General features: G+C 29.0%; 1 long non-coding RNA gene across 1 annotated transcript; it reads left to right on the forward strand.

Moving 5' to 3' along the window:
- The first annotated feature begins 7,455 nt into the window (after positions 1 to 7,455).
- Positions 7,456 to 53,019, forward strand: LOC142331174 (uncharacterized). The gene is made up of 3 exons (XR_012757912.1): positions 7,456 to 7,490; positions 9,747 to 9,784; positions 52,531 to 53,019. It is a non-coding gene; the product is annotated as an uncharacterized LOC142331174 (long non-coding RNA).
- The last annotated feature ends 19,070 nt before the right edge of the window (positions 53,020 to 72,089 follow it).

Consider the following 72,089-nt stretch of genomic DNA (forward strand, 5'->3'; position numbering starts at 1 on the left):
CATAACCTCAATTTGAAGTATCACTTTCGGTTACATAATGTGATTGGGTGGTGAAGATGAATTTTCACTACTTTTTAAGGTATGAGGAGTACGAAAATTCGATCCATGTATAAAATTTTGTGGTTAAAAAATTTCCAAAATTAGATCAGAGTATTGAAATTTAGATACGCTGTAGTAGTATATTTAATGTTGTGCATGTGAAAATTTTATGAAACTGGTTGAGTCGTTCATAACTGAATAATTGAGTCTCTATGTTGAATATTGCTTGCCATTATTAGCTTCTTTCTACAATCACTTGTTAACGCGTTTCGGAACGAATCCATTGTAATGAGAGGGTCTATTGAAAATGGACATTTTCCATTGTCAATGGAGTGTGCATTGAAAATGAAGATTGTCCATTGACAATAGTGATGTTTGCAGTTAAGATAACAGTAATTATTTTCTAATAATAACAATTTTAACGAGGATAACCAGACCGGAATGGTTGAGTCGTTCATAACCTCAATTTGCGGTTACGTCGACCGTTTAGTGGTGTATTTTTCATACACATTTATCCAGTGAGTCACAGTGGTGAGTGAGTTGTAACATCATGCTTTTTGTGGTCTACTTTTTAATCGAATGTATGTAGTGCGTTGTACTCTGAAAGTCAGTGCGATTCGACTGCAAAATAGTTAAGGCATTGAAAATGAAAAGTGGATATTCTTCCGCTGAACTTAGCAAGATTTTTTCTACCTTAATTAAAAATCTGTTTATGAAAGAATTTGTCAAACCATTCAAGTAGTTTAGACCCAAGTATTTCCTTTTCGATAAAAATGTTAATTTCTTAATTTAACACCGACACTTTTAATTAATTTACGAGTATTATCTAATAATGATTGTGTTTACAATGTATACAGTCTGTACAGTTTGTGTGTGTGTGTGTGTGTGTGTGTGTGTGTGTGTGTTTTCACATATATCGTATATATTATGTAATTTTTATATTTAGTGAATTGATCCTGGTTTGATGCTACTTTCCTATCTTTTCCCTTCCGTACTTATCTTTTAATTTCTATATAATTACTTTACGTACTTCTTTTATACATATTAATGGTTATCTTCCACTGGTTTTATTTTCTAAACAGCCTTTTATTATAAAAGTAACTAAATATACATGTTTTAATTCACGACCTACCAACCTAGTTCGTTTCTTCAATTGATTCTGCAACCAATCTCTTTAATTTCTTATTTGTCACAAGCCCTCTTTGTATTGGATTTTATCGATCCATCAAATTTTTATCATAATTCTCTTACATCACCTATCAACGACCTGAATTCTGTTATTTCTTTTATTCTATTGTATAGCACAAATCGCTTTAATCCACACTTGTATGATTCTTTTTCTGATATTTTGAATCTATGTTAATATTTTGAATCTATGTTGTTCTATGTTATTAGCAAACTTATTTTGCTAAATGATATGTTCCTTTGTTTGTACCAGTCAGCTTTTGATTTCCACCTTGTTTCACCTATCCTTTGTAATTTTACTCTCTAAAAAATAAAATTTTATATTTTATAGAAATTATAATATAATTTTATATTCTCTTTTGCATACTGATGTACAAGTGCATATCATTTCTACTAGATAAAATAATCATTAAAAATCTCGTAACTGATACTTTTTATCTAACCTGTTATGAAACGCTTGTTATTCTTTAAGATGGGTATGATGTTTTCAGGGATGGCTTGTGATTTTTTACAAGCGTCTGTAACTGTTTGATTATGGTAATTGACTTACATATTAAATTGATACATAAGGGCACTACCAATTGAATTACGGGGTATTCGTTTGTTGAAGTTAACTACATCTTTCCTCTCACTATCCTCGACTTACTCTTTCGACTTTGGAAACTCAGTTGCTTCCCTAAGAGAAATATATATATATATATAGAGTATAACACGAAGTTCTCCCGAAACTTTAATAACATTCTGCTTGTGAAAATAATGGAAAAGATTCATACAAATACATGTTCTAAAATGCTTCTTTGCGAGTTACAGCTAGTAAATTATTTCGCTCGGATATCAGCTACCCCGGTTAAATGAGGTCATACTGAAATTTTTAGGATAATTAATAAGTTAATATTTTATAATAAATATTAATAAATTAACAAATTAATTTTTTATTAGCTTTAAATATATATAATAAACTGTTTTATTGATTATTGCTTTATTTTAAATTTCATTTTATTTCTTTTTTATTTTGGTGGTTTATTTTTGTGAAAATATTTAATTGTTTTGTTTTGTAATATTGAAAATATTTTTTCGTTTACTGTGTAGTAAGAATCTGCCTTAATTTGATACGTTTTGTTTTTAATAAACTTCGTAATTCTTAGTTTGTATTTTTTTTTGTAGACTTTATTCATAGAATTTTATTTGGAATTAGATTTTCTAAACGTTTTGTTTGAAACATTTTTTTTGCGTTTTACCTGTTTAGCAAAGTTATTTTACGTTAAACTTAGAAGATCTTTTTTTTCAATCCCAAACTTTCGTATTTTACCCAACGTTCTAAAAATATTACTAAAAATAATTTGCGAAATATTTAAAATTTTCTTCAGGTTTCACAGATTTCATATAAAACCATTAAATTTATTCCTTAATTTGGGTCGTAAGAATTACAGTTTGGGTTAATTTTACCAAAGGCGCAGAAATCAGGACAAAACCTTTTGCTACTAACGATAACTTTCCGAACTTATCTTTATATGAACTTTCTTTTGGATTTTCACCAGTAGACATGTCCTGAAATTTGTTATATTTTTCGTGAATCGCACTGTTTAATTTTACATAATAACAATAATAATAAATTGATATATATTACGTATACGCGCGTACACACATAAACATCTAGCGAAACACGATTTATTTAGGAAAATTATTTAAACTGAACGAAAACTAAAAATGAACAATGACCTATAAATTAAAATGCGTTTGTTTCTTTTGTTTTCGTACCAATATTCCGGATGTCTCTAGATATCCCATTCAGCTTTCTGAATTTAGACCCGTAGACAGCCGCGTCCCTTATTTGTAACGAGTGTGTGAGGTGTAATTATATACTGACTCAGGCTGACCATACCTGATACGTGTGATTAATTGAAACCCAACCATCAAAAAACACTGATCAGTATTCAGATCCGAATAAAGGAAGTACTCCTACTAGGATTCGAACCTGAAAATACTCGACTTCGAAATTAGCTGATTTACGATAACGAGTTTTATCACTAGACCAACCCGTCCGATTACATATTAGTTTAAGTTTTTAAAAATATTTTCATTATATGAATTTTTCTTAAGATTTACTAATTTCTAATAAAAGACAGGACTATCTATCTGGCAGAAGTGGTAGCGTGTTTGCCAACATTATTCAAGATCCAGGATTTCAGTTACTTGGTATCATCAGGAAAACTTATTTATAGTAGTCCTTGCAGTAATGTCCTGTTTGATAGGTTCCTCGGTAATTAAAATTAAAAAAAAAAAAAATATTAATTGCTTGATTCTTTCTTCAATTTTACTTTTGTTCAGGCATCTTAATAAATTTCATTATCATTTAAAATACATTGTACTCGTTTGTATAAATTTTAACATTGTCTCTTTTAATGAGAATGTGTATATTTATACTCACAGGATGCATTTTGTCACTTTACACTTTTAAATCAATAAATTACTTTGCCACTTACGATCTTTAATCTGTTTTCTAAAGGTAAACTGGATTTTTTTTTCATATTATTATTATTATAAGTCGAGAACTTCACAATGGAAGACGTTAAGCATTCATGATTCATATTTATTTTTCTTGGCATTCTTCTTTTCCCTCCAAAATTCTTTCATTCTTTCGGAAAAGGCCTTCTTCCGTTCTTCAGACCATTTCGGACGATGTTGTTTAGGCTTCGGCGCTTCTGGTTTAACTTCCCATTTATGTATTTTATTTTTGTATATGTTTCTGTCTACGATTCCCTCCAGCGTAATGCCGGCGTAATTGCAACTTTTAATGATGTACGCGATTACTCTTTTGGTCAGTCGGTTTTCCGGCAGCCTGCAAAGGTGTCCGAAGAATTTCATTCGTCTTTTCCTTATGTCAGTTCGATGTTAGAGTATGTTTCAACAATTTCGTTCGGTTGTAATCTGTATCCTTCTTCAGTTTGTCCCAGTCCCAATATTTTTCTTATAATCTTCCTTTCGTGTTTCTTTATTTATTCTATTTATTTTTCCTATTTAAGGTCAATGTCTCACTGGTATATAATGCTGTGGGTTTAATAACTGTGTAGTAATGCCGGATTTTCGTTTGGCGTGAGAGGGTTTCTTGTAGATATTTTGCACTAAACCTAGAGCTTTCCTGACCTTCTGCACACGGTCCAATTGACTTGTTTTCTCAGAGCTGTTCAGCGTAATAAATTCTCCAAGGTATTTAAAGTGAGGGTCTTGATTTATTACTCCATATTTTGTGTGTAAATTTGGGATTTCTATTCTAGAGCAGATGAATACTGTTTTTTCAAACGAAATTTGTAGTTCCACTTTTTCTGCACATTCCTTGAGTGTTTCTATTTGTTTTATTGCAGTTTGTTCGTCTTCCGCAAGGATTACCAAATCATCTGTAAATGCCAGGTAAGGGATACTTAAATTTAATTTCGCGAATCCCAATGAAATAGTTTTCAGTATTTTTGTTGTTTGAATGTATCTTCCTACTCATTCATCATTAATGAAAATACTTTTCGACTCTCATTTCAATCCTTTTATAAATTACATATCAGCGATTAATTAATTACTTAAATTTCAAAAAAAGAGAGTTACAAAAAAATAATTATCAAACCTGTCTAATAACGTTTTTAAAATTCACATACGTACATAAGACTCTTTAGGATTTAAATTTGTATTTGATATGACTTTTAAATATTGATAACGTTCATATCTGTGTAAACTTTAACAGTTTTTTGAAGACCACATAGAAGAGCTGTTGAAAAAATTGATGTAGATTAAAGTCTTTAGACTGATATTCTTATAAGAAAGAGTATAAAAATATATCACTATTATAAAATACTCCCGATCACTGTTATTGAAAATATTTAGCTGTTTAAAATATAAAGTTAGTTTATGTTTATTTTAATACAGGATACTTTATAATAAAAAAAGAATATGCTAAATAAACGGATAATGCTATATCCTCCGCGCATGACACGACTACATCACGACCTATGGGTCAGTTTTCTGGCGCCTTTCCTTATAGGCAACCAGTTATAGCCATAGCAGCTTACACAATCATCAGAAGCTAGCTATTCAACTTTACGTTACAATCACCATTACTAAAAATAGCATGGTTTTGTCTTTTCCTTTTTATCAAATATTATTTATCATGTACTATAAATTATTATGTATTATCATCACTCGTAATCATTATTTTACGTTGATTATATCATATAAATTCACACATATAGTAGAATTTAATCATTATAATAGTTTTTTAAATAAGCGAACATATCTACTGCTATCACAATCATCATGATGTAGTAGAAATTAATCTATTGATGCGTACATAGAAACATTTTATTTCTATTAATTCCTGTATCTTTTGCGTTGTACCTAAAATGAAATGTAAGAGAAAAGAGAGAAATTTCATAATTATAAAATTCACAGATGTTGCCCTAAGGCTTAGGTCAATTGGTTTCATTTAACATGTAACCTGCATGTAATCATTTATAATTTTCCAATTATAATTATCTTTTTTCTTTTCTTCTTTTCATCTACTCTCTTTTTTATCTAACTTTTTATCATCCTTTTTGTCCTTTTGACATAAGCTTAATAAGAAAGTAATATATAAATTTACATCTAGCGTGTTTCGTTTTATAAAATTACATTTTTACTTTCATTTATAATTTTCCAATTATAATTATCTTTTTTTCTTTTCATCAACTCTCTTTTTTTATCTAACTGTTTATCATCCTTTATGTCCTTTTGACGTAACCTTAATAAGAAAGTAAAATATAAACTTATATTCAGCGTGTTTCGTTATAAAAAACTACATTTTTATTTCTATCTCTGATTACATACAAAAGTAACAGTTGCTTTTATAAGCAAGTGTAATCCGTAAATTTAATTTAAAAAGTTACTTGTAGTCGCTTTTTATAAAAAAAAAATAATAATAATAAAAGATTGTACATTCAATTTTTTTTTTTACTTGATATCGCCATACAGGTTTGTTACTTGCACATTGGGATACATTTCTCAGGAAATTCTATTTCCATAGAAGTGGAATTTTATACTGTATGTGAAATGCCATTCTGACCGGGGTTCGAACCCAGGGCTTCCGAATGAAAGACTGTGACGCTACTTATAATTCTATTATTTGTTTAGTTTTTAATCGAATTTTATCAATACATTTAGTTTATAACAGTTGATTTCCATTGAAATGGAATTTTATAGCGTATGTTAAATGCCATGCCTGACCGGGATTCGAACCCGGGACTTCCGGAAGAAAGTCTGAGACGCTACTTATAATTCCATTATTTGCATCGTTTTCATCGAATTTTGTCAATATATTTAGTTTACACCAGTAAAATAACAATTTTTCACTCCATTTTATCAACTGAATTGAGAAAAGAAAAGTTAAATATAATCAATTGTCATTTACTTCCAATCTGATTTCAAATTCTTTGTATTTTAAAGGACTATTCTGTATCTTAAGCCCGTTCTGCAGTTCACGTTGCGAGAGACTGTTAAACACTACTTTTATTATTGGTTTATATTAACGTGCGTAAAGAGCGGACGCTAAGAAAAAAAATTATACTTTTAGTTCCTTGATTATCTTCTTCCATTATAAAATTAATTTAAATTGAAAATTTTACATCGATATGAAGATTTTTTTGGTAATTATTTCCAAATATTTTTCACTTTTGTTTTTGCTAGTATTTTTGTGCACTAATTTACCTCTTTATCTAGTGTTGTGAAACTACCATAACACTAGAATACTAGTGTTATGGTAGTTTATGTATTTACCATTTATGTATTTCTTCTTGTTAAGCGTGGCCAAGAGTTTTTACCTCCGCGCCGAATTAGAAAGAAAACTTTTTTCACGGACCGAACGAAATATTATAATTAAAAAATTATAAATACAAAAACAGTTCATTTAAGCAAACAAAATTTTATTATGGAATTTTATGTACATTCATTAATGAAAAAGTTTGTTCACTTATATAAGTTGACCTGAAGATTACTAAATATTTCTTTGCAATTTTTTAAAAATTTCCGCATTTTCCATTATTTAATTGGTTATAAAAAAAGGTTAATATTGAATAATTTTTAGCGGGCCGCATAAATGTACTACGCGGGCCTAACCTAGATGATCTAGTGATTATTATTATTTTTTTTTGTAAGCAAGTCAAATTTTTACTTTATTTTATTCTTGTTACGTATATATATTTTTTATTTACAGATAATTTATATGATATCCTGTTTTCAGTAACCTAAAGGTAAGCATTTATTATTTTGTAAATTTATTATCAATAGTTTTTAACCTTTAGGACACTTTATTCAATTTGATATATTATTTTTTAATTTTTATTAATACTCCTATGCCTGACCTAGATTATTGTTTTACACAAGTTAGGTGTAACCTGGGACTATTCTTTTTTTCGGTATTCTGTCGGGGGTTCCTCAAGGTTCAGTCCTGGGCCTGATTTTGTATGTGATCTTATCTGCGAATCTTCCCAGCCCAGATTATTTCACAGTTGCATCCTTTGCAGACGACATAGCAATCTTATTGGTTGACAGCGACGCGACGTTGGCCTCAAGAAAGCTACAGTCTGCTTTTGACCTCATCAACGAATGGTCATGCAGATGTAAGATAAGATTGAGCCCACCTAAGTCGAACTTCGTGATATTCACCATGAAGAGAGGTGAATGTCCTCGAGTACATTTAGACAATACTATTACCATTAGTACTATTTGGTCATATCTTGATCGTCAATTAACCAGAAAGAATCACGTAAAAGAAAATAAGAAACATTTAAACATGAGATTTATGCGGTTGGACTGGTTGTTGGATAGGAATTCTAACTTGTCTCTCTCAAATAAATTGTTGATATACAAAGTATTCTTAAAACCAATTTGGACTTATGGTATACAACTGTGGGGAACGAGTTGTGTCAGTAACATTAAAGTGATCTAACGAGTTAAAAAAAAATAAAAAATTGAATTATATAACGAAGGCAATGTGGTTCACAACGGACAACGAGATTCATGACTATATACAGATACCCCATAAAGGAAGATATTCGGAAATTAAATTGGATTTATATATCACTAGTTAATACACATGATAACCATTTAACTGTAAACCTGTTGGATAACAGTAGGGATGTTAGACCGCTGGAAAAACGTCATGTACTGGACCTTAGTCATTCACGACGAGTCTCAAGATATGAATTGTCGTTAATTGTCGGTACTGTGTGCAGTGTTGTGTTCAGTTTGTTCATTTCCTACAAACGTTGTTGCTGCTCTGTGTAGCTATCGTCATTATTACTATCCTAGATTTTAGAACATTATTATATACTTACGTCACTACTTTTCTGCATTCTGATTTTGATTGCCAGGACTTAGTACTATCATTATTGTGTTTTTATTCTTATTTTTTTTATTCCTTGATATCTTAAACTTAGCTACCTGTTAATCTTGTTTGTCTTTATTGTTACTTTCATTTTTGTTTCTGTTATAATTTCATTAACTACTGTTTTTGAGACTTATGTATTATGTTTATATCCAACGAGAGCGGTCATTGGATGGTCTTCATTATTTTCATAATTTTTCATTTAATTTACTTAAAGTTTTGAAATGAATTTTAGGAAACCGATTGTAAATAAAGTTGATAAGGAAAGAAAATTACATGAAAGAATGAAGAAATTTTATTTGACTTCAGCTTATTGAATAATAGTTGTGCACTTATACACCCATTTTGTTTATTGTCGTATATGGATTTATACTTACTTTTCTTCCTATTGTTAACTTTAAATATTAAATAACTAATTATGGTAACTTAGTTGCGGTTTTTTTTTTTAATTACAAAATATATTAGAACAAAATATAGAAAATCCTTGTACGTAAAGATATTTTGTTAAAAGTATTGGATCTATAGGATAAAAGATTTTGAAATAAAGATTGTAGTTTGATATACCGTGTTTTTCTAGTAGATAGATGGTTAAAAAAAATCAGTAATTCTCTTACTAAACGTTGTTCACATGTGCATAAATAAAAATAGTAGCTATTATTATTATTATTGTTACGCAATAATTTATTCATTTATTTTATAAGATTAATTTATGATACAGATAGCTTATATATTGCCTGGTCTCGCTTCCCCCCTCCTCGAACTCTATGTATATATATATATATATATATATATATATGTCTTTTTCTTTATCAAGGGTACTTAATTTGTAATAAATATTCATAAAACGATATATGAGGTATATATATATATATATATATGTAAGCTAATATATATTGAAAGGGGAAACCCTTGACCAAAAGATGAAAAAATTCTAATTGAAAACAATGCGTGTGGTCGATTTCAAGTTGTCTTTAATTATCAATAGATTTTTTTATATAATTTGTTCCATATAGAATCTAGTCTTATTGTTCTTTTTTTTATTATTATTATTATTATATGTAAGCAAGTCAAATTTTTCTTTTATTTTATTCTTGTTATGTATATATATTTTTATTTATAGATAATTTATATGATATGACTGTTTGCAGTAACCTAAAGGTAAGCATTTATTATTTTGTAAATTTATTATCAATAGTTTTTAACCTTTAGGGCACTTTATTCAATTTGATTTATTATTTTTTAATTTTTATTAATACAAAACTATAGTTTTGATAATAAATAAGTTAATTATGCATTATAAAAATATATTATCGATTTTTTTTTGTATGCTATTAATTTTTTTTGTGTACATAATAATATGGTAGCAGCTAATTAGTCTGAATACTTATAAGTACAATTTATCAATGAAATTATAAACGATGAATTATGTTTTATTAATATTTATATTTTTTTTTTTAATTTTATATCTATTATAATTAATTAATTTTTAGAAATTTTCTGAATTATCTTTTCCATATGATAATTATGTTTTATATATATATTTTAGCTCGCCTAAAGAAAATTTTAAACTAATTTAGAAGTAGGTAATTTCTCGTTTAAAATAAAATCAAGGTGTATCGATTATTTATTTTGTTAAATAATATTTAACAATATAAAAAGGGATAGTTTATTTTTAACAAAAATTAATCACTGTAATAACTAGTTTGTTTTTTTTTTTTTTAATATGTATAGGGTTTAATAGTATTCTATAATACTATTTACAGAAAACGGGGAGCGTCTACATCGCTACATATAATTTTATATATGTAAGTTATTTATTTAGTTAAAAGTGTACTTCTGTTAACAGGTTGTATAACAGTTATTTTATATAAAAAAGGATAGAAAACTATTAAATTAAAAAGAGAGAGAAAGGAAATTATGATTCCTTTATTTTTTGTTCGTTGTTCTTTATACTCGCACATTCTCGCTTGCTCTCTTTCTTTCGTACACAGGCAAACAAAATGACGTGTATGTATTTATTTATATAAACCATCTGTTAAAAAATAAATCACTTTTGTTTCCTTTTCTATTAGATATATTAATTTAAATAAAAATTTAATGACACCCAATAATTTTCTCACTAACAAGGATGTTTTAACTAACCTATTACGGTGCCCTTATTTACCAAAACATTCCTCGTGAATTAATTATTTTCCTTAATCGAAAAAAAATTGTTTGCCAATTCGTTGTAATTATGTAACTTATATAACATTACTTTTTTATAAACAAAAATCCTGTATAAAAAAAAAATTCATGGAATATTTTATTTAAATTTGATTTTTAATTATCGGTACAAAATCAGAACTAAATAAATTAAACAAAGTCCGAGTTTCTCGTATCTGTTTATTTTTTTTTTCTTTTGGTTTTATGCTATCAACTAGATTTCTCATGTATTCAAAGTAATATAATAAACCAATTACGACTTAATCCGTACTATTTTTAACTATTTCTTAAACTATAAAACGTCCTAGTGTTTTTCACTTACCGTTTTATTATTTTTGCTACATTCAGAAAAAATTATATTTTAAAAAGTAAAAGAAAAATTCTAATCAATTTATGATCCAGCCTTAGGCTATCATCCTTTCTTTTTTTACGGAATTTTCTGGCCCGTAGCAAGGTTTTCCTGCTTTCCAAATGAAGAATGCTCTCTAAATTCGGCTTAGATCAAGACATTTTAACTCGAACTCTCAAGAAATTCTTTCCTTTTGGTTCTTCTACTTCTGCTATTAGATTCTATTTGGATTAAATTTTTTTAATGTTTTTGAAAAACGAAAAATTATTAAAAAATTAATCGTTTTCTAAATGAAAGGAATGTATTAATATGGTGCTTTAAATAATATTTCCTAGTTTTTTCTTCCATCTGTGATATACATACAACATACCTGAAGTAGAAGAATGATTAATCAAATTCGCTTTCCCAGGGAGTAATGAAGTTGTCTATAGAGCCGGTGTCTGTGGTAAAGCTCAGGTTCTCCCCATTGGGGTCTCCTCCACTCACTGTTGTGTTAATTATCCTTATGTTTTTAGGAATAATACTGATAAATTAAAAAACAAATTAAGCAACAATTAAAACTTGTTCGATTTATAAAAAAAATATTATGTATTGTAATTTTTTTCAGAACTACAGAGCAGTCGAAACTTTTAGTGATCTGAAGTATTCGGTATTTAAAATAGTCAGAGCCCGCCTTAAAAATAGTAATTATAGCTGATTACCCTTCCTTAATATGGGTAAAAACGTATTTTGTACTGTTCTTAGGGTTATCCGACAAATACCAAGAGGAGCTGGCCGTACACTGTTTCTCAATTTTTTATTTTTGTGTTTTTGTGGAACAATTTGTTTACGACATAATCTAAAGAATGGGCTTGCATACAATATTTACAGCTTTTATCCCTGGTGTATATATATATATATATATATATATTTATATATACACACAGATTGTCTCCAGAGGAGACTCTGGCGTAAATAACATAACATTGCATTGGTTGTAAGCCCATCCGAGAAGCATTGACACTTTCCAAATTGAAACTAGCAACTTGAAGCACCTGTCCTTGCGACTTCTTTATTGTTATTAAACAAAAAAAATTAAGTGAAAACTGGAGGCGCTTGAAAGTAAATAATAAGTCTAAAGAAGTGTACTCCGTACGTTTTCGAACGTTAAAAGCTAATTTTCTCAACAACAGTGATATATAAAAATACAAGAGAACTTTTATGTAGAAAATTTAATTTTAAATACTGGAAGTGTTTTCAAAATTAGATTTAACCAACGTTTTGGTCAAAGTAAAGTTGAATATTGGCAAGGAACTTATTCCGGTTGTTACCGTAAGCCACTGAAATGGCTACCATTTAGAAACGATGAAGCAATTCGTAACGTTAATAGTACAATATTTTTTCCAGGTATAAAAACTTTGTTGGTACGACATTTCAGCTTTGATCGGTTGAGAAGTTGGTGTAATCAGACCACTGTTTCTCATAAAAAAGGAAGGTGCAAAGGTTTATTTTTTGTATGTGCTCATATTTTTATTTTAGCTACTATTGGTGCAGAGCGGACCACATGGTGCAACGGGCGGCTGCACCCAGAGCACGAACGATTCATTTATTCGAACGATTTATACGAACCATTTATCTAGAATTATATTTGTTTTTTTGGGGGGAGGATAAAAAAGGAAAACATTCGGGTTAGAGCTGTGTTAAAAAAATCACAATCCAAGAAGTAGCTAAAAATGTTCAAGATTTTGAAGCTTTTCGTAGTAAAAGTTTTTGTTGTTAGTACGCAAAACTCATGAATGTTATTCAGTTACTGATGCCAAACAAATTTAACAAAATCATGTGTAATAAAACATAAATCATATAAGATTTTCTGGACCGGCCCCGTAGGCCCGCCTTTTATATATATATATATATATATATATATATAAATAAAATTATCGTTGTTGTTATTATTATTATTTTTCAGAATCCTTTTTTTATTTAAGAATTTGTTTACTGTATTTTTGTGTTTTCTGTAATTTTATTTTATTTACAAAACGTAATAATTTTACATATATTTAGAAATTAATTATAAACGCTGAAATAACGCAAAAATATTTAGAAATTGTAATAGTTTGTTGTTATTTATGTAAAGTTAAATCCATTATTACAAATCATATTGCTGTAATATCTAACCTTTAGAATACCATGTGTAATGTATATTGTACATGCAACTTTAAAATAAATAGCCGGATATTTGTTTTTTAAACAGTTTCTTTTACATGACAATAAATATTCCACAATACTACTTTTTCATTAGTTATCATCATATTAGGTCTAACCATATACATCTATGTCTTTTTATATAATTTTTATTTCCAGCTATTTAAATGTTGTTGTCATCGAGACACATTTTAACTTGTATTTTCATTTTTTTCAGTTTTATATTTAAATATTTCCTCCGTTTTGAATTTTATTCATCGGTTCGTTTATTGTAGAACATTTTTAAAATGTTTAAATCTGTCTTGTTAATGTCTGACTTGTCTTTTATATACAACCATTTTGTGTCAGGTCGATGAAACGTTTTTTTTTTTTACCTTTAAAGCCAGGTGCACCGGTTGCGCTGTTGTTTAAATATGTAGTAATGTACCGTCTTTAAGGATTTGATAATAAATCTAAAAATCAACTTTTAAAGTAGTTATTAGTTAACTTTGAAGTAGATTTTCTTTGGACTGATGCCAGTTGGCTGCTGTATTTACTATATATTCCTTCGTGTATTTTACTTAAGATTGGTTTTTTCATAATTATTTTATAACTATATCTGTAATAAACACGTAAGATATTAATTTCTGTTTTATTTCTTCTTAAATGGATGAAATAAACTTAATAACATAGCTTCACGTAGTTATTTTATTATTTGTATATATCTTGCCCAATAACGTTCACATGTTCATACTCTCGTGTCATCTCCCTCCAAATGTTAAATATTAGACCAGGATATTGAGAGACTAACAAATTAAAAATTTCTTATAAAAACAATTTATTACTTTAGAGATATATAAACAAAATAAATCATAAAAATAATAATTACAATAATAATAATAATAATTACAACGTAGGCTAAACATTCGTGTCATCGCAGGGTATCAGCGCCGAAGCGGCTTCGGTTGTAGCTGGAGTTCCGCCCGTACTTACAAGCGCAAATGAGAGCTTCAATAGTGAATGGAAGGGTCAGAAAGGAAGCAATTGATGGTCTCTACATGGTGGCGTGACAGATGGTGAGATTCGGACAAAGGAAGGTGGACCTATGGGCTCATAAGCGAAGTCAGAAGCTGGGTGAAGCGAAAGCATGGTAACACAGGCTACGAATTCACCCAGTTCCTGTCTGGACATGGATGTCTTCGGGATTATCTGTACAAGATGGGCAGTTGCCATACAAGTCGCTGTCACGATTGCGGCGGACTGGATACAGCAGAACATGTGATGTCTTTTTGCCCTAGATGGCGCAACTTAAGAGTAATGCTCGAGGATCAGGGTATGGAGGGGGCCAACAATATAATCGAGGTGATGCTCAGCAATAGCAACAAATGGGAATGTGTCTCGACTACGATCACATCAATGCTAGGAGAGAAGGCCAATGAAGAGAGGCGAAGACACGCTGAGCAGATGCGAATCTATAGAGACTTGGAATTCGATGACGGGTGATCAAGGGAGGTCAGCTTCTGGGGGAGGGTGGCGGGGTCTCCTCGGAGTCGTCGCTCGTCAATCACCCACTGGGGACGCCTTCCGGTGATACGGATTCGGATAGTAGAATGCCTGGGTGATCATGCAGGGGCTGTACATATGGCTTAGATCCGGTCACTGCACGATAGGAGGGGAGGTTTTTTAGTGGGTTAGAGCCCCGCACTATCGTCAGTGCGGGCCTGACGGTGGCTGGCAGAGCTTTTACCTCCCCCTACGGAAAGACAAAAAAAAAATAATAATACTAATAATAATGGCAATACATATATATATGAAAACCAGAAAACAAGCCAATTTACTAAAAATATTGGATAACAACAAGATTGCAATAAAACAGTCTAAATTTCATAAAAATTCACAATCTGAAAATATTATTAGTTTTACTCTTTAAAATAGAACTACCCTACACTTTATGAATTAGTAGAATACAGTCACTTTCACTACTGTTTACCAATAACTCACCGAACAACTTCCTGCATTCACCCACTGTCCACGCTGGAATACTCGTGAAGTATTCTTCACTAATTGTTACCGCACCTCGATACTGCTGTCTCCGCAACCGCGTCGAACTTGTTCTTGCGAATCTACTTTCTTATCGATTGATATCACGATTGGACCAAACACGGTCTCGCAAAACTGTTGACTCTCCGCTGGTCCTGGCAATATTTATATCCACTGGAGTGAGGAATCAGTACCAACCTCCTCCCTTCAATTGTTGAAGAGCAATAATTTTCATCGTCCGTACGATTATGTGTTTCTATAACTCTTATTCTGGTCCGGTAACCCTTCTGGTCGAACAGCTTTTAGAGGTGACATTGTCTGTATTACAAAGAATAGATTGTTAAATGGACCTAAGATAAGAATCCATTTTAGTTCCTTCTAGATTCCTCTTTTCAATATTATTTTCTCTTTCTTTCTTTCTTTTTAATTGGAAGAAATCCGTTTCTATGGTCCGTTTATTTGCCCAATTACAATACTTTTAGATCATTATATAAATTTTTCCAACGCTATTTTGTATTCAATATTCAAATAATTTCGTATATGTTTGATTAATTTTCACTTATTTGGTCGATAACAGATACCTTTTAGTATTCCTTCTATTATGTATCGAATTATTTTCTTAACCAGTAGTGTAATCTTAGCATTTGTTAGGTTACGTCTATCTATATGAATACAGTCTATTGATTTTAAGGTTATGTTAATTCTATATTTGTATTTTTATTTTCCTAATTTGTACGTTCCAATCTGTTCAGTTAGTGAACAGTAAGTACACCTCACCTCGGCCCAATGAAATTAGGGTGATATGTATGACTTGTAAATGAGGTATTGTCTTTTACAGATTCAGGCCGATCATTCCTGAGACGAGCAGTTAATTTGATCTCAACCCCCAAATTACACCGGTATCCACTATCTAGTATTCAAATCCCTAAAAAAGCAAGTAACTTTTACTTTCAACCTCAGACACTTCGACCTCGAAAATTAGCTGTTAAACAACTGATTTGCAACGACAAGCTAACCACTAGACCAGCCCGGTGGGCTTATGTTAATCTTATAAAAATAAAATTTTTTAATTTATACCTTCTAATATATATTCTTTTTTTTATTTTTAGTTCCAGTGTTTCAATTTTGTATGATTTTAATCAATTTTAATTTGCATATTGCATTTTTGTTATTTGTGATTAACAAATAAATAAAAATGTGATATGTATATTTAAACTTGTGTTTTGTGATTTATTATTTATTATAGGAATTTTTCAAATTCTTTCTTTAGAAAAGAACTTTTTTTTTTTAAACTTCTCATATTACATGACAGCTTGTTCAGGAGTGTTGGAAACAAATATTTCGGGTGGTGTTAATTTACTAATCTCTGTGAAACATTTCGGTATATTATTATTTCTTTTTTTTTTGTTAAATCTTATGTTATAGTTATTACAATCGTATTTCTAAATTTATCTAAAATACGAGTATAATATTTGAAATTTATTATATTGTAGTCTCTAAGGACTACAAATAGGTTAAAATATGCAATAGTTTCCTGTCCGTACCAAAAATATATTATGAATCCAATCCAACATTGTATCAGCGTTGCTAAAGTATATCTTGGTGCAAAACTATAAAATGTAATATCAAATCTTATTATAAATTAAATCATAGTAAAGTAGAGGAATCTTTTCGTTGAGGTATTTATTATAAATTTAAATTGATAAAGTTTTTGTGCCAAAATTTTAATTTTTTGGCATAAATATTTTGTATGTGTGAAAGCATATTTGAGTGTAAGAATAGGCCTAGATATTTTAAATTGTCTGAATTTTTTATAACAATCGTAATTGTTTTAATATATATATAATTGCAAAAACAATTTATACTATATTCAAATCTAATTACATGTCATTTATAATTATCTGCAAATTCCTACGTGTAACGAAGATAATTGTATCATCTTATTAAAAAAATAAACCGTAGTTCTATATTTTATTTGAAAAGAAGAAGTATTTATTTATTCTAATTTGAAAGTATTTTTTCTGGTGTTAAAATTTTTCTTCATTTCTGAATATATATCTTAATACAATCTGTTTTGATGAAACAGTAATCAAATCAGCATAGAAGAGAGCAAAATATACTTTTTTTTTTAAATTTCAGAAGACATAATGATTTTTTAATATAAATCACAGGAAATTTAACAGATGATTTCATAATTAGATTACGTTATAATAAACAAGAGATAAATATTAAAATTTAAAAAAACACGATTGCCGAAAAAACATTGCTGACAAACATTGCTCTTTTTGTTCTGGTTTGGTTCCATCATGATTTTATATACTACCAAATACCCAGTTTGAATTTTGAAAATCGGTAGATTGGTTGTAAAGATGTAACATTTCCGAATAACTGTTATCTATTATACCGAGAGTGTATCTGATATATACAAAGATAGCCTTCAACCTTCTAACAAATACCCCGTTTGAATTTTGAAAATCAGACGTTTTTGTTTGCAGAGATATTGTAAGTGGACCCCATTCCACCTCTCAAAATAGTGTCCCAGGAGCACCCCGTTTGTTACCAATTGATAATGATGATTGGTCTAGCCTCGAACGAGTCATGAGGTGTATCACCTCATGACTGTAGCCTCACACTCGGTCCCCCATGAGAAGCTCATTATTGTTAAATAAAAATCTTTATTAAACATACTTTTTAATTTATTTAATATTAGTTTATTTTATTTAACGTAAATTTAATTCTATTATTTTTGTAGTATTATTCATTCGATTTATTCGAATCATTGAGTTTTCAAACCCAGCTCACACAGTGATAGAGGCTTAGAGTTCACAGTTCATTAATTCAATTTTGTGCTTCAACCGGCAAATCTCCACTACTACATACATATTTATTTATAATTATACACATATTAATATAGCCTATGACACTCCCGGTAAAGTAAGGATTCTCACGTGGGGCTATATATCTAAATCGGTTCAGCCGTTGAACTGATATAGTGGAATAAACATACACCCTAAATATATTACACTCCTTTTTGGGCAGTCGTGTAATAAAATGAACAAAAAATTAACAAATTATTGAGAATAAATTAAATCGATGAATGTATAATCTGAACGAGGAATTGAGTAATAAAACTCTAAGGGTGCCTAAATGTCACATAAAAGAAGATTGCACGAAGGTCAACGAAATAAAATGAAGGTAACAATAGTTAATAAACAATTAATAGGAAAAAATAAAGTAAATGGATTATTTTTGATTAAGCATCTTATTTAGAGTAATTTGAAATTTTTCTGTAGAGATATGAAATGTAGACATTAGAAAAGCTAATAAACAAGTAGATAAATGTGAAAATTGAAAATGGTAGATATTGGACAGAAGAAAGGAAATAGAATAAAGAAATTATGATTTGAGCAAAGTAGAATAGAATCTTAACCAACTATTCAGAATTACATTTATATTTAATAAAGTGCCTTATTTTCATAAATCGTAGACTTAGTTATCTCTCGATTATTGAATTTGTTAAAATCTTAAAAAAGTATTTTAACATTTCAAAAAATGTTTTTTTGTCTTCAGTCATTTGACTGGTTTAATGCAGCTCTCCAAGATTCCCTATCTAGTGCTAGTCGTTTCATTTCGGTATACTCCCTATATCCTACATCCCTAACAATTTGTTTACATATTCCAAACGTGGCCTGCCTACACTATTTTTTCCTACTACCTGTCCTTCCAATACTAAAGCGACTATTCCAGGATGCCTTAGGATGTGGTCCATAAGTCTGTCTCTTTTTTAACTATGTTTTTCCAAATGCTTCTTTCTTCATCTATTTGCCGCAACACCTCTTCATTTGTCACTTTATCCACCCATCTGATTTTTAACATTTTCCTGTAGCACCACATTTCAAAAGCTTCTAATCTTTTCTTCTCAGATACTCCGATTGTCCAAGTTTCAATTCCATATAAAGCGACACTCCAAACATATACTTTCAAAAATTTTTTCCTGATATTTAAATCAATTTTTTATGTAAACAAATTATATTTCTGACTGAAGGCTCGTTTCGCTTGTGCGATTCGGCATTTTATATCGCTCCTACTTCGTCCATCTTTAGTAATTCTACTTCCCAAATAACAAAATTCTTCTACCTCCATAATCTTTTCTCCTCCTATTTTCATATTCAGTGGTCCATCTTTGTTATTTCTACTGCAATTCATTACTTTTGTTTTGTTCTTGTTTATTTTCATGCGATAGTTCTTGCGTAGGACTTCATCTATGCCATTCATTGTTTCTTCTAAATCCTTTTTACTCTCAGCTAGAATTACTATATCATCACACAAATCGTAGCATCTTTATCTTTTCACCTTGTACTGTTACTCCGAATCTAAATTGTTTTTTTTTAAATATAATTTTAATTTTTGCCTAAACTTTTTCCATTTAAATTTTAAATATTTTCTGGCATTTTTTTTATATCAGAATTCCCATTTATTGTAGAAAACCTTTCAGTTGTATTCATATTTATTCATTATACAAAAAAAGTTTTATTTGTTATTCTTATTATAATTATATATATTTCACTAGACTTAATAGATATTTTCATTTTTTTTTTTGAAGTAAAAATAAATCGTTTAAAAAATGGATAAAAAAACAACAATAAGAATTTTTTCACTGCAATTTAGTAAATTCTGAAGAAAATTTAATTTATTACAACATTATATGTTAGCTGAACAATTTTACCACTTCACAAAGAATAAAACCTAATTTCTTCAATTGTTATAATAAAAAAATATTTTAATTCTTTGAGCTGGAAAAAACTTAGAAACTTTTTTTATTATTTTTAATAACTCATTTTCTTAAGATTAAAATTTTTTTAGCGTGTTGTACGATTAAGTTTTGTTTAGTATCAAACCATAAAAATTTTATAAAGTTGTTACACATTCTTATAAAGAAATTTAAAAGAAAATAATGTTAAACCAGTATCACTGTTAAATAAATTGTCTTTAATAGATTCTTTTTTTTTCAGAATTGATTGATAATGTCAATACAACAGCATTAGAATTTGATTTTGGAAATATTCGGAAAAATCATATACGTTTACCATCCCTAAAACTTTCCCCTCTCTTATGTAGATTACTATATAGAAAGTTACTTTTATTATAAAAAAGTTACATTATAAAAGAGTCAATTTAAGCAGCAGAACATTAAAATTATTGACGAAATTGTGTTATTTCAATCTGGTAAAATGGAGAAACAGCCATTTTAATAAAACCACAACTACTAAATGCAATTGTTTTAGTAATATTGCCGTTTGTAACAAAGAAGTCAAAATCCAAATACAACGTACAAATACAGTTTTAATTAGAAGGTAACGATAATTTTCTTGTAATTTTTACGCAAATTTATTTTTTTAACTGACTTTTCCAAGAACTTTATGATGTTACTTTGGAATGATGAAAGTGGGGGTGAAAATAAATTTTCTTTAAGTTAAGAGGAATGAGGTATATTAAAATACTACTCCCTTAAATTGGGGTTTTCTCATATGTGTATGTATTTTCTCATATTGGCTCAAAAATCTCTACTACTAGATCAGTGTAATTGAAACTAAATAAATTTAATTAAAATTTCGATATTATTTAGTAGTATATATGAAGTTGTTCATATAAAAATTTGATAAAGATCAGTTGAGTCGTAGTTGAGTTACGCTTAATTTAATGTCGAACAAAGTATAGTGGAACAAGTTAGAAGCATGCTGCAAGTTGGAACGTTGACATTTCTTTATCTGCAATATCTAATGTTATCAATATTGCTCAGCGCATTCGGGTAACGTTAACTACTTTGGGGATCATGATGTCAGATATGATCTGATACCTTTTCAAACCGAAACAGAATAAAATAACCAAAAGTCGGTCGTAGAATCTTTTATTATATTACTACGGCTTACAATACAATAGCTATTAAAATTATATTTTTAGATATTGCACTAGAGATATTTGGGTGCACCTTATATTTTTGGGATGCAATGGAATTGTGAAATAAAATAATTCAAAATTCAAAACCAATTTTTTTTTTTAAGGAAAATTAGGTACATGTAATTACATAAATATAGGGAATACGTAAATATTTCTGTACGCTATCACTGCTCATCAAAAATGGAGGAAAAATATATTCAAAACTATATAACGTACAAAAAATCCAATAAAATTTGTAATAGTTAACAAAGAAGAAATAATTTGACAAATATTAAATTACATTCATGCCGTTTACATGGAAGGTAGTTTCGTATTCAATTTTGAGTAGATAATTAGGTCTACTTGATATACAAAGCGACGGCTTATCTTATAAATGTTACATCGTAAAGGAAATGACGTCAGAATTTAGCGTGGGGGCACCTGTTATTGGTCCGCTAGGCAATCAGACACACTTGTTTCACTTAGCAATAACTTCGTAGGCGTTCAATTTCGCTCCTCGGGTTGTGTGTATTTATAGCCAAAGGTTGTCTGCCGCCACTGTAATAACAACCAAATTGTTGTCTGCACACTTACACATATATTTCTACGTAATATTTAATATATTTATATACAGTTCTTAAAACGTATACACACGCGCATTTACCAGTTTGCTTACATAAATATTTAAATTCAGAAATGAATTATGAGTTTAGTATTTCATCTCGAATTTCCTACCTGTGTATATTAATCTACCTCCCTTTTATTTTCACGTTTGGCTTCTAAATTTTAATATCCTTTGCCTTTGGCAATTTCGATTTACTCGTATTATAAGGTGTACTCAGCTTCCGATAATATATGAGTATAAACAATCAAGATTTTGATTTTAAAAATTCATAACTTAACTAGACATGTCATAATTGAGAACTATTAATCAATTGTAATTCACAAAACGTCTACAATGTTTTGTATAGGTCATATTATCTATTTTTTTTCGATTATATGCATTTTATTAAAATTTTAAAACAAAAATTGATAAAGTAATTATAATTTATTTACGATTGTTTTTACATCTGTTAGAAAATACTTTTTTACGTTCACCTATTTATCATAGTAAATGATAAATAAAACATAACCTAAATTATAATGAAATGAATTTATAAATTAAACTAAATTTTAACTTGTAACATTTTCACATACTTATCCTTTCCTGATGAAATATTTAGCTGATTTTTTGGGGTGAAATTTATTTCTCCAGGATACCAGTTCTATAAATATATTTTATTGAATTTTGAAAAAAGGTTTTTATGAGGTTTTCTGTCTTATTTCGTGACTTTTTTAAATTTGATCAATGATATATAATCTTGTTAGAATGGATAGTTAAAAAATATTTTTTTTTAAATTTACACGATTTTTTCCTAATTTAATATTTTAGGTTTTATCCTCCTTTTGGTAACTTCAAAGCAATGGAATAAAAAAAAAAAATAATAAATTTGTAAAAGTTACCCGTGGAATCTTTTTTTTTTAAATGAAATTTCTTACGAGATCACCACATCATTCAGCTAAATTCTAATTTCCATTATTTTTTTTTTAAGGACATATTTTGGCAAAACTTTGTAGAGATAAAAATTAAAACAAATTATAAACTCTTAAAACTGTTGATGATTATTATTTTTTAATTTTTATTTAAATTCAGGCACCGTTCTACATTAACAATTTCTTACTTGGTTGTATTTTTTATTTATTTTTTTATTTTTTATTTTTAATAAAGGATATCACGTCTATAATATCTAAGGAAAATAAAAATTCAAACACCATTTGTAGAGAACATTTTTTTTTGGAACTTTTACTTAAATTTCCTGAAATTAAAACAAAAGTCTAACAAATTCTTGGTAGACTGTGCGTTACAAGTTAACACAGAACAAATATGTTCTTTAATAAATATATGGGTTCATGTCATAAAAGATTATGCTTGTATAAAATTTCTAAAAGAATAAACTCCTCCTATCTCCCTGGTGACGTGGTGGCGTCTCGGCCTTTTATCCGGAGATCCCGGGGGATTCGAACCCCGATGTTTATCATAGGCTACAAAATTTTCTTTTTCATATCCCCCGCACAGTCTTCTAGCTTATATGGTGATATAATAAAAAAAAATTACTTTGAATATCGGTTGAGAAATTAGTGTTTCATTTCCAAAAAATATTAATTTTTTCTCGTGTTAGTAAACATTGCATTTTCATAACACCTTCTAAATGTACTTGCTCGTTATTAAATCTTTCATCAATTAAGATATATTTAAACAGCCCAACGATCTCGTTTAGTGGTTAACTCACCGTTGCAAATCAGTTGTTTAACAGTTGATATTTTCGAAGTCGAAGGTTGCGAAGTTCAAATCATAGTAAATGACAGATTGCTTTTATATGGATTTGAATACCGGTATTTGGTACTTGTGGTTCAATTAACCACACGTTTCCGGAATTGTGGGCCTGTGCGAGACTACATACCTCATTTTCATGTGTATATCTCATTGGGCCGTGGGGAGGGTACTTATTGTTCACTAGCTGAACAGACTGCAAGTACACAAACACGTACCCTGTAACGTAGGAAAAAAAGATTCTCTCCCTCCTAAAATTTTCTTACCATAAGAAAACACCTATTGTTTGTTTTCTCTCGTAATTTCTATAAACCTTCATGTTTTTTAGAATTCCTTACTCCTTTTCTTCATCCTTATACTTCTTTCTCTAAATTGTAAATAATTTGGTGAAGATAAATCAATTTTGATAGGACTTTATTCTATATAAACTATCGAACTTTTTGTTTCAATTTCTTATGTTTTCCTTACATTGCTTGGTATATATTACTGTTAGGAGATCTTTGAATTTATCGGAAGCTGTATTTCCCTGGGCAATTATACTTTTAAACTGTTCTCAAAAAACATCGATTCATGCCACTATATTCCACAATAATGAAGATCTTTTTATTCTCAGTTAGACAAATCTAAATTAATATTGATTAGTACAGACTAAATAACAAAAATCACTGACTGACTCCAACTACAAGTCTAACGTTACATATGATGTAAACGACAAACGTCAGACTGAATGAAGTGTTATATCATACCTTATTCGTTGATTTTCTATTATTTCCAATTTAAAAATTCTTTATTTGTAACGATTTATACAAAATGAAAAGTCCTCAGGCACTCTCTGAATGTAATTTTCACACATTACTTTCACTCACCTTCTCACAATCAGATAATTAAATTTTATTAAACTTCCTTTTTTTCTATTAAGTTAATAAATAAATTTGTACATCATAGTTTTATTTTGTTAAGCTACAGTCTAGTTGAATAGTAAAAAAAGGTTTATTATTTCCATTTTAATAATTTAAGTCACATTTTTACTTTTACAGCCTATTTTTAACGTATCTTTAAATTTATTCTCTTTTGATATTTAATAGCTAAATTAAATTTTAAAAATATATAATTTATAATTCAAGAAAAAAGTTAAAAGGATTTCTTTTGTTCGTTAAATTTAGAATTATTCATTTGATATATCGCATATTATTAAAAAAAAAATTCTGAAACACATAATTTTCTATTTCATTCCTTGTAATCACAACTTAAAAATATCAGTTATATTTTATTTTTTCTTTAGATGTATCTTTTGTTTTCTTTAAATTGTTACTTGGGTGGTCTCAAAAATAAATTCGCATTAATAATTATGTCAACTGATTTAATAAATTTCAAGCACAATTCAACAAAGCAATTTAAAAAGATTTATATTTTTACTAAATATTACAGAAATAAATTACCTATTTCACTTGAATAGAATAAATTTATCAAAATGAAAAATTAGCATCATCTTTAGAGTGATTTTATTCTTGGTTTGTTTTGAAATTAAATATAAATCCTGGAAAAAAAGGTAATAAATCTGTAGACAAGTTACCTAATTGATTCATATTAAAAACCAACAACGTATATTTGGTTTATTTGTAAATTTATTGTAGTAAAAGATTTATTCATGATTTTTTTTTTATCAGCTTAGCAATATTAAAAGAAAAATTATAAAAGTTAATTTAATTTTATTTTTTTTACGGTTTATTTTAAATATTACGCTCTTATGACGTAAAAATGGATAAAATACGAGGCAAAGAAGCGTGGTTTATATGGTATTTTTTGAATGTATAAGATATATTTAAATAATTGTAAATAACCTTTTTTATACTATTCTAATCTATTGTTTGGGGCTTCCTTGAATTCCTTTGGGTGATCACCTGTATCTCTTGTTTTGAATAGAAAATTTGTAGCTTAGCATCATGTGTGTTCCTCCCGAATATGGTGAGTGATTCAATTTTTAAATAAAAGAAGAGATAAATATTAAAAAAATTAAAAAAAACGACTGCAAAAAAAAACCACTGCTGACAAACACTGCCCTTTAATGTAGGATAGTTGGTAGTGTTGATATGGGGTAGTAACAAGCGTGGCGGGTGACATATAGTTAAATCTTTTTTTAAATTTATTTAAAATATATATATATATATATATATATTGTTGCGTGTTCGCGACTCGATCAGGATATTGAGAGATTGACAATTGAAAATATTTGTATAATTACTATTTATTGGTATAAGAACAAAAGTAAAACAATACAAATCAATAATAATGACAATAGTAATAATAATAACAGACAATAAAAAAAATCTCACATTAATAATTAGAATAATGACAATAATGGTAACAGTATACAATAGTAATATTAAATATCAATAATAAACAGACAATCATAGTATTAATAATAATAGATGTCAATAATAATAAACAGAGATTACTTACAAAACAGAATTTAAAGTAATCATCAAGATTTATTTACAGGTAGATAAATAATGAAAACCAGAATTCAGTCCCATTGGCAAAAGACGTAGCATGACCGCTAGACTTAGAACTTTTAAATACAGTCTTGTATTAACAACAATAGTACAGTAGATATGTATAAAGTTCTTTTACTGCAAATACCTTTGCTGTTCACAAAAAAAAAACTTCAATAACAGTTTATTAATGAAATTTAGTGCATTATCTCTTTCAATTATAGACTTAAAATAACTCAGCAGCCCATTTCTTGTTCTATATCATTAAAAAAAAAAGTATTAAATAAAACCAGTGCACATATTCTTCCTATTTTTTATTGAACTTTTCCATTTTTAGGTTCCTTCTTAGCGATCCAATTGCGTCCCATACCGTACAACTAACCGCCCCACCCCTCCAGCACAATAAGTCCATGAAATCTTGTTCCACCAATGAATTATAAATTATTAATTTAAAGGAGAATATGAATGTATCATTTTGTTACAAACTTGTCATGCAGGGAACATATTAAGTTTATATTTTTTCTGTTATAGTTTGTAATGTAGAACAGTATTTTTAATTAATAGCAAAATTAATTAAAGTTAATTTTAAACATAAACATAATTTAGAATAAATCTATACGTATTATAATAATTTATGGTGAAACATGCTTATTTGAATTATTTATGTTGAATTATCATCAAAACTTATAAAATTCAATTTTACATTTGAGATTTTAACTCTGTGACCCACAGTTAACAAAATATATGTGATTTTAATCAACAAAATTGAATGACTGATTCAATTTTCTACGATTGAATCATTCTTCTTGCCTTTTTTTCTCTCCTTGAAGTACTTTATTATAATTATTCAATAAAAAATAACTATTTTCTACAAACAATTCAATAATTTTTACCTTTCTTAATTTTTACCTAATTGCTGTAGCAGAGCTATACCTGTAAAAGGTATGGTAATCGGTTCAGTATGAGCATATGCGATTTTCAACGGATCTTTATGTTTTGACAACTAAGAAACCCAAAAAATTTGATCAAAATTTTCCGGATCTTCATATGTACGCCTGTGTGTTTGGGATGCTGGCCTCTAAATAACCTTATATCTCCAGAACTACTCGACCGATTTTAACCAAACTTGGTCAGATTACTCATTGGTGCCATTAAATTCAACTTAAAAGGTCAAGGGTCTGAGATTGTACAGCAAGATCAACCTCAGTGTCTCGAGATTTTGCTTAATTAAGTACTTTTTTTCTTAGTTACAATTGTTACGAATTAAAAAATAATATTTGTAAAAAAAAGTTATTCGAAATCGCACCCTCACCCCAAAAAAATGCTCTAAATAAATTAGTGGTTAAGTAAGTACACTATGATATTAGTGAAAATTTCGTAAATATGGTGATGATGCAACCTTCCAGGGTTGGAAGGTCCGTAGTGAATATTTAATATAACACAGGACCTATTTCAAAGCCTTGAGGGATACCCGACCTAATATCAAAGAAGTTTGATAACTAATCTTTCCTGAGAGAAACGTCCCTGAAGATAATTCTGTAAGACAAGGTAATAGGGTTGATGAATTTTTAATTTAAATTTATAGAGCAAGTCAAGCAACCATATCTTAGAACTTAAAAATTGAATAATATTTAAACTGTAAAATTATATTTAAAGTGGTAGCTAGTACTGCTAAACCCGCGCGAATGAAATACGGTATGTGCGCGCGCTTTAATTAAAATCATTGAATTAAATATTATATTTAAATAAAATTATAAATATCTGAAATTAAATTTTGTGTGTGTGTATGTGTGTAAGCCGTGCATCAGAAAAAACCGCGAGGCGGGAAATTCTTGAACTGTTTTAACTTCTTTTATTTTCAAAAGATAGAATAAGTAAAGAGATTTTTAAATGCCACTTTTTTTCTATGTTTTACTGTTGATTACTGTGGAGTAAATTGTTTTTTTATGCTAAAAAAACAATTTAATGTGTTACAGTAACTAAAATTATATAGCTTATTTTAAGGTGGAAGAAGTGGTTAACTAATTTTTTGTTAATTTTCAGCGATTTATTTTCTGGAAAATCTTAATTTTTGCTTGGTTATGTATAAAATTTGTTAATTTTGTTAATTTTTTTTTGCTAAATATTTTTAAAAAATATTTAATAGTTAATATTTATTCAAAATAAAATATTGTTGTGGATTGTTAATATTATTTTTATATTTCTTTTATTATTTTTCTAAATTTTATGTTGCTTTTATATTAATTGCAGTTATATTCTACTATTACTACCTTATACGATGTTAAAAAGAGTATTGTGATCGCGAAATATTTCGGTTTTCAAATTTCAACGGAATTATCCATTTTGACCATCCCTGAATCCATTCTGACCAGTTTCGGCGTGACGTCTCTTCGTATGTATCTCCAGAACGACTAGCTGTAGGATGTTGAAAGTTTGTATTTAGGAGTTTTATTAGCATCTAGTTGTGCACCTCTCCTTTTGATTGCAATCGACTGAACGAAAAGTGTTCAAAAAAGCCCAAAATCTTTAAAAAATTTGAATTTTGGACTTTTTCTTACTGCAGTAATAAGCCCTCATTGAGAGATTTTCAAGATATATAAGTGGTACTTATTTTCATTGGTTCCAGAGTTCTTTTTTAATTTATTTTTTTTAACTTTTTTTAATTAAATATATTAATTTATTATTAATTATTAACCCGTGATTTAAAAAATCTTTACAATGAATAATTATTCAATAATAACAATAAAAAAAAAATGAAAAAAAGTTATTAGTGAAATAAAATTTTACGAACTTTTTTTTTTTTAAGTTAATTTTTACGGGCATCGACTGCTAAGGACATTCTCGTCACATTCTTTAAAAGAAATTATTATCTCCATCAGGATCGTCATATGTAAGGGTGTAAAGGGCCCTTATATTTTATTTAAAAACACAAACTTCACAATAAACATTAAAACATAAAAGACAAGGACAAGCACAAACACTTACGGGGTGTAAAGGGCCCCAATATTAAAATTTGAGATAGGTTCTCAAAAGACCATGAAATTAAAATTAAAATTAAACTTATCAATACCATATCATTCTTTCTTTCTTCTACGAAGTCTCATTTATAGTTTGTTTAAGCACCCTCGGGGCGACCAGAACCGCCGTTGAGCAGTATATCAGTCGTGCCAGGGTGCCGTGGCAGTTGAATCCTTCTTATATCAGGCCACAGGCATGCACGGCGTACACCCATAGCCTCGCGCCCTCAATCCACCCTTGAGGGTCCCCCATGCCATCATCGGACACACCCCGACTCACTGCTCTTGAATGCAGGTGAGCCAAAATGGCCTAGGCAAGAGGGCTACCTCCCGTCACTACACGTGCCACGCTTCGAGACTCCCTTATATGTATATATAAAACTACCGCTTAGAGTATCTTTTACCACAGCTTTAAACTTCCATTTTATAGACTTTTAAGAAGTCCACTGGCGTGTAAAAATGCAACTATATTTTCTTCATTTCCATTATCCAGATCAGCACTAATATTATTTGTAAGACGGAACCTCTTTCTGAGATCCTCATATATGGTACACTCTTCTATTAGATGCTTGATTGTCAGTCTTTTATTACAAACACCGCACATTGGTCTCACTTCGCCGGTTAACAAATATAAATTTGTTAATCGCGTGTGACCGATTCTAAGTCTGGTCACCGCTACTTGTTCACGGCGAGTCAACTTAAAGTCGCTTTTCCATTTATAAGGAGAAGTTTTAACTGAGTTTAATTTTGTATTTAAACTCCTCCATTCAGCGTTCCACTTGTTTCTTACTATGTTTGTTAGACGGTTTTTAACGTCTGCCACTCTTACGGGAAATGCATCCAAGTCATCGCAGACTGTTGCCTTTCTGGCAGCTGCGTCTGCGATTTCATTACCTGTAATACCAGCATGCCCTGGAGTCCCTACAAATACGCATCGCTGTCCTCGTTGTTTTAGTACGTATAAAATGGACAGGATGTTTGCAATTAGGACATCCTTAATGTTCTTGTTCCGAATTGCGACGAGTGCACTTAATGAACCGGAACATATTAGCACTCTCTCTTCGCAATAGTGTTCAGTGTAGCGAAGAGCTTGCTGAATTGCAGTGAGTTCTGCCGTGTAGACACTGGCCACATCTGGCAGTCTCCAAAAGGGGCTTCTTCATTTACATATATCGAGCATCCAACACCATGTTCGGTTTTAGAACCTTCAGTATAAATTCTAATATGTTCTTCGTAACTACTGACGGTTGCTAAAAATTCCTGCTGGATGATCACTGCTGGTTTCTTTTTTATTTCTCCTTGAGAGAGATCCAAACTTGTATTTACCGCTGGCAAGAGCCATGGCGGTATTTCTCTAGTAGAAATTGCTAGTGTCTCTGGTACAGCAATTTCATATTTTCTTCTTAATTCGTGGTACCTAATTCCGGTTGGTCTGGAATAGGTAGCACGATGTTCATATACTGCAGCCATAGGATGATTCGTAAACAATTTATTATTTATATGAGCAGGGAAAGCCCATACATTTGCTGCATATCTTAGCAAAAGGATCTCTCTTCTATAATGTAGTGGCATTATTCCGGCTTCAGACATCAGACTAGCCGCCGGACTTGTGCGGAAAGCGCCTGTTGCATATCTTATTCCGCTATTATGAACTACGTCTAACTTTCTTAAGTGCGACTTTTTAGTGGATGAATATACGATACATCCGTAGTCTAGTTTAGATTGAACCAATGCTTTATACAATCTAAATAATGTCTCTTTATCTGAGCCCCAATTTAAATTCGATAAACATTTTATAATGTTTAGGGCTCTTTTGCATCTATCACTCAAGTCCTGTATATGTAATCCCCATGTAGGGGATTTTACGTACTGTTAAAAATGTGTGTATGTAATTTAATAGACATTATTACATATGTGTTTGTGTAATAGATTTGATGAAACATCTGATTATTTCATATTAATTAAAAATTATAATTTAGAATCGTACTATTTTTTGATTTTATAGTTTAATTACTGTTTAATTTTATTTAATTATTCTAGAATTTCTGTTAAATTTTATCTACATTAAAGTTAACTACAGTGACTGAAAAATATACCGTCACAAGAATTACATACAAACTGAGGCATACATGCCCGATCTTTAAGAAATTGAAAAAATCTTATTTTTCAGTTCATTACTCTTTTAAAATTGTCGAACATTCTCCCTAAGTCGGATTTGATCATCATTTCGTTTATTTGTTTTTTGTTGCCAATCATTTAATCGCTCTTTTGTTTGATATAATTCTTCTGATCTAAATTTGTGAACTCGTTCTCTAGTTTCAGCAATTGTGTAACTGACCACTTTATTAAAGAATTGGAGAATAGTATCTCACTTTCAAATGAAATAAGTTTAAATAAAGTGCAGCAAAAAATGTGTATATGTAGTTTAATAGGCGTAGAAGGAAGTCATGTAGTGTCCACATCAGATTTTTATATTTATTTTTACCTCTTTCAGTTGTTTATCTTTTTCTCTAATATACGTAATATAAACGAACCTGTAGATACAAATGTGTAACCAAATGCAATTTAGGTGTTAAATTCTTATGTAAATTTTATTAAAATGGTATGAGTATATTCATAGTGTAACCAAAACTAATCAAAATTGAATTATAGAAAAACTGGATAAGGTGGATCTATCACTTCATTTGAATAAACATATAGATAAAATAAATAAATAACAACAAAAAATGACAAAAGATAATTTATATTTCTTTCTAAATTTAATTATTGATTTTTTTCTTTTTATCTATTTGTTTATTTATTTTATAAATTCATTTCTTTGATTGTTTTTAAATGTAATTCCTTTCCCATTTTAATTTACGTCAACTTATTTTATTTAAAAAATACTTCACAATAATTGAAAATCAAATAATTTCACATTACTTGTGTAGTTGAATAAATTATTTTATATTATTTACATATGTAGATTGCTTTAATATTTAATTTAATTTAATAATTTTATTTTCTATTTACTTTACTATTTCCACGATTGCTTAATTGCATTATAAAATATCTACTGTATATTTTATATCAACTTTCATTTCAATATTTATATTAACTAATAATTAGAAATTTTAAGTATAAATTATATTTGTAGAATTATCTGTAACTAGGTAATTAATTTTAATTTTACTCTTTTCATCTATAATTTGAAATGTGTTAGTTTTAATTTTAATTTGTAGTCCGTTTTTTTCAGTATTTAAATAATGCGTAATTATTTCCATAAAATAAAATGAACTTTATTTCGTTATTGGATAACATTGCTAAATGAACATAAAAATTCAAATATGCAGCTGCCAGTTCTGATGAGCCTCGCACAGATTTAATCTGTGGTTTCGCTATATATATATATATATATATATATATATATATATATATATATATATATAGGTGCACAAATAGTATCCCGACTGACTAACTTGATTCATCAAGTGGTCTAACTCTCGTACAACTTAAATAGCTTCACCTAGAAAGGTTAATTTTAGTCGGGACATATTGCTTTTATAACGTAGGCACTCAGTAACAAAGGATATTGGAAAACTCTGTCAATAAATTTAAAAGGGAGGAAATATTCTTTTGAAAACTCTGTTCCTCAGAAACTGAATCGTGAAAATTTTTATTTATTCTATTCTTTAAAGACAAATTGGCACATGTTTAACCATTTGTTGAATGTTCACTTTTGGGGTAGGTAAAGAGAGCCAAGTTTTTCATGAAACTATGTAAAGCCAAAGGTGTTACAGTCGTAAAATATTATATTTAAACTTTAGCTTGAAAAAAAAAGGCAAATATTTCACCATTTTTCAAAAATTTAAATCAAGGAGGTCAAGGAGTGGAGTAAAATTTTACATAAAAAGTTCTAAATCTCAGCAATACTGATTGCATTTTAGGAGACGAATCTGGTCCACTTTCTTCATTATTTTATAGTACAGATTCGATTCGAATTATAGTTTTTTTTAGTGGTTTTTTTTTTAGGTAATTATAAGTTATAGGTTATAAGTTTATCATTCGCTAGGTGATTCCTGTTTCATTGTTTTCAATAAGTATATAATTTTACAGTTATAGAAAGGGATAAAGGGTTTAAAAATTCGTATGAAAATATGTTTCCTTGGTAGGTTACATAATGTATCATCCTATTGATAGATGCAAAGACTATGAAATCGTATGTTAAAAAATTTTTCTCGGTAAATTTAATTTTGTTTATAAGATACTTTATAAAAGCGATATCACATGATTCGATTAATTTATAAAATTTAGTTAATATAAGTAATATAAAAATATAATATTTGTTATTATTTGTCTCTGGCTGGACGACCATGGCTTGTCTCCACCCCTCAACAAGATGGAGATCGTGGTTCTAACGAAGAACCTTATTGATACCTTCCTTCCCTACAGGTCGGAGACGAGGTTGTCAAAACCAAGCCGGCCGCGAAGTACCTCAGTATGATGATTTACCGGAAACTCAGCTTACCTCAGCATAACCGCTCTCAGCCGGCTCACGACGAATGTCAGTGGACCGAATCCCAGCAAACGGTGACTGTTGATGTCCACAGTGCATTCCGACCTGTTATACGGACGAAGTGTGAGCCCAGGCATTAAGATTAAGAAACCGGAAACGGTTTTCACAGGTTTAACGCAACGGGTCTTGTGAGTCGCTTCCGCAAATCGGATGATTTCCGACCCTGTTATGCTGATGGTCACCGGCGTTATACCCACTGCTCTTTAGACAAGGGAGCGCCTGGCGGCCTATAGGAGGTGATGGGAATACGAAGACCGGGAGACAATCGCCGAGGAGAACGGACTCGCACGTTCCTCACCTGAGACCACGAGAACAGAGGACGATGGACCGCAAGGCTAATCCCTCTCGTCAGATCATGGACAGTGCGGCGGCATGGAGAGTGAAGTACTACGTGGACCCAGTTTTTAACGGATCATGGATACTTCCGGGCTTATCTCCATGCCGTAGAGAAAGAGCCGTTCCCCGACTGTCTCTTTTGCCCCGGTGTATGGAACGACGCCGAGCACACCTTTTCAAATGTGCTTGGTGGGCGGTAGATCGAGGAACAGTAGAGGAAGAAATCTGAGCACTGAGCCCCCACAACATGGTTGCGTTGATGTTCCGTGAGATGAGCAGCTGGGAGTGTGTGGCCCGATTCGTCGGGAACATTCAGGACCAAAAAGGGCTACCTAGATATTACTGAGCCAGGTAAAAATTAAGTAACGGTCTTCTCAGGATTGGAGAGGAGGTCTCGGCCTGAGGTAATCTGTTAAATGGTTCCGGGTAGAGTCCTGATAGAAAGGGGTTAGTTTTAGCCGGTATTCTGCTGATGGCGGTTGAAGAAGACAACCAGTGAGAGTCCGACACTACGTGCGTAAATGCAATTCCCCCACCCACCAACAAAAATAATTATTACTCAAAATTGTGACATAAACCCATCTGTCTAGATCAAAATCTTTGCTACTTGTTAACAGGGTAGCAAAAATTAAATTAAAATTCTGATCTCCATGGTGGAGTGGAAGCGCCTCGCCTTTTATTCGGAGTTTCCGGGTTCGAATTCCGATCAGGCATAACATTTTTTATACGCTACAAAAATTCCATTTCCATATTCCGCGGACAAACTTCAAGCTTATGTGACGATATCAAAAATTGAAAAACAATCTAGGAATAAATTATTAGAAAAATTTGGAAGGTATAAATATAAAACTGATTGGCATGATAAGTGGTAGCGTCTCAGCTTTTCATCTGGATGATCTTGGGTTCAAATCCGGGGCAGATATATTATTTTTTCATTCGCTAAAAAATATATTCCTTGTTTAAACCCTCAAGCTTATAACTTACGTGAAGAATAACCAATCAAAAATAAAAAAATTAAGGTAAAAAACAATATTATGTTAAAAAAGAATGAATGTAAATTAAGAACTCTAGTTGGGAATTATATAGAATACTGCAGATGGTTCAACAGTTTCAAATAAACTGAAAATTTAGTAAGTGTAGGTGGTGTTTCTTAGTAGTTACAAAGCGAGTAATTATGTAGTTTGTTTTAATTACTTTTTACTTAGTGTTATTTTTATCTTTTTAATCATCTAATATATATACATACTAATAATTATTTATTATAGTACATGAAATACAGAGCCAGAACACAATTGTTATAATACGTGTGCGGAATTCTCGCTAGACTCAATTTTCTTTTTAGACTCAATTTAAAATCTGAACATTGCTGGGCGGATATTTTTATGAATTCCAATCAAAATTACATATTAATCAACTAGAAAATGCTTATTATTAATAGAAAATACCAAAAAATTAATTTTTAGTTTTATTTAAAATATTTGCTTTTTATCGGTTTTTTAATAAAAAATGTTGGTTTTAATATTACTTATAAAATTTATTTTTTAAATTCTTTATAAAAACACTTTTTATTCTAACTATTCACAAAAAGAGTTTAGGCACAAATTACATATTTCTTTGAGAAATTAGCTCAAATAGATTACAAAACATTCAATTAGTTTACCGATAAAAGTTAAGATTAATTACACTGGTATTAAAAATTTGATTTTTTTCCCCAAAAAGGAAAATGAGTAAATTTAATAATAGCATTGCTATTATTAAATTTTGCGTTGAATCCAAATATGGTTTCAGAATTAGTCTATCGTGTAAGGATTTTTAGAGACAACTATTTTAATTTTACATTACGTATTTAAAATTCATTCTTAGTATAATTTTCCTAAAAAGTAGTAATGTTTGATTTTCTATAATATTTTGTGTCATGAATATCTCTCTTTAGGTTCCAGAAACAGATAGCTAGCATTCTCCGACCACACTTGCCCTGGTACCGCTTTTCCACATCCGAATTATTCTAATGGAATCGTTCACAAATAAAATCACTGATTGCTCCTAGACTTGGTGGGAAGAAATCAAACTTCGAGTCCAAGAAGTGAATCATCTGTGACACACGTCGCATCCCATGATTTTAAAAGATCATCCATTATTTCTTTGTAATTTTCGAATTTACGGTTTCTTAAAACGTCTGACAAATGCTCTTAAGGACTTCCATGCAGCTTTCTACACCTCATTTAACGTACTATCGAAGTTGTCATCTTTTAATAATTGTCTAATTTGTAGTCCTAAAAAGAATCCGTCTTTCAATTTTGCTCCACTAATCTTTGAAAATAATCTTTTAAGCGAATCCAAGCTCATTTCGATCCATTGCTTCAATGAAATTTTTCATCAGCCCCAACTTTATACGGAGTGGAGTTAAATAAACGTTTTTGAACCAAATGGGGTGCATTAACAAAATTATTTTTTCCTAGTGTTAATGCTGTTCGGTTTGTCCGTTTTTTTGCTGTCCCACATGCAAAGAAATCCACGTTATTAAATGAAACCAAGTTGAACATGAAGCAATAGTGCAAAGTTTCAAGTCCTCACAGATATTCCAGTGAAATTCTTAATTCTTTATTTTAACTAAGAGAAGTGTCATGTTCACTTAAGTTTCTTTCAGATCCGCAGCGTAATCTATTTATATTGATGAAAACTCATTCCCAACGTGCAGAGGCATAGCTTTTAAACTAGCTTTTGTCGAATCAGTAAACAAACGCCAGTACTTATTTTTTTTTTTTTGTATTCACGATCGAATGATTCCATAGAGACAGAACATTATTAAAAAAAAACCAAGTACATTTTCTAATACAAAGAAATTCTTGAAGTCATTATTACTGTTTCTAAAAACATATGTTTTTGTTTCTTGGTGGAAGAGGTGGTGGAATCTATTACAATTAATAGATCCAACCTATTAATCGTAAGCCAAAACATTCCGCCTTTTTTTTTGAGAAATTTAGTTCTCGTACAAGGGCATTCTTTGTGTTAGTAAATGTGGTTCGCCAGACTAACACGAAGCTTCATAATTTGAATCCATCCTTACGTCATCATTATCCTCTGCCAAATCTTTGTGTTGATAATCGCTAAATGTGATATTTTTTGATGATTTAGACACAGGAAGTTCCTCATTGTAAGCCATAGGCCTGATGGCAGATGGTAAATTGCAGATGGAACTAATGCTTATAATATTAGTAAGAAAAAAGTAACGATCGGTGGCATGGTCTTTGATTCCCGCCAAATCATTGGAACAACAAAGTTCATGTCAGCCAAATAAAGCTCATAACATTTCTTGATGAGAGAAGTAAATCTAAGTTTCTGAAATTTAAAAGTTACCTCACCACAAATGTTGTAAAAGCTGACCGGGTGGTTTACATAATTTCTCGGCATTTTTCAAAATCAGACAATACACAAACACTGCAAAAAATATCCATTACACGTCTTGAATTCAAAGTAGGAAATGTAAATTGAGAATACTTCGTAACTGAGAAATATTTACAAACAAATATATTTTATCAGCACACACACACGAAAGATGTACAGGTGTCAACAGAGTGAAAACTAAACACAGGCTATCTATACCTTAAACAAATAACTGAGACTTTATAATCAAAACAGATTTTGTTTGTGATATCACTTTGACAAACAATGATGACTAAGTCTGTAAGAAAGTCGTTTTCTGTTCAGTTTAGTATTGTATCGTCCAACTTTTAAGACTATTTGTATTGTTCTGTGCTATTGAAGACCTTCATAACAAAGTAATCATTTTTGAATCCCTAATAAATACAATTTTTCTATTCATTCATGTATTATAAATGGTTTAAACCATAACATGATTGCATAATTTCCATAAACTATATAACTGAAGAAATTGTAACTTAAAACTAGAGTGAGAAAAAATTTGTTAATATTCTCAAATTCGAAGTGAAAGATGCATACAAAAACCACTTCTACTTGTTCTGGCACAAATATTTTATACCAGTGTTATTTGATAGGGTTTCACATTTATTAGAAGTGTTTGCATTTGGAAGAGGATTTATTAAAATAAAAAAATCTGATGTGAACACCTCATACCTATCTTGTGCGCCTATAACATGTACACATTTTTTTCTGCTAAAATTATTTCATTTTAAAATGAGATACGACCTACAATTCTTTAGTGAAATGGACAGTTACACAATTGCAATGTGGTGGACACCACATTGCATCACGTTTTTTTGTGGTGTCCGTATCAGCATTTTATATTAGTTTATAAATTAATTTTGTTTCATCTCCCACAAGCAGTTATATGATGTAAGTGAGAATGTGTTGGATACATACTATGCACACGTCGGCTCGAATCCGACTTTCATATACATATATTTGTTTATTTATTTATTTTTTTAATTTAAATTAATTGATTTATTAATATTTATTAACCTCTGTTAAAATTTTTGAATTAAAATGAAAAGTACATAAAACTTCACTAATAACTTCTGATTTTTTTTATTGCTATTATTGAACTATTTATTGTAAAATTTTATATAATAAAAGGTTAATAGTTATTAATAAATCAATTTATTAAAAAAAAAAAAGGTTTAATAAAAGAAGGAAATGAAGTCGGATTTGAACGAATACGCCTTTTTTTGTGAGTTAAAAATATTTCATTAAATATAATTTTATTTGGTTATAACTCTGGAAGCAATGAAAATAAGTACCACGAATGATATACATTCGAAAAGCTCTCATTCAGGACTTATTACTGCAGTTAAGATAAAGTCCAAAATCCAAATTTTTGTGGTTTTCGGCTTTTTTGGAAACTTTTGGTCCAGTCGATTGCAATCAAAAGGGGAGGTGCACAACTAGATGTTACAACAGTCCTAAATCCAAAATTTCAGCATTCTATGGATAATCGTTTTTGAGTTATGCGACGAGATTCATACGTACGTACAGACGTCAAGTTGAAACCAGTCAAAATGGATTTAGAGATGGTCGAAATGGATATTTCCGTTGAAATCTGAAACTGAATTTTTTCGCGATCACAAATCTTCCTTTACTTTTTACAAAAAAAAAAAGTATAAAAGTAAAAAAAGAAATTGTTTCAAATAATACGCAATAAAATAATATTCTTAGAGTTTAACCCTTTTTATTCTTCTTCTAAGCCGTTTTGAATATGACAATAACTTTACTGAAAAAGAACTTACGACTATTTAAATTTATTTTTGATATTTTTCGTTAAACTAAAAAGAATGCAGTTATTCTAAAAATACTGAATTTTACGAAATTACACTAATATGATTAATGTCACAAAAAAATTGTAAATTTATTAGATCTACAAAGCCATCAGAGTGTTTGGAAGAATGAAGAAGGCCTGACGCTTCGAAATTTAAATTATTTTAAGCGGGTAAAAATAAATATTTTGCGGGATAAATTTTTTATTCTGAGGGTAGAATCCATTTCAAAAAAAATAAAATTACGACAATAACTCATTTTGCTTCATTTAAGCGATTGAAGAAGATGCAGGATACTTTTAAATTCAGGGTTTCCAAACGCTATAAAATCATTATTAATGCCTCCATCCGGCCAGCAGTACAATTTTTTTTTTTTTTTTAAGAAACAATGTTAATTTACAATTCAAGTTTTTTTGCCGCTTGTATGTATGCAGTATGTTGCTTCACATATATTTTGTTTTGAATCTCAATAGTTTGTTGAAAATGCTCATGAAATCTGGTATGTTAACATATTGCTGTACGTTTAATATCCAACATTTTTTGCTTATTTAAACTAGTAAAATATTTGTAAATACTTCAAGAATAAATATTAATTTACTCCTAAAAGTATTAGTTTTGTTAATTTTTAATAAAATTATTGTGTTTTACATTAAACAATTGAAAATTTTCCATTACTTTCATTAAAACGAAATATTATTAAGGTAAGAAGAATATTCAACCCTCAACCTACCAGTGCGGTATATACATGAATATTATGCTTGTTGAATCTATTTAACACCATTTAGTGATGCAATGAGTAAAGAATATATAAGAAGTATTGAATTTGTTTGTTGTAAAAATTAAAATTTTTTTTTATTAATTTAATAATAAATCAACCAGAATTTTAAAAACTATTTTTCTTTAAATAAAAGATCATAAGAGCTAAAAATTTAATTCTCAACCTTCATTATTGATTGATGGGTTATATTGTTCTATTCAAATTCCAGCCAATTTTACAACAGTTTTTTTCCAGGTGTCATTGATATTTTAATTTATCTTTTCTCATAAATAGGATAGGGATGTATGATCATAGCTACCTTGTTTTCATTGCGCATTCGCGAGTGTCCAAGCGCCTGCTCAGTGAGCATGAGCGAGGCCCAGACGATACGGTCTGCGTCAGGTGTGATGTCACATGCGGGGTGCCTCGTGACGTTCTATCCGCCTAGGTGCAGAGCAGTCTCTTCCCAAATCAGCTGATTTGGAAGTCGAGAGTTACACCGTTCAAGTCCTAGTAAAGCCAGTTATTTTTACATGGATTTGAATACTAGATCGTGGATTCCGGTGTTCTTTGGTGGTTGGGTTTCAATTAACCACACATCTCAGGAATGGTCGAACTGAGAATGTACAAGACTACACTCATACATATCATCCTCATTCATCCTCTGAAGAATTATCTAAACGGTAGTTACCGGAGGCTAAACAGGAAAAAAGAAAAAAAGAAAGGTGCAGAGCAGTTGTTGTCTGCAATATATCTAAACCTCATACCAGCCTTTATTATGGCTTTATCTTAGCGCGCAAAACTTTACCCGCACCATTCGGTCCGATCTAAATCTTATATCACCTAGGTCAGATCTTAGCACAGGTTTATACTCCACCCGATCTAAACTTCATATCTTATGTAGGTTAAATTTTAGCACAGATTTTACTCCCACACCACTCCGCCCGAATTAAATCTTATATTTTATACAAGTTTGATGCAAGCTCAGATTTTACTCCCACCAATACTACGTGTAGTAAAGAGATGATAGAAGTGACGTCAGAGGTATGAGTTAGATTTAATTATCGTATCTTATGTATGTCCGATATCAGCATAGAATTTACCGATCTAAATGTCATATTTTATTAGGTTCGGGTGGAAGCGCAGCTTCTATCCCACTATATCATCTGATTGAAATTTCGTATTATTATTATTTTTTTATTTTTTTTAACCGGGACTTCTGTTCTTGTACAAAAAGAACAGAAATTCGGTGAATTATTTTAACTTCATTGCTGTGTCTCTCTGTGTAGTAATTGGCGGCAAGAAGCTTGCATCCGGTGGTTATGTGGTCTATTGTCTCAAAAAACATTTTACATTTCCTACAAAGGTCAGAGATTACAATTTTGCCTTTTGTGATACATTTCCTGTAATTGGTATATACTTATTTACAGTATTTATCGGTTACATGACAAATTTTCCAGTTATTGATTTAAGAACTTTCTGTTAGTGCTGCACGTGTTAGTCGCACGACGGACTTTTTAATTGTGCCATGGATACAGTTCATGATCCTGAGTATTTCCAGAGATTGATTGAATGTTTTAGGTATAATTCCTGTAATTGATATTACTATGGGCAGTATTTTTACTTCATTTTGGTTCCAAACTCTCTTGATCTCTATTGCAAGTGGGGTGCGCTTTGTGATCTTCTCTGTATCTTTTGTTAGATTTTGTTGTCGCTGGGCATTGTTATCTATTAGTTATGTCGTTGCAGTAGCCTTATCGATAAATGCAATTTCCGGTCTATTAGCAATAACCGTTTTATCTGTAAGGATAAGCTTGTCGTAGTAGATTTTGTACGAGCTGTTTTCTATTACTGTGGCTGGATTATAATTGTATTACGGCGCGTCTATTACATCTAGTTGGTGAGTGTTGACTAGCACTCGGTGAATTATTTTGGCTACATTGTTGGATCTTTCTGTGTAGTCAGTGGCGGCAAGAAGGTTGCATCTGGCAGTCATGTCTCAGAAAACATTTTACATTTCCTAATAAGATCAGAGGCTACAATTTTTCCTTTTGTAATACATTTCCTGTAATTGAGTGTGTTGATGACCTGGTCTTTTGTAGACAACATGAAGCCCTCAGTTTCAGGAAAGAAAAAATCTCTTCGCAACCAATCGCAGCTGAGTCGTTTATCGAAGTGTGGCTGATGAAGGTGGTAGTAGTAGTATCTGCCATTCAGTTCTTTGCCAATCTTGTTTCTTCTGGTCTATTATGTAAGTCTCGTCTAAAGCATTTGGTGAAGATAGGTTGAAAGGAGTGTAGCATATTTATATTTGTCGGATGGCTGAGTGGAGAGGAGCGTTTTTCCTAGAAAGTTTTGCCTGTGTATATGTTCGTGCTTACTGTGAAGATTTTGAATGTCAACTATTTCACGTCCCCATATGTTCGCGCGATCGTCGTTTGTTGTACGTATGATTTTGTATGGATGGTATTTGTTATTTTTAGTGAGGAAGACTTGAAGTGCTAATATTAAATTATCTAAATAGATATTTTATAATAAAAAATTACAGTAATTTTTTTTGCGCGTAATTCAATCATTCTGCAAAATAATAAATGTTTATTCGAATATTATTTTTTACTAGCCATATAAAGTAATAATAACAATTGAAATAATTTTTGTTTTTTAATATAAAGTAAAAACTGATTTTGAATTACAATTATATTTAAAAAAAAAAAAAAAAAAAAAAAAAAAAAAAACATTTCTTTGTGTACGTCAGAATTTTCTCAGAAACGTTCTAGCTGCAAGAAATAAATCGTAATTAAACGGCTCCTTTAAGCAGATTAATGCAATAATAATCAAATGTAATAATAAAAATAATGACTTTGTAGCGCGAGTGCAATGGACTGTGTTATTCGCATTTATTTAACTAGAAACACGAGGACATTGGCCCAGTTTCCTTTTGTGTACAGCCGGTTCCGTCAAATCACAAACAAATTCGGATACAAAACTCTGATCACTTTCCAAACGGTACTAGTGTAAAACACGGCGGCCTTGTCAAGGAAAACTAAATTTTTTATGTAATATACATATGGTAACTTGTCTAAAGCAAAACATATCAATTATAAGATAAAAGCATACAAGTATTAAATTATACGAATTAATTAATGGGTTATTTCAACCGTGCTTTTTTTAAAGAGAAATGTTTAACCAAATATGTATCCATTAATAAAACATAAATAATAATAATAATAACAATAAGCAAAAAGAAAGAAATAATAATAAGCAAAAGAAACAAATATATGAACACGAAGCAACTCAACCAGATATCCAGATCATCACAGAAAATAACAGTCATTAATTCAAAATCGGTTTTTACTTTATGTTATAAAATAAAAATTATTTCAATTGTTATTATTATTTTACATGGCTAATAAAATATAATATTCGAATAAACATTCATTATTTGCAGAATGATTGAATTACACGTAAAAACTTGTCAGTTTTTAATATTAAAATATTTTTCAGTTAATTTAATATCAGTACTTCGGGTTCTCCTCATTAAAAATTACAAGCTTCATCCAAAATCATGCATACAACGATTGACGATCGCATGACGATATAGAGGACGTGAAGTTGTTGACATTTAGAATCTTCACAGTAAGCGAATACATACACTCAGCCAAAACTTCCTTGGAAAAATGCATCCTCTTCATTCAGCATCCGACGAATAGATATGTGCTAGACTCCACTCAACCTATTTTCACCAAATGCTTTAGACGAGACTTACACAATAGAAATAAGATTGGGCGAGGAAACAACTCCATGACAGGTACTACTTTGATAGTACGTTAAATGAGGTATAAAAAGCTGCATGGTAGTCTTTTAAGAGAATTTGCCAGAACTTTTTAAGAAAACATAAATCTGAAAATTACAAAGAAATAGTGGATGATTTTTTAAAATCATGGGATGTGACGTGTCACAGATGATTCACTTCTTGGACTCGAACTTTGATTTCTTCCCACCAATTCTAGGAGCAATCACTGATTATATTTGTGAATGGTTCCATTAGGATATTTCGGATATAGAAAAGCGGTATCAGGACAAGTGAGTTTGGAGCATGCTAGCTGACTATTTCTGGAACCTAAAGAGTGATGTTCATGATACAAAATATGGAAGAAATATATTACCTTTTTAGGTAATATTATATTACACTAAGAACACATTTTAAATATGTTATGTAAAATTAAAATAGCTGTCTCTAAAAATCCTTTCGTGATATACTAATTCTGAAACCATTTTTGAATTCAGCGCAAAAAAATGCTATTAGATTTACTAATTTTCCCTTCTGGGAAAAAAAATCAAATTTTGAATACCAGTGTAATTAATAATAACTTTTATCGATAAACTAATTGATTTTTTGCAATCTATTTTAGCGAATTTCTAGAATAAATATGTAATTTGTGTTTAAACTCTTTCTGTGAATGGTTACTATAAAATGTGTTTTATAAAGAATTTAAAAAAATAAATTTTATAAGTAATAATAAAATCAACATTTGCTTAAATTACTTTTTATATCGTTATGAACGTTTAGAAAGCAGCAAATATTTTACATAATTGTGAAAATTATTGTTGTCATATTTTCTGTTAATAGGAAGCATTTTCTATTACTGAATATGTATTTTGATTGGAATTCATAAAATTATCCGCCCAGCCATTACGACAATTGAGTCTTTTTAGAATTTTGCACACGTATTTATTTATTATAATTGTTATCTGGTTGTGTCTCTCATGTACTATTTATTATAAATAATTATTAATATTATATAATATTATATATATATATATATATATTAACTTTAATTTAATTAAATTTTAATTTCCTCTATTGGATAGGATTAAATATAATAAGACATATTTTACTTAAAAATATTATCTTTATTAATCTTTTGGGTTAACCAATCAATTATACATACTTATAAAATAAATTCACTACGTTTCACTTACTGTTCTCTAAGCTTCCTCAGGTGACACATCACACATAATTCATACACACATCATACAGAATTCTCTTGCGTACTGAGTTTAACTGATCTATCCATCATAGATACCAATAATATGTCCCCACCCTTATTGTAATAGATACCCCCTACTCACACATGACTCAACTTATCTTTAGATAAGTATATGTATCTCTTTATATAACCTATTACTCTATCCTGCGTATTTTTTTCCTGTTTAACCTCCGGGAATCACTTCAGATATTACTTCAGAAGATGAATGACGATGATATGTATGAGTGTAAATGAAGTGTAGTCTTGTACAATCTCTGGTCAACTATTTCTGAAATGTATGGTTAATTGAAACCCAGCCACCAAAAAGAACACCGATATCCACGATCTAGTATTCTAATCCGTATAAAAGGAACTAACTGCCTTTACTAGGATTTGAACTTTGGAACTCACGACTTTGAAATCAGCTGATTTGCGAATACGTGTTCACCACTAGACCAACCCAGTGGGTTAATATCCTGTGTATTGAAATCTTTACCATGCACATATTTTTCTAAAAAATTATAAATATTAAGCATTATTTTCCTTAAAACTAAAGTTATAATATAAATATATAATTTTTGTAATTTTTTAATTAACTTACATGTTGCTTAATCCAGCTATGTCGTTCTATTGTTGTCAGAGTTTGTATTTTGCTTGATGTATATCATTTTTAGAGTGGTCATTTTACGTATATTTTGTTAATTGTCTAATATTTTGGTGCTGTTGAAATGAAATGAGTATTTACGTTTTGTTTTTTGTTTTGTGAGCGCTGTCACTTCTTTTTTTTTGTATTTATGGGCTTCTATTCTTTTTTCAAGGTATGCACAACATTCCAGTCTTTACACGGAATGCTGAATACTACATTGGCGTGTTTACTTTATTCGTCGACGATTTCAATTTATAAAACAAATTATTCAGATTGTTGTAATTTTGATGGGCTATTGCGAGATCATTTTGTAGCAATTTTTTAATCTTTTCAGACAGATCTGCGACATACGATGTGGTATTGCAACATATTTCTCACTCTTATTATTTTTATTAGGATGGTTGGTTGATAATATTATTATAGTATTTAAAATTTTCAATTTTAAATAAGTTATGATATTATTATTTATTAATATATCTTTCCTTTTTTTCTATATATTCTGGTCTATCTTCGGGGTTTGTAAATTTTATTACTCTGTCTGCAAGATTCTTGACTATTGATTTTTTAATTTTTTATGTGATATTGGTTGTGTTGAAAATAAATTCAGGTATCTGCCTGAATATTTATCTTCTTTTCGAAATAAATTGTAAAATCCAGAATCCAACTTCCTTTATAAATTTTATATGTTCATTAAGTAAGTTAAATTCTTTTAATATTAATTAAATATCCTGTTCACGTGCACATACTAGAAAGTCATCTACGTATCTTCTACAGAATGAGACCTTAGTATTTAATTTTTCTAATATTATATTTTTTAAATATTCCATAGTTAATTTTGTTAAGAAGGCTGAGATTGATGACCCCATCGTTAGACCATCGCATTATTTATGTAATTTATTTTTAAATTTAAAATGCATAATATCTATACAAATATTTATACATTCTAAAAATTTTGATTTTTAATTTTAGTTATTTTTTCAATTTTACTCCATTTGCTTTCTACCGCTTCAATCATTAAATTCTTCGGGATGCTGATATATAATGAAATTATATCCAACGAAATTAATTTCTGGTGTGTGAGTATTATTTGCTTATTAATAAATGCGTGGAATTCCCATGAATCTTTGATGTTGTATTTATTTTTTCCGATTATTTGTTGTAATATTTTAACCAAAGATTTGGATGGCTTGTACGTCGGACTTTGTATGCAGTTTACTATACAGGATAATCATTTTTATGTAATTTTTATTAGACTGTAAGTTCTTGGCGGTATCACGTTATTGGTACTTATTAGTTTCATTTCTTCTTTTGTAATATACCCATATGCAGAAAATTTTTTGGCTGTTTTATTATTTTCTTGCTGTAATTTATTGGTCTGTATGTGGTTTTATTAGTTAACATATTTTCCGTTTTTGTTGAATAACCTTTATTATCCATTATAACAGTTTTATTAATTTTATCAGCATTAAGTATTACGGTTTTATCACTATTACTCTGTATGAATTTTTTTGTTTTTGATGCATTTATGACAATAATTTTTATTATATTTTCCGCTTCCGCATTTATTATGTTGTTACTGTATATTCTCACTTTTATTTTATTGTTATATGCTTAGTATTACTCTATACACAGAAATTGTTAAAACAATATGGACATATAGTTCCAACTACGGGGCTCGGTAAATAAGACAAGAGTTGAAATCATAAACAGGTTTCAGAATAAACTATCAAGGTGTTTAGCTGAGGCGCTGTGGTTTGCTAAAACAGTGAATTCTACGAATACTTGGTTCTACGGTACTTCAAGGAACTAATACTATGTTTCAGTTTGAAATATGAATTTGACTAAAATACCACGTTAAGCACTTGGCGTAAACTTTCTAAACAATGTTGAGGATGTTAGAAGACTTAACCGGCTACACGTTCTGGATCTTAATAACTCTATAGTGTAATTACACTCGCTAAGTGTTGTACATTAATCAATCTTTCAATCCCTTTTTTTGGTTTATTTTTTTCTTTTTTAACTGTTTCATCAATCTGTTATTTTTATGATTCTTGTTGTTAGTTTTCTACTTACTACTGAGAGGTTCTTTAAATCTTGTCTACATTTTACGTTTTACCATCAGAATTTCTAGGTATAGCGCTAGTGTGTAATTTTTGAAAAGTTTCAATGGGAAATTCCTTTTTATTGTGAATATGTATGATATAATTTACTTACGGTTCCTACAAGAGTGTAACTCAATGTAAAAAATAATCTTAAACAAAAAAATTCTCTTGAAAGGCGAATTTTTACGAAAAAGAGTTTTTGGGAAATTTTATGATAACTAAACCACTTGTAAAGAATAAAATAGTAATACAATAAAATCTCCACTCAATCCAAAGTTTACTGGATTATATAAAAATGTTAAAATATTTAAATTTTCGTATATATTTTTTTTACTTTTGCTTTCCCTAAAATAGCTTTGTGTAAGTATAATTAATGAAATGAGCATTGATTTGCGAATATATATATATATATATATATTATAAACTCCAGTCAAGAAAAAAAACATTTGACACGTAAATCCGTTGATTACTTTACCATCGGAATTAACAACATTATAAGACATTCCATGATCATAACCATATCATGATCATGATATGGTTATCTGTCTTGTGGCAGATCCCTTACATCATGACCATTTCCAGTTAAAATTCTCTTTCATTGATAACACTTATTTTCTCTTAGATCACCTATAACTTTAAATTTTTTCTAGCGTGGTTTTATTGCACTTTCTAATAATTATTCTTGCACGTTTTTAATTATCCTTCTTTCAAAATATGTTTCATACAATTATTTTTCCTATTCTGAATTTTTCTGATTAAATATCTATTATTGTTTGTTCTTCTAATTTCATCTTCATTTTTCATTTGTCTATCCGTACAATCTTATAAAATCTGCTCTGTGTCCGTTTTTAGAATGTCGCAGTCATTGTTCTTCCCGTTTTCTTAGAGTGGAGGTTTTATATCTATACAAATATATTCTTCAAACATAACAATTTATAAGATTTTTTCTTATGATTATTTCATCTTACTTCCTAATTTTTTCTTTTTTTTTTTTATTAAAATCTTCTTTGTATTAGTTTTAATTTTATTATCATCATCATGAATCTTTTTTTACTTTTTATATCATTAAATTGAACCGAGCGTATATGAATTTTATGTTGATTCCAAGAAATTAACATTTAAATTATAAATTACCTTACACTTAGTCAAATGTTATTTATTTAGTATTGTAGTTTTCAGTAGAATAACTATATAATTTGAATTTTAAGAAATCTGAAGGAAATTTCAATATCACAAATGAAACAAAGAAAATAAATACGTTTCTTAGAAAAAGAGGAAAATTGGGAAAAAAATCATTTTTCCCAGTTTTCCTATTTTCTTCACATTTGGGCAAATGTATTTTTCCAAAATTTGAAGAAGTATAAAGAAATATGAATAAAGAATTACACTCACATTAAAAATGATTAAAATTATAATTTTACCGTAAATTTAATTTAAATGTATTTTAAAAACGATCGCGTAAATAAATACAGAAACCCTGAGTGCATTTTCCTGTTTAGTAATATTGTTATTTATTTTACCTTTGACAAATTATCTAGAATTGTGGTAAAGCCTATTGATTTTAAAACAACGTTTAAAAAAATTACTTCACAACAAATCTAGATTACACTTGTTCTAAACAAAAATATTTGCGCAGTTATAATTTTGTAGGAAATAATATTTGAATAATTTGCTTAAACGGCATTTTTCTCTTAGATAAAACTTAGGAATAATTTTAATAAATACATTATTTAACTACGAAGAAAAAATCTAAGGTAAGTAAATTAGTGAGTAATATATTTATATTTATTATTATTTTTTTTAATTTACTTTACATTAACGGAAGCAAAACATTTATGTATAAATTATTTTATATATTTTCGAATATTATGGTCGTTGTAAAAAGAGATATAATTTTTATACTGTTAATTTTTATTTAAAATTAGGTTAAAACTAGCGTGTTTTTGACTAACTGTTTCTATCATAACCTATTAGATATTATAAGACCCTTATAATCTCCAGGAAAGATGTGTTTATTTTTCTATAGATTTTAATCATCAAGTTACCCACGATAAATTTCATTTAAGTTTTAATAAACAGCATATTTCTGAAGTATAATTAATTGTTCTTATTGTAATGTAATATATATATTACATATTATATTATAATTGCATCAGTTCTCATTGTAAGAATGGAAAACATGCTTTGTACGTGTAACTCCTTCGTTTTCATACGGTAAGTGTTAGTAATAAAATCAAAATTTTTCAACATGTATTTGTTTTTAATTGGGTTATTATAAATAAATTTTATTAAATAAAATTTTCTAGAAGTTTTGATAATAATTTTTACGCATTTTTATTTATTTAACAAAGTTTTTTTATTACAAATTTTAAACAAACTTCAGACAACAAATATGTATGTTTCTCTTCGGATATTATGAAAACTATTAGAGATATGGTTCTTGAACTTGTTTTATTCAATTTGGAAGGTCAAGAAACCATATGAAACATCAACTTCAGCCTTAATTTGGGTCCGTAGAATGCCAGAATGGTTTTATTTCATTCTTTGCCCAGAAATCAGAGCGAATTTTTTCGCTAGCCGTAATTACTAACGGATGTAACCCGTTACCAGACCCATTTATATAAATTTTTTTTTTCATTATTTTCTCTAGTAGAATTAGATCAGAAATATATATATATATATAGATATATATATATATATAGTCTATTGATCCAAATTCAACGAAGATTTTCTTAAACGAATATCTTGTTGAGGCAAATATATTTTGTAATTTATTATACTTTTGATTTTCTTCTGGTAAAAAAAACAAACGTCCAGCTTGTAACTGAGGTAGAACCTTGTTTTGAACAACAGTTCCTTTTAATATACAAAAAAACACATAAGTAATTATTTTTAAAAATACTTCTTTTTATTTTATTTTATAATACTTTATATTAAAAAAAAATTATATTAATGGTTAAGAAACAATGCGTATTTTTCGTAACCCTAATAAAGGCTAGTATGTAGGCGTATTTCATTTTAAAATCTTTAAGAAGATCATCTGCCTTTTAAAAAAATCATTTAAAAATTTTTCAAAAATATTTATATTTTTTTGTTTTATGTTAATATAATGAAACAATTAAACGTATAAACGGCTAGAATTAAATAAAATAAAATTATAATAATATGGATATCGTTACGAGTTTTTGTTTTAAATCAATATAAAATGTTTGTGTATGCAAATTGTTTCTTTTTAGCTTCTTATTTTAAATGTTTTCAATATTTAATTTTACATGTAAAAAATACAAATCTGGACATTGCAAAAGATAAGTAGTTTTTACAAGACAATTTCAGAAATAATAATACTTTAAAATATTTCATATTTAAGATATATATATATATATATATATATATATAAAATGTAACAAATATAAATATATAAATCAGAGTGAGTCAAAAGTATAGAAACCCGTTAACAACTTTAAAACCGTTCCAGATAGAATGCTGTAACTGTAAGGATAAGGTATCGGTCAACTATTATAACTTTTGTCCAGAAATAAAATTTCAAATATTTCTTGGGTAAAGGTTTTGGGTTATAACTCAAATATTTCAAAATTGTAACACCCTTTTTATGACAATAATTTTAAAGGTTTCTTAACACTAGGCAAATGGTATAAATAAAAAGTTATTATGATGTCTGCACCCAAAATGGCGGCGGGATAAATTTTGGATTCTGAAAAAATAACATCGATAACTTTTGGAACCGTTATCCCAAATAAATAAATTTATAATAATTTGATTTTATAAATATTATCGAATAAATTTATTTAAAAAAAAAATTGTTTATTAAGGTTTCTTATTTACTTAAATTTTATTTTAATAAATGTTTGAAATCTCCTTGTCCTGTTTAACAGTGTGCTAGTCGGTTGTAAAAGGATGATACTACATTATTCAATGATTCACTATTGTTATTTTGTGCTGAATCTCAATTCCTTTTCGTAAGTCATCAATATCTTGAGGCTTATTATCAAAAACAATACTTTTTAAGCAGCCCCGTAGGGATTAATCCAATGGAAACAAGTTGGATGTCTCGGTGCCATTCTATTTTACACAATTCAAACTAAAATTTATAAATTAAAAAAAAATTTGATAATCTAAAGAAAATTAGTTTTTCAGCAATTACTAAAAAAAAACTAAGTTAGTTACAGACTTCGTTTGGGTTTTAAAATATTCATTACAGCAGGCCAAAGATAACCAGCATGCACGAGCACTCTCATTAAATTATGAGACGAGTTTTAAGGAAAAATAAGTTGTCACTTTCTCAAGGACTGACCTCAATGGCACTCAAATCAAGAAAACTAATTAAGATAAGGAATTCGTTTGGGTCTTGAAACATTAACCACGTCAAATCCCATCAAATGAGCTCACACCGTCTTTGATCAATTAATTCTTAAAAAGTTTTAAGGAACGTTAATTTCTCAGTATTTAAATTAAATTAACCAATAAGGAAATACGTATATAAGCTCAGTGAATGGTCTAATGGACTAAGAAATGGTGTAGTATATGTACTGTTGAGTAGCACGAGCCCCCTATCAATCACTAAAAGATTTTGTGGAAAAAAATTAGTGTATTTATAATATATATTCCCACCTTACCTTCTTATTTTTAATAAAAATAATTTTTACTGTTTTCTGTTTCAGTACTATTACCCGCAAATATAAATACAAATAAAATGGAACATTTTTAAGAGGATCATTTTTTCAAAAATAATTATGAAGAATATTGAAAATACAATCAAAATTCTATCAATAAAACAAGCAAATCAGATTATTTATTGATTTATTTTGCGAAGTTGCTGTAATATCATTTAATCAAACCCGTGATAAATAGGTTTTTTACATTTCTTTCATGATTAGTAAGAAGTAAATAAGGAAAAATAAAACATTATTACTTCTGTTTATGCGTATATTATTTAAATTAAAAATAATCTTTCATTTACTTAATAATAATATAAAAATTCTGCACCAGTCATCACCTAGATATTATAAATTGAAGTGAAAAATCGTTAGGTGTGTCTCCTTTCGTAAAAATTGCCTAAACGTTAAGGATTTAATAAGGAATTACTTTTTAAACTGATTATAATAAAATCACATTAACAATTTTTTTTTTTATTTATATATTTTTTTTTTAAATATTTTTATTGTAATATATATGGTGATAGTCAAAGTAGGTTTGTTTTATTATAAAATTTGCTGTAGGTATAAATACTGTTGTTTTAAAATAAGTGAAAATAATATATATATATATATATATATTAACTTAATATTTATTTTATTAAACTTAATATGGAAGGCATTAAACAAAAATTACCAAAAAATAATCTACCGATGGAGAATTTATTATTCAATGTACAAAATGATATAGATATGCCTAAAAAACCTATGCAAACACCAAGTTACGGTGAAATTAATGTAAATAAATCAGATAATGTATACATTGGTCCGAGTATAATATTGCACGGAAATATTGTAATAAATGAATCAGATGATGAAAGTTTAAAAAATATAAATATTAAAGATTTTTTAAAAGGTTCGACATCAAAGTTTAACGATGTGACAATACATGATTTTAAAAAAAATATAATTTTTTTTGAAAATACAAAATTAATTATCGTTTTATTATTAATTTTTTTTATAATTTTCATTTCATACTTACGTCCAGAAAGTTATATAGATAAAAATATTTATGCTGTTAAACGTAAGAATTATCGAAGGCGATCAGATTGGGATAAATTAATAACATGTAATAATCCATTAACGAACGATATTAATACTGTAACAACTATAAAATTGATACATCCTGAAAGCTTAATATTTTTATGCACACAGATGAACGGTATAAACTGTAAAAGAGAATTTTATTATGAATTAGACAATAATAAATTATTAGGTTACAAAGATTTATATTATCATTATATTATAGGATCAAACCGTGTAATCTATGAAGGAAGAAAATATAACTGTTCAGATGATAAAGAATTTATAAAAGAAAACGATCAAAAAACATTAATTATAGGTATAGAATTGTGTACAAATATACGTCATGTTGATTTCATAAAAGAAAATGTTTTTACCTTATTTGATTCAATACAAATAATATTATCAAAGCTAAAATATTCTAATATATTGTCAAGTAATTACACAATTAATATGTGGGAATATTGTAAAAAATCATTAATTCATGACTACTTCAAAAAATATTCAAACGAACGAATAACATATTATAATATAAATGATGAACCGTTAGGAAAAAGGAAAATAAATTATATGGGAGAATTATTTCGTAGAAAAAACTTTTCGTATAACTATCTATCAGGTGAGTTTGCTTATCAATCATGTTGTGATAATCGTCTAAGTGAATTTAATCAATATTTCGGATTAAAATTGTTTAACGAAGTATATAATAAATATTTATTATCAGATCTGATTACAAAAAAACGTTCGATTGGTACATCTATATTTAGTAAATATGCACTTGTTACAAAAATATGTAATGGTGATTTATTATATCCCCAATCATTGGAAATGATTAATAATCCAAAGCTTGGTAAGCTTAAACAACGGGATCGTACACAAGATTATATTTTGCAATGGCTAAATTTTACAAGTGAAAACATTGAAAGAAAATCGTACATGAATCAATTCTGTAAAAATATTTATAGTAACATAACAAAATTAATGGATCATTAAAATTAATAAAATCATGAAAAAATAAATAAGTTGTTACAAATCCTCATAGAATTCATGTGAAATTCTATGTACAAAAATATACATACATTTAAACAGTACAGTATGAAAACATAAGCATAACACTATATAGATCATTCGGCGAAAAACATTACGCAGTATTTAAAACATTGTATATATAAAAAAAAAGAAAGCGCATACATTTTGATAGATATGATGAGTCAAAATGTCAAATTATTTGAAAACAAAGAAAAAAAATTATTATTAAACGTATTTTGTATGAATTTAATTATATCATTGATTTAAGGTAATTCAATTATTTTGTTTTATTTATGTAACATTTGTTTTGCGTTGTAATGAATTCTTCATATGTACATGATTGATTTATTATTATTTTTTATTGTTCATTAAATACTGATAGAATTGAATGTAAAAGAAATGAATTATTTCATTTTAAACATTCTACCACAAAAGAAAAATTTATACTATTAATTAGCGAATACTTTTCGGCTGTAGAAAAGGCTACGTGAAGGTAAAACTTAAGAAATACTCGTTACTATAAAATATCTGTCCACTCAAACATTTTATATTATTTATTTTATAGATATACCTAATTTTTCTATTAATATGTTGAAAAAAGTAATCTTTCTATGAATATTATGTAGAAAATGATTCAGACTCATTCAATTTTGTTTAATCGTATTCGATTCCTTATGTAAAAAGAAAATTATAATATTTTGTAACTCTTTCAATTTAGTTCATTATATGGATATCAAGATATTGATTCTTAAATTTTATTATATGCAAAAAACCTTTTCTACACTGTGTTTTACAGCGGTCAAAATTCATACGATTAGTTTCATCAAGATTACTTAATTTCTGTATTATTTTAATTTCTATAAAAATGGGAAATAATTACAAAGAGTATTTCACATACGGGTATTCGGTTAGCCAATGAAAACTGAATGAAGATTGGCAGTCCGTTTGGAGTTTACAGAAGTCTATATTTACAGTGGTTTTTTCCAGATTGTTTTCCGGAAAGTAAAGAAAAATTTGTTAACTTCCTACTTAAAACTGTTCAATTTAATAATTTTTTTTTTAAATTACATCAAAACGCATCGATTTGACGTTTGTTGATATGGTGTTGAAACACCTGTTGTAAAGTAGTTGTAAAATGTTATGCTTGAAGAATAATTTAATCGACAACGCTTTATAATAAATAAATGCTATTGAAAGAAAAAATATTTTTACCGAAAATTTCCGGAATAAAAATTATTTTTATAATCGTTCGTTCCCAAGTTAATTTGGTCTAAGTAGAAGACTATAAAATAATTTTAAAAAAAATAGATAAAATTTGTTTTTATAGTTTATGTTAATAATTTATTATTAATGAGCTCCGTGTACTATTAACGTAAGGGTTCTAAAAATACTCGTCTTATAAGTGATATGTCATTCGTTTAACTTAATCATTTACCTGTAATCGTAGAAGTATATATGTAAAATATTGTAGTCTCGCATTTTTCAAAAAAAAATTCTATTGATATGACTTCTATTGATATATTTTAGTTAGTAATTGAATAAAAAAATAAATCTTATATTTTCTTTAATTTTTTGTTTTTATTTTGAAATAAATATAATCCTTAAACTATACATCATGAAATTAAAATAATTTGCTTCAATAGACAACTCCAAACAACGTTTTTGTGTAATATAACAAATATTACAGAAGATCATAAAAATTAAGATAAACGAAATAAAATAATTTTATTTGGGCATCTTGCAAGAACTATCAATTTTCTACATCACCTTATTTTTGTTTTAATTCATGTCACCTGCCAAGGTAATTATCTACAACTTTTAGTTATAAATTATACAATAAATTATCGATACTTAAGATCTATTGGTTACAGCAAATTTGGGGTTATTTTTGAGAAGGATGGTTCTCTGTTGAGACACAGCACGGGTACCTACGCTTTTGGATATCAGAAGGGGTCCTGCAAGGCTCTGTGATTGGCCCCCTCCTCTGGAACGTAGTGTCCGATGAAGTTCTCAATCTTCACCTTCCGGAACATTTGGAACACCGAACGGAACCTCCAGGACCGGGGCAACGAGGCCTTTACCAGTATAGAGAGATGATTAATGGTTCACGGGATACGTTTATCACCACAAAAGAGTGAATTCATCGTTCTAGCCGGCCGGAGGAAGGTAGGCCGGACCACGCATAGGAGAACATCTGATCCCGTCCAAAGCCACTGTTCGATATCTCTGGATGAATATCGACTGTTCATGTAGATTCAGCGACCACATCATCGCTGTCTGCGAGCGGGCAGAGACGAGAAACGGAGAAGGAGCTTCTAGCGGGGGGCGTTAGACAACCCTGTGAGGATTGGTACACCTTGGTGTGCCAGCGTCGATGATCAATTGGGGACTCCGTACATGATGTGTACTGCTATGACATCTGCCTGTTGTGATGAAGATCTTCAGAACCCGCTATCCACTAGGGGAGGAATTAATACCAAAGTCCCAGTGGGGGATCCTCTTACCCCTCATTTGAGGCATAAGGAACAGAAGACCGAGACCCACCCTTCAGTGTGGGGATAATGGTTGCAGGTTAGCTGGATCCGGAGTCTCCTCGCTGTGGGTTAGAGGCTGGCACAGGGCAGGACTTTCTTGCCAAACATGCAGCTAGTGAGCGGTGAAGCCCGTTAGAGTTAAAGGGTACTTGCCTGGGCTGAGTAATATTTAGCTGTGTATCAAATAATTTATAATTAAATTAAAAAGTTTTTGCGTTTAGTATTAATTCTAAAAGTTTCAACTTCTGTTTCAATATATATAAAAATTATTGATTCTTTGTCCCGTTATCTACACATAATTTATCTTAATTCGTTAACTAAAGAAAATATCATTCACTGAACTTTTTAAAGATCAATAGTAAGCCAGTGATCAGTAATAATTTTTCTCAGTACTGCAACAGACAATCAACAAGTTAAGTTGAATCTATAATCTATTCCATGATGAGGTAAGTACTACCTGTTTTATCACAATGTGAAATCTGAAATTATCAAAAACTCAATTTGTTAAATCGAAGGGCTCGGGGCAAAAATATGATAAGCCACATGAATTGATATTTTCAGTACGGCAGTTACTAACTAACTTTTGAAAAATTCTACAATTGTTATTTGGTGTTTTTTATAGTTCATGTTTCATAATACCATAGGTAAATTTGTTATATTGCAAATTAGTCATTTTATCTGCATTTTAATTTCATTATTTGAATAAAAGTGATTTTTAATCGAAAAGTCAAACATTTTGAGACTTGACACATTTTTACTCAATAAGAAATCCTAACTTATTTAGATGGAATGAAAGGTGATATAAAAATAGAAACTTTTTTTTTTCAAAAATTGAACAACTTCATTTTATTTTCTGCAATTTAAAACCAAAGTACAAAATTATTAAAATTCACAAGATATTTTTGCTAATTAATTCAGCTTCATTGTTAATATCCACATCTTTGTTCGGTACAAGTGTATTAAAATAATCGTAGTAAAGCGTTTGAATGTATGATAGGAGATATTTCACATCTTGAAACTAATTTTCAGTTATTTCTAGTGGAGCCTGATAATTCGGTTTAAGTGAGTCAAGTGTTATATCTGCAATTGTGATAAACTACTTCTTCTTTAAAGTTTTAATTTTCTGTACGGTTAATAAAGAAACTTTCGGTTGTTTGTAGAAAAACGAAATAGTACAGCAGATGCAAAATCAACCGGTGACCACATTTTGTTTTTTGGCCTTGGTCAAATTTTGTAAGAAATTACTTACGTTTAATATATGATTTTTGTCATAAATTTGACATCGAATGGGTTTTTATTATCAGATTTTCTTACTACATCCATCTATATGGTAAGATCATAGATCTGCTCAATTTTTTTCTGGCATTTTTCTATTAATACGAAATCAAATCAGATGGCAAGTGTATATGCCTTGTATTAAAAAATAATGAGTTATTTCAGTAAGTATTTTCTGACCAATGTACTGCGTCCAAAGACCCATCACAGTCCAGTTTTTAATTTGCCCTGAGGAGCTATCAGAAAAACTACAATATTTTCTATTTCTGGTCTAGTGTCTATGAACTTGATTAGAGCATTGCATATCTCTTCAATATCCCTACGTCCAGTTTCTTCTTCCCATAAAAAATGTGCGCTTTCCTGTTTATAAAATAATGCACACAAAGTTATAGAATTCAATTTTTCTACAATAAAAATTGATCCACACGTTGATTTCGGAAGTTGCTGAAAGCCAAAGCTAATAGCCAGTGTCTTCGAGTCATTCTTTTCGGATTCAGTTTTAAGAAGTTCCTGCAATGCCTTGGCCCCTACCAGTTGGTATTTTAGTTTATTTTCTATAACGTTGGCATAATCACCTTCAAGTGCAATGGTTGTATTTTATTGGTGCATTAATCACATATTATACAGGTATCAGACTTTGGAATTAAAATTATAAAGTGTCTGTAGAAAATTATTTTGTACTCATCCAGGATAACCGCGTCATCAATATTATTTTTTGTGAGCCACGGTAAATTATATTCTTCATATAAACGCGATATTGACAAATTACCACCAAAATAATATTTTTTCCATCACTAATGACTTATAGTGACTATGGTATTTAGTTCTGCTGCTTTTGTGATCCCTAAACAGTGTTATCTGCTATCACTTATTCTATAAGGCCTATTATTGTGCTTGCCCTTGTTGTTTTATTTAGGAGTGGTTGCTCCCTTTGCCATGTCAGAAGCAATAGCACTTTTTTTATTTATTTATTGTCAATTGAATATTACATATACAATTTTATTCAACATATTTATCCTTGACGCATCTAGGAAAAGTAGCCTTGAGCGCTAACCGCGACTTCATATCATAATTACAGGATTATTATTAAAAGAACTAATTAAAAATACAATATTTAATTGAACGAAATTATATGATTTTTGTAACATGATGATACATAAAAAAAAATAAAAAATTTAAATTGAAAAATTATTTTAAATAAAATAGAATTAAAAGAAAAAATACTTTTAACCGGAATGCAAAAATAGCTAACATGTTAAGACAACAAGAAATATTCATGAGAAAAGAAAACTGAATAGCATTATGAATTTACGCATTCTTAGCATACACTTAAACATTCACAGTTTTGTAAATGTATATATTTTAATGTTTAGTAATATGTAATAGTTATTGTCAATTGAAAATTACAATTTATACAACATTTATCCATGACTTATCTATCAAAAGAAGCCTTGAGTGCTAGTCGCGAGTTCATATCATTATAACAGGGTGATTAATAAAATAAATAATTAAGAATACAATATTTAACTGAATAAAAATTCATGATTTTTGTAACATGATGCAGAAAAATAAAAAAATTAAATTGAAAAATTAAGTTATATAAAATAGACAGAAAGAAAAATGACATAGAAGCAGAAAGTAAAATTATTCAAATTTACATTGAAATAAAATAAAATAAAATACAATAAATTCATAATATAAAAAATGAGAAAAAATCTCATAAAGGAGAAATTAAAAAAATACATAAGATGAAATATGATAAGACAAAAAGAAATACTCACAAGATAAGACAACTGAATAGTATTATGAATTTATACATCCTTAGCATTCATTTAAACATTCACAGTTTTATATATGTAGATACTTATTGTTAAATAGTATATTAATTTATTTTGTTGTATGCTCTTCATTATATTTATATGTTAAATTTATTGTTATTAGTGTTGATTATTTTTGTATTTCAATTTGGTAATTTGAAATATATATATTGTTTCAGCCAATCATAAATTTTTTGATTAGATTATTATTTGTTCTTTGGACGTTAAAATGATTGGGGACATTATTAAAAAATATTCTTGGCAATACGAAAATTGACGTTTGCAAACAGTTAATTTGAAAAGAATGTGGTGTAAGTATTTTTTTCTGCTAAACGGGTATTGTACGGTGTATTTTTAAATAAAAAATCGTTTATATGTTTGTTTGTGTATATTATTACTTTTTTGGCAAATATTTGTCCCAAAGTACGTACATTACATGCTTCAAATAAGCGTGTATCGGAATATAACCTTGGTCTACCAAGAGCTGCTCTAATTAAATATTTCTGGAGCATAAATATTTTATTAAGATGGGTATCATATGTTCCTCCCCTTATCTCGATTCCATATTGAAAAAGTGAATGAGCATATGCAAAATATATAATTCTTATTATTTCAAGATCTTTAATTTTGTTTATTTTATAAAAAGTATGATTAAAATATTTTAGTATTGGTGTTTAATATTGTACACGGACATTCCACTTCATATCATCATCCAAATATTATTCACAGATATTTTATTGACTTGCCTTCTCCTATAAACTAACAACAGCAGTTATTGTTTAACGATTCCCTATTGTTTACGAAACATGTATGTAGTTTTAGTAGAAATTCACGAGGGAGCTTGTTGGTTTCAGTAGGCGAGAATGACGTATATTTCGTCTTATTTCGGTTGAGCGTAAGAATATTTATGGCTTTCAAACCAAGATTTTACCATAAGTAATCCACGGGTAGCGCTCTTATATAATTCATCTCATATCTTGACCGAAAAAACAAAGCTGTTGTCAGCGACAGATACTATGGTATTATTAGGAAGGTTCAGTTTTAAAAGACCGTTGAAGTGTATTAGAAAAGGAATTGGTGAGAGAACAGTACCTTGGGGTAGTCCGAATATTGAGAATTTTATGATATTACTGACATTATTTAAAGTCACAATTTGAGTTCTACCTGTAAGGTAGTTTTGAAACAGTTCTTTAACTGATCGCAGTTATTAATATATATATTAAAATTTTAGGAATTGTGCCAAATGTATTAGCTAAACTGAGGAATATTGATGATAGTACTGCTGTTTTTATTAAAATTGCTAATTACTCTAGTTAAATGTAAAACCGTATCTATTGTTAATTTTCCAGATACTGACCAAAAGGATACTAACAAAGGGATATAAACTTGGTCTCCATTAAATATTTCTGGAGCATAAATATTTTATTAAGATGGGTATCATATGGCCCTCCTCATACCTAGATTCCATATTGAAAAGGTAAATGAACATATGCAACATATATAATTCGTATTATTTCAAGATCTTTAATTTTGTTTATTTTGTAAAAAGTATGATTAAGATATTTTAGTCTTGGTGTTAAATACTGTACATGGACATTCCACTTCATATGATCGTTCAATATTATTCCGAGATATTTTATTGACTTTACTTCGTCTATTGATAGCGGTTACTGATTATCGATTCGCTATTATTAACGGAACATATATATAGTTTTAGTAGAAATTCACGACGGGGTTCGCCGATTTCAGTAGGTGAGAATGAAATATATTTCATCTTATTTAGGTTGAGCGTAAGAAAATGGCTTCAAACCAAGATTTACCATAAGTAATCCACGTAACCTATTAATCATTTGACATATCATTTGAAAGAGCTTGATGAAACGAGAAAAATTATATAATTAAAACTAAATTCTGATCGCCCAATTTGAAATAGCAGCAAAATACGTTGATACGTGGCTTCTTATATATTTTATCCCACGTCTCGCCCGAAAAAAATCAAAGCTGTATTACCAGCCAGATATGCTATGGTACTGTTAGGAAGGTTCAGTTTTAAATGATGGTTGATATATATTAGAAAAAGTATTGGCGATAGAACAGTACCTTGTGGTAGTCCGATGTTTGAAGATTTTTTGCTATCATTGACATGATTTAAAAAATCATGAGTTCTAAAGGTAAAAAATTTGAGTTCTAAAGGTAGTTTCAAAAAGTTCCTTTACCGGACTTCGTATACCGCAGTTATTTAATTAATATATTGAAATTTTGTGAACTGTGTCAAATACCTTAGTTAATAGTTAAAATTTTGCAAATTTTAACTTCATCATTATTTATTTTAATTACATATGGTACAGAAAAATTCCTTCAAGAAACTGCTTTTATAGTTTTTTGGATGTGATTTTTTTTTTAGGCTGTATTTAATGCAGCTCAAATAAGTTATCCTTTTTGCAAGTTGAAAGAAACAAATCTCAGACCTATTGTAAATGTTTTCTTCTTTGACAGCAATTTAAATCTGAATTTTTTCCCTCAGGTGCATACAGGACCGAATTCTTGATCCTGCAGGGTAAGAATACGCCCACTTAACTTTTACTGTGAAGAAGCACTAAAATACTTCCTTCCTGAGTATGCTTCTTTTTTATGTTTCTTCAGTTATTTAGATGTAATTATTTACCGATCAGTTTACTATCATAAAAATTAAGACGCTTTTGCCATTTTAGAATGTTTACTTATTATCCGTGAGAATCTTATAAATTTTAGTTGGATAAACTTCATGTAGAATACATGCTTGTGTACATACCGAGAGGCTGAAAAGTAACTTACACCCCTGAAACTTTTTTATAATTGAGATAACTGGATAAGGTTATTCAGTTAACCTTTAAATGCATTCTAGGGCATTTTTAACACGATTTTGAAAGGCTTAAGCAAAATGGGTGCTTTACGATCACCTGGAACGATAGGTCCTAGTCCCATGCGTCTAGCGGCCACCGTTCTCGTGATATTAGCGCGAGCAAAATTCGTCTCCACAGAATTGCAGGACCAAAATATCTCATATAAAGTAATTTTTTAACAATAAACAGCAATCTTTACCGACAATATTTTCAAGGTTAATGATTTTTTAATGCATATAAATTAAGTGTTGAAAATCTTCACATGTTATCCAAACTCAATTAAAAAAATATTATATGTTACACTTACACTGAATTTAATTTATTATTTTTTTTTACTCTTATGAGCGATAGAGAGGGAGAATTATTGTGAATTATCGGCAGTTTTTTCTCTCGCCTCCCATCCACTGCTGCAACATATTATACTATACACTCATATATATTCTTGCTCTATGCCTTTTTCCCTTTCATATATATACATGCTTAGCGTCTTGCGTTACGTTACAGATTTTGATTACGAGTCACCGATTTTTTTTCCCCATGTTCCCATGTAATTCGTATGTACAAAAAATTCTGACAGAACGCGCCTAAAGAAGTTTTCACTTCAATAAATTAGCATCGTGCTTAAAATTCCGGTTTAACTGTTACCTATGTTTAACTGTTACCTATGTTGTTACCTATGTTTACGTGTGCGCACAAATATGTATGTATATAAGGTTTTTAGATGCGGAAGTGTACATAATAACTTTTACAAAATAATAAGTTAATATTCAGTAATTCTACATGATATGTAACAATCAAACAGTTCATAGGTAATCTGCAATCAAGATTTATATGTATTGTGAGAATCTCCTGAAAATACTGATACATTAACTAACCGGAATTTATTTAGAAAAATGAAAACATACGCTGATTAGATATGCATTCACTCCCTTCTAGACGCACAGGCGTCTAGAAGGGAGTGAATACAACTAGATGTCAGATAAACAGAGTTTCGATGGGTCATTGCATTTATATAAAAACCAGTAAAAGAGCGTAGGCTTGTAGACTACGTATTCCTGGAAACAGCGTTTCTGTCACGTGAAACAGTTAAAGGGTAGCAAGTGGACTAAATTGTGTGGAATCTGGTGCATCCACCGCTTTGTAATAAAAACTAACATTATAATTATAAAATAAGGATATAAAAAAACAATTACGAAAAAATCAAAACAGATACTCTTCGCGTAATTCTAACAAGATAATCTTACTTATTTGCCCCGACGCTCCTGATTAGTTTTAATAGTTCTTTTGAATACCACGACATATTGTATGAGAATTACTCTTAGTTATTAAATATATTAGAAAGAATCCTAAACATTTAGAATTATTTTGAGTAATTATACTCTATTATTAATTATTTTTCTAATGTTGCATTTCACTTATATCATTATTAGATATATTTATCCTATACAATTCAGACTCATTGTTTTGTGTTTTATCTAATATTAATCCTATACTTTCCCCAAAAAAAATAAAAAATCTAAACATTCCCATAAAGATATACCACTTTGTCTACTAATAAAATTTACGTTAGTTCATCTAAAGTAGAGGTCATTCGATTGACCTTTGTTTGTTTTGTTTCAATGTTACTGTGTTGTTATTATTATTCCGTGTAATATTTTTAAGTTTCGTGTTGAACTGACACTTTCTTTCTACGGGTAGGTAGTTCAATTTCTTTGTTTAATTAGGTATTTTCAGTCTTGCTAAAGACTCAGTGAGATTTATTTCGTTTTGAGTTCATTAAATGTAGTACACCGATGGGAATGTCACTCGCCGGTAGGAATTCGAATCGGTGGCATCCTGGCCAAGGCGGACTGGAATATGTCAAAAGCCGAGGTATCGAAAGTGACCTCTGGTAAACCCATAAGAGCACGGAACAGAGGGGGTTGCAGAAGGTGTCTTCCCGTACGGGGCCAGGACCGCCAAAGCTTGAAAGGTATGTTAGTTAACAATTTAAGGAAATTTAGTACGAGTAGTTTTGAGTGTTAAAACCACTTTCCCTTTTAATTAAATAGCACAAACTGTTTTATATTATCCGTCTAACATGTACAGGATATAGGTTTGTTGTAAAATATACGTAATCCTATAAGTCAATTACGTAAAATCAGGTGTGAAGTTACTTTTAATTTATATTATGTACGGTATCCCAGTTCTTGTGTGTGTTTGTGTGTGTGTGTGTGTGTGTGTGTGTGTGTGTGTGTGTGTGTTATTTTTCTCAAAATGTTCAAATGGAAAGTAGGAAGAGAGAAGAGATATCGAGTAGTTTCTTGTTCTAAATAACTTTTCAAAAGAAACGCTTCCATATAAAATATTTTTTTATTTTTAATCACTTTAAAATGGTGATCTAAAACTCAAAATTTACTTATGTTATTTTATTATACAATCATTAAAAAATGACAATATTTTTTAATTAATTCGGTGGCTGAGGTTACAGCATGCTTACCTGCTATACTAAAGTGTTTCTCAAGTCGGTAATGAAAACTATCCATTGCAGTAGAAAACAACTTCAATAGTTGTTTCATCCAAACAATAAAATTAATGTATTTAACATTTTAACTATTAATATCGCATATTAATATATTTTTATGAAAGTTTATATTTATAAAATGAGATACACTTATAATTAAAAGGAAAGAATAGAAAAAGCATTTGTGGATAATTTTTTAAATAAAAGAATTAGGATGGGTGGAAAAATAGAGTAAGAAATTAATGTTTATTTAATTTAGTAGTGAAGGGTTATGTAGAAGATAAAATCAAATGAGGATAAAAGATAGAACATATAAAAAAGATAAACGGTAATATTTCGGTATAAGATTAACACAGAACAGAAGTAATAAAGAATCTGGTCAGAAAAGGGTTGACTCAAAACAAAAATCAATTAAATCAAGGTTGTAACAAGTTATGAAAACATTTTTTTTTTTTGGTGGGGGGAAAATGTATAAACGTTTTGAAAATATTAATTTGCTAGAAATTAAACATTGCTATTGGGCAAAAGTATTCATGTATTAACTGATTTTAAAGCCTTCAAGTTGAATAGCTTTTGTTTTCAATTTTTTTTCTATAGCTATCGATCCCGGATGAAGGAACAGAATTATTTTTAAGTATCAGAATCACTAGATATAAAGATACAAAATCATACGTATCTGTATTCATATGAAAATGCTATTTATTTTAATCTGTACTTCTTTCCTATCTGTATAAATTCAAATATTAAAAATATAGCTTGTTTCACTGTAAATGGGACTAATTCTAAGTTTTCCTTCGTGTTTTTATTCATGTTTTATTTTTTTTATTACAAATACAAATGTTGGAATTAGGTATTACTTGAACTAATTTATTATTCTATTTGAAACTTCAGCCATGGGATATTTCAATGAAAATGCTTAAATAATATGAAGTTCTGAAAATTAAATAATCAACAATTGAAGATAAATTCAGAAAAATGTTATCTTATTTTTATTTAATTGTTGATCAGAAGATGACATTATCAACTTATAAATAAAAATTACTTTTTTATTTGTTTCTTATGAAATAAAATTAAAATGTAAAAAATTATTATTAATTAATAATAACTATTAAATAATTAATTATTATTTAATTTTAAAATCATTCATTACTTTAAGGTCCAAGACTGTTTAATTAAAAGAACAGTTTAAAAAATTTTAACAATATTTTTTTTCAATTTTAATTAATTTATGAATTTTTGGTCGCCTTTAAATATTCAGAATTAAGATTTTTTGTACCGTTTTGCTTGTTTCGCAAAGAGTTTAGATCGTACGTTTAAAACAATGTATCACAAGACCATATGTCCCGATTGAAATTTTGATCCTGACACCCCAACCTAAACCCCCCAATGATCGAATATTCTAACATGGGACTTATTGAGTTAATCACTCTTATCGGAGAAAATTTTCAAACAGAGAATCTGGATGTCTCAAATAAAAAAATAATTATAAAAGGGGAATACATCTGTAGTTCTAGCTATTTGAAACTAACAGTTTTGGCTGTCATTTGAAATTGGTCGATCAGAATTTAGTTTTAATTGTATAATTTTTCTCGTCTCATCAAGCTTTTTCAAAGGATATATCAAATTATAATTTTTGAATTGACCACAGTCCTCTGCCGCGTAGTAACCAAAAGATGAAAAATACGTTCAATGAAGTAGAAGACCCTTAGTACAAGGAAGAACGCCGCAAACCTCTTCCAGTTATCTCAATTACAAAAAAAAGTTACAGGAGTGTACTTTTCAACCAATCAGCATGTACATAACCATGTATTCTATATTTCTAAGATTCTCACGGATGATAAGTAAAAATAGCAAAAGTGTCTATCTAAAATATTGAAGACACATAAAAAAGAAGCATACTCAGATTTTATTGAAATTTTACAAATATTACTTGAATAATTAGATTTCCTAACATTAATCAAATTGTGATTTTATTAAAATCGAAGGGCTCGGGGCAAGAATTTGATAAGCCACAATTCTGAAGATGAGTATTTTGTGCAAAATGCTGCCTTCTTTCTCTATGTAGCTATTTATTGTGTTAGTTTGTGTAAATTCCCACAGATAGCACAACTGTGCTGCATCAAATCATATTATTGCTCCAAAGTCATTTCAGCTGTTTTTGATGAAGAACATAACAAGCCGCTTCTGAAGATGGCGGAGAACAAGAAAAAACCAGTTGTGTACTAGGAGAAAATTATTTTCTTTAAATACTTTGTCTAACAATAATTGTGATGATTTCTCTTCAGATATTGATAATACTGATGAAGATATTGACTATCAACCTTCAAACTAGATTCATCATCTACAGAACAGGTGAGTTGAATATAGAATAATTTGTGACTAATCATATTATTGCTTCAAAAGTTTTAGCAATTATGATCAGCAAAACTATTAACATTAAATTAATTTCTTTCAAAAAACACTGTCGTTTGTGTAAATTAGTGCAGTTTTCTTATTGCTGAGAGTAAATTCAATAATACAATTAAAGATTTCATTTAATGAACTGTAATTGTACATTGTATAAAACCTTATATACATTATGTGTGGCATATCATACTCATACCACTTTATTGTACTCATATTTGTATGGGTAAATGCTACTTCCAACTTAGTAAGGCAATTTATTTCAAGAACAGAATATTAAAAATAATAAAGTTTATTTTCATTTTGACGCGGCGATGAACTTTCGAGTTCAAAATGCCACAAAGAGAATAAATTATATTTTTCCTACTCATTGTCTTGTTGTTGCATCAACTTAGTTTTTGGTAATTTAGATTAGAGACTATATCGATTTTATATTATTTCTAATTGAGAATCTTCTTTCTTTTAGAAAGACATAGAAAATAATGGAGAAATGAACTGCGCATCAAGACTTCAAGAAATAACTCCTAAAAGAAGCATCAATAGCGGTGGCGAAAAAGGAGTCCTTCTTCGCATTTGAAGAATACTAGAAAGCGACAAAGGAATGAAGGAAGGAAATACTTTAGTTCTTCTACACAGATGAAGTTGAATGGGCGTATTCTTGGTCCTGCATGCATCTGCAGGAAAAAATGTAAATCTAAAATTGCTGGAAAAGAAGAAGAAATTTTCAGTGGATTCTGGGATCTTGGCTCTTTCAATTAGCAAAATTCATCGTTATTTGGGCTGCATTTAAATACAGCCTAAAAAAATTGTTAAAAAAACTAAAAAATTAGTTTCTTAAGGAATTTTTCTGCATTATATGTAGTTAAAATAAATAGTGAGAAAGTTAAAATTTGCAAAACAGTATTTCTCAGTATACATGGCCTACAAAGATAAAGAACAGATTAAAATAAACTACTAAAACAATGATCGCTCTGTGCATGGTAGCTGCTATGAATGAAAGAGATAAAATGCACCGTAAATTATTATAAAAACCTTTTAATCCAAAAATAAAAGATTATTATAAGAAATGAAAGAACACGTTAAACAATATAATAAAGAAGGCAAAATTTGATTATTCTAATAATAAGTTCCAACTAAATAAAAATAATATTAAGAAAACGTGGGAATGTATAAATGAAATATTAGATATGAAAAAAGAAGTTACACAACGGAAAATCGAACCTAATAAATTAAATAAATAGCTTACAAATGTAGGAGAAAATTATGCAAATGCGATACTAAAAAATACAGGTAACTTGACTTTGCGTCTTTTGTTAACCCCATTCTCGATTAATAGTCTCTTTCTTAACCCAAACATTACTGAAATATTAAATATAATAAAAAAATAAAAAAATAACTTGTCACCTGAAATCGATAGCTATAATACTTTTTCCTTAAAAGAAATAAGTAACTAATATAGTAAAACCACTTGAACACATGATAAATAGATGTTTTATTGAAGAATATTTCCCTACTAAATTAAAAATAGCCAAAATAAACGCAAAACATTGATCGCGAGATAAAAACAAGCCGGAAAATTACACATCTATAAGTCTGTTAAGTAACCTTTCCAAAATAATTGAAAAAATATAAAAAAACCGAATAATAAAGTTTGTTGATAAAAGTAATTTTATACATAAAAATCAATACGGTTTTCAATCTGGAAAATTAACAATAGATAAGGTTTTAACTAGAGTAATTAGCAATTTTAATAAAAACAGCAGTACTATCATCAATATTCCTCAGTTTAGCTAATACATTTGACACAATTCCTAAAATTTTAATATATATATATTAAATAACTGCGATCAGTTAAAGAACTGTTTCAAAACTACCTTACAGGTAGAACTCAAATTGTGACTTTAAATAATGTCAGTAATATCATAAAATTCTCAATATTCGGACTACCCCAAGGTACCGTTCTCTCACCAATTCTTTTTCTAATACACTTCAACGATCTTTTAAAACTGAACCTTCCTAATAATACCATAGTATCTGTCGCTGACGACAGCTTTGTTTTTTCGGTCAAGATATGAGATGAATTATATAAGAGCGCTACCCGTGGATTACTTATGGTAAAATCTTGGTTTGAAAGCCATAAATATTCTCACGCTCAACCGAAATAAGACGAAATATATGTCATTCTCGCCTACTGAAACCAACAAGCTCCCTCGTGAATTTCTACTAAAACTACATACATGTTTCGTAAACAATAGGGAATCGATAAACAATAACTGCTGTTGTTAGTTTATAGGCGAAGGCAAGTCAATAAAATATCTGTGAATAATATTTGGATGATGATATGAAGTGGAATGTCCGTGTACAATATTTAACACCAAGACTAAAATATTTTAATCATACTTTTTATAAAATAAACAAAATTAAAGATCTTGAAATAATACGAATTATATATGTTACATATGCTCATTTACCTTTTCAATATGGAATCTAGGTATGAGGAGGACCATATGATACCCATCTTAATAAAATATTTATGCTCCAGAAATATTTAATGGAGACCAAGTTTATATCCCTTTGTTAGTATCCTTTTGGTTAGTATCTAGTTTGAGATAAATATATGTCAAGAAAGTAATACCACACATAAACAAATATATAAATGATTTTTTATTTTAAAATACAACCTACAATACTCGTTCAGCAGGAACAAATACTTACCACACATTGTTTTCAAAACTAACTGATTGCAAACGTCAAAGTTCGTATTACTCCAGTATATTTTCTAACAGTCACCAATCATTTTAACGTCCAGAGAATAAATAGTAATCATATCAAAGAAATAGATGAGTGGCTGAAACACAATATATATTTGAAATTAGCAAAAAGAAATACAAAAATAATCCACACTAATAACAATAAAATTAACATATTATTATAAAGAATAGCATACAACAAAATAAATTAATAATCTACTTAACATAAAAATCTACAGATATAAAACTGTGAATGTTTAAGTGAACGCTAAGATAGTATAATTCATAATACTATTCAGTTGTCTTATCTTATGTATTTTTTTCATTTCTGCATTATGAGTTTATTTTTTCTCATTTTTTCAATGATGATTTTATTTTATTTTATTTGATTTCAATGTAAATTAAAATAATTTTACAGTGTGGTTCTAAGTATTTTTTTTTTTAGTCTATTTTATTGAACGTAATTTTTTCAATTTTTATTTTTATGTATCATGTTACAAAAAAATCATATATTTTTATTTAGTTAATATTCTATTTTTAATTAGTTCTTTAATTAATAATCCTGTTATAATGATATGAAGTCACGGCCAGCCCTCAAGGTTTCTTTTGCTACCAGTGTCAAGAATAAATATATTGAATAAAATTGTATACGTATTATTCAATTGACAATAAATATTACATTATACTTAACATTAAAAAATCTATATATATATATATATATATAACATTCGTAACATTAAATATTTAAGTAAATGCTAAGAAGGTTCATATAATATAGGTTCATAATATATAATTCATAATAGTATTTAGTTGTCTTATCTTTCGAATATTTCTTGTTGTCTTATCATATGTTATGTAATTTTAAATTCTGGTTCAATATATTTTTTTCTTTTAAGTCTATTTTATTTAACATTTAACTTTTCTAATTAAATGATTTATTTATTTTTATATATCATATTACAAAAATCATGTATTTTCATTCAGTTAAATATTGTAATTTTAATTAGTTCTTTTAATAATCATCCTGTAATTATGATATGAAGTCGCAGATAGCGCTCATGGCTACTTTTGCTAGCTGCGTCAACGATAAATATGTTGAATAAAATTGTATATGTAATTTTCAATCAATAACAAGTAAATAAAAAAATACTGCAATTGTTTCTGGCATCGCTAAAGGAGCAACCAATCCTAAATCAGACAACAGAGTCAAGCACAACAATAGGCCTAATAAAAGAAGTAATAACAGACTACAGCGTTAGGGACCATATAAAAAGCAGAATTAAATACCAGAGTCACTATAATTGGTAATT

The sequence above is a fragment of the Lycorma delicatula genome, chromosome 10 (assembly GCF_047948215.1).
Source record: "Lycorma delicatula isolate Av1 chromosome 10, ASM4794821v1, whole genome shotgun sequence".
NCBI lineage: Eukaryota > Metazoa > Arthropoda > Insecta > Hemiptera > Fulgoridae > Lycorma > Lycorma delicatula.